The sequence below is a fragment of the Hirundo rustica genome, chromosome Z (genome assembly GCF_015227805.2).
Source record: "Hirundo rustica isolate bHirRus1 chromosome Z, bHirRus1.pri.v3, whole genome shotgun sequence".
In the NCBI taxonomy this organism is placed as follows: Eukaryota; Metazoa; Chordata; class Aves; order Passeriformes; family Hirundinidae; genus Hirundo; species Hirundo rustica.
Window position 1 is genome coordinate 47,747,666 of NC_053488.1, and position 62,470 is coordinate 47,810,135.

A 62,470-nucleotide genomic window follows, 5' to 3' on the forward strand; every position below is an offset into this window, starting at 1 on the left:
GAGGGACATGAAAAATAATGACAGAGAATACAGAAGAGCAAAATTGCTAAAAATGAGAACTGAAGTGATAATGTAAGGGAAGAGTTTGATTCTTGGATTCTTTTTGCTGAATGGCAGCACAAATACAAGCTACATTAATAGAAATTACATTTCTGTAGGCTCAGTGTTCACCTGTTTTCTTCCTCAGGAATGAAGTTTGTTCTCTGTCATGGTTGTTGTGAAAAGTGCATATTATATGGCTCTACGCAAGATATTTACTATATGTATTATGTTGTATTGATTATTAATGTTGTATTAATATTTTGATAGTATGGTAAATGTAGTTTTGTAGTTAAAATGTAGTTTTTATGTACCAACCACAGGAAAACATAAATCTTTCAGAGAAAAAAAGAATTTACTGCTTCCTTATCAGAAGAGACCAACTTCTCCTGCCTTGCTCAGCCCTGAAGACGCCATAGAGATTAAAGAAAAAAAGTGATACTAACCAGAGACAGTTCTTTGTTTGAATGGAATTTATGCATCATGTATGAAATGTATGAATATTCAACAGGCAATTGCTTTTCAGAGATAATCCTTTGTTAACAGGGGTCCTTCTCCGGAGCTTTTTTGCTCGGGGAGGCACCCAGACGTCTGTAACTTTGTTTTTATTGTCTCACACTGTCCTAACCCTAATTGTTCAATTTTTTTTACTCCAATTCTATTTTTATAACCATCTTATTTACTACTAAACTTTCAAAAACTTAAAACAAGTGATTAGCGTTTTTCACAGTTGTCATGTTTCAGTAGGTATGGGTATTCATAAACAATTAATTCCTAACCATTTAGAGTGTACCCAACATGAAAATACTGAACAGCCAAAAAACTTTTGCTGCATGTGGAAGAAGATGCCATCATCTAATACTTTTTCTCTTTTTCTATTTTCCAAGAAATGACTCTGTTTATTATTGGAACAGATTGTAGGAATACTTGTGTTGATAAGACTGTCAAACAATGTAGGCTTATCCTAGTTGAAATATTCCACACAAAGTTGACACAGAGAGATTTCTCTGATGAACGACTAATATTTAAAAAAAAATTAATTTTTTTTTTTTTAAAAAAATATATATAGTCTAGTCTGTGCGGGTTTTGACCGGGTTGAGGTAATTTTCTTCACAGGGTCTAGTATAAGGCTGTGTTTTGTTTTTGTGCTGAACACAGAGCTGATAATTCAGAGATGTTCTTGTTGTTGCTGAGCAGGGATTGCACAGAGCCAAGCCCTTTCCTCCCTGCGTTTCACACTGCCATGCTGGTGAGGAGGCTGGTGGTGCATAGGAGGTTGGGAAGGGACAAAGCCAGGACAGGTCACCCCAAACTGACCAAAGGGATATTGGATATTCCAGACCATATGGCATGACAGTTAATGGGGGGAAAGGAAGTAAGTGGGGAAAGGAAGGAAAACAGGGATTTTTGGACTGATGGTGTTTGTCACCATTACTGTGATGGGGCACTGCTGAGCTGGAAATGGCTGAACACCTACCCATCCACGGGAAGCAGTGAATTCATTCCTTGTGTTGCTTTGCTTGTGTCCGTGGCTTTTGCTTTCCCTATTATAAACTGTTAATATCTCAACCCATGAATTTTGTAGTTTTCTCCCTTTCAGTTCTCTCCCCAATCCTGCTGGGGGGGGAGTGAGGGAGCGGCTGCCTAGCGCTGGGCTGCTGCCGGGGTTAAATCGACAAACCCTATAAGGCAATGATTAAAAGCGGCAGTGGTTAACAACAGCGGAAGTCCCGACCCCGGGCATTCAAGGCGCGGCACCTCCGCCACTGCCGGCCCACCCCCGCCCGACCCCGGGTCCCCACTGCGCCCCGCCCCGGGACCCACTCCGTGCCCCACTCGGCATTCGGGATTGGTCGCTGCCTTATGTCCTGCCTTGTGATTGGCCGGCGGAGGCGCTGGCTTCGGCGGGATTGGCTGCAGTGGCGGGAGGGAGGTGGCAGTGAGAAGAGGGGGGGTGAGTGCAGCCTGGGTGAGTGCGGCCCCGGTCTCGGCCCTGGCCCGGTTCGGCGGGGCACCCATAAGGGGGGGGCGGACGGGGGCCCGAGGTATCTGGCAGAGCTGCCGGGAGTGCTGGTAGAGGTCGCTTGTTCTGTGGAGCAGCGGCCTTGCTCCTTCCTACGGAGACGAGTATGCGGCCGAGGGCGGGGGCCTTAGCTGGTGGGTCAAGAGGGCACCGTGGGCAGGCCATGGTGGCCCCGCGAGTGCCCGTCCATGAGGGGCCGAGGTTGTTTGTGGGTACGGGGGAGCCGGCGAGGCGCGCAGCGATAGAGCAAACACGGGTAGGCCTTCGGAGTCAAAGGGCTTGCAATTAATTTCCTTTCTTTGTTGGTTTGGTTTGGTTTGTTCTTGTTTGGTTGGGGTTTTTTTAGTGTTCTGTAGTTTTTCTCCCACAACATCGTGGCGGTGATTCAGTACCCCGGGGAAAGGGGAGGTCCCTGTGCAGGGTCTACCTTGTGTCAGCCAAGCACCCGCGGGTGTGAGCAGAATGGCTGGCGAAGTGACGTCGCTGACATCGCTCCACCGAGGCTGTGAAACACTCACACTTCTCTCTTTGCTTGAGGAGAGGAGATTCGATCCAGCAGGGCAACCCCCAAACATGGGGTCAGAACGAACGTGCTTTGGGCCCAGAATCCATGAGAGATTTGTCAGTGCTTGTAGTTGATAAGCCTTTTCTTCCGCACGGGTGAAAATAATTAACCTATACTGCCCGGGATGGGTTTTACACCTCCTGCTGCATCTCTAGAAGTTCTCTTGAAGTACTTGTGGGGAGCGGTGTTGGCTGTGGTGGAGCTGAGCGTTCTCAGGATGCCTTGCACTGCGTATTCACTTTACTGGTCTTGCTGTGAATTAACACTGAAACATATGAGTTACATAGCATGTGAATCTCCGTGGTGCGCAAAAACTTTGAAAGTTTGTTGTAAGTTTAGAGGCTGTGTACTTTATAGGTTGTGTTGGAAAGCTTAGAGAATGTGTTGAGATCCTTTTTCTATACTGTAGCATATTCATAATTTTTTTTTTTTTTTCAGTGTAGTTCTTGATTTGCATTTGTCTGTGCACACAGTTCAGCAGTTTAGAAGAATAACTTGATTGGATTTTTGCCACACTATCTAGGAAAGATGTACTGTAGCAATGAAGAGTGGTGTTAGACTGTTAGTGTTCTCTTTAATGCAAAAATGAAGAATACATACTTTATGAGTTGAAATTTAATTTGGAAGAAGTATGCTTATTTAAAATTGTGTAAGCAAATGTATATAAAAAATAAGTTTACTTGTAGCTGAGTCAGACTCTCACAGAGCTGATTTTTCTCTCACCCGCTAAGAAAGGAGGAGGTCTGGAAAAAAGTTGTTCACGAAAGTCTCTATTTTGAAGTTGCATTAAAGTGGAGGATCAGGAAGCTTCTGTGAAATAGGCCTATTTTTAAAATTTCCTTTGATGATAGAGTGAATTGCAGTAGAGTACTTGAAAGATCAAAACCTCATCAAAATAAGAAATACTTAAGAATTTTTGCCTTGTTAAGCTAGCTAATCCTATGAAGATGTGTACTTTTGCAAAAGCAGTTTGGCCGAGCAAGTCAAAAACAGTGATAGAATGTATTGGATGACTTCCACAAACACTGTAATAGGTATTTGTTGCAAAAAGTTGCCTGGCGTTGCTACCGTTTTCAAACAGTAATCTCCCTGGTTGCCCATAGTACTTGTTGAGCTGAGTTTGTTTTGATTCTTGGATTCTTAGGAAGCTTTCAATGAAACCAAAAGTATTACTGTGCTGTACAGCAATAGAGACTGTTTTTGGGGGAGACAGGTGATTTTGCTGGGTGAATCATGTTTGTTTGGCATCTGAGGTGTAGATGTTATTTGAAGCTGTAACCATAAAACTTACCATTCCATCAAGGCTTGTCCTAATATTTCTGAATAGTATTTTGACTCCAGTATGGAGAACAAATTTGTTCTAATTCATTTATTCACTGATAATAATCCCTCCTGCATTTTATTGGACAGGTCTATAAATCCAGTAGACCTCACTTCAATTACAATGGTGCTTCAGCAATCTTGTATCTGTATGTTTAGTGGTGTATTTTTACAGGTTCTAAAGGGCTACTTTGCATTTACTTCAAGTGGAAAATGTTTAAAGACTTCAGTTAATACCATGAAATAAACACTCAAGTTACAGGAACAACTTCAAATGTGGAATAAACAGGTAAACCCAGACTACTGGAGAAGGACAATGACGTCATCTCAGCCTTCTGTTCAGAACATCCATGGGCAGGGGGTACTCTAATTGTCCCTAAAGGACACTGACCTGAACCAGTGTGTGGAACTTCTTCTTCTGTGGTTTTGATAGCCTGGACTCAAACAAAACACACCATTACAGTTTATCAGGGGAATGTCCTGAAGTGCTTGTAGTGGTGCTTCGTGTGTTTAATATGAGGGCAGTTATTTGAGTTGTTAAGGTGCAGAATGCAGTAGTTCTTACAAGAACCTGGTTGTTGTACAGGCCACACCTGACTGTCTGTTTGTGTGGAGCAGGGCTATGACTTATTTATATGGGAAATTGAGGTAATTATTGATGAGCTTGTAACAATGAGTGCAATACTATGTAAGGGTGGCAGAGTGGATGGTCATGTAAATTGCTAAATGCTCCTGTGTTGTGGTGGGAAAAAATATTTAAAAATTCTGCTGCCAATGGCATTAATCATTCTGAGTAGTTTTAAAACAGCTTTTCAAATTGATTAATTTAAAGTTTGATGTTTTTATACTGAATCTTTGTGCAGCATTTCACATAACTGGATATGTGACTGTGGAAGTGGAGAGAATTCCTCCTGCACATGTGTGTGTCTTTAACAATTATTAAACAGGGCCTGAAAAGTTTGTGATTGATGATGTTACAGCAATACACAAAAAATTACAGGGGACTTTAGAATCTGAACGACGTCTTACTGCTGGAAGTAAAGCAGGGAAAAGAAAATCCAAGGTGATAACAAATTTGAGATTTAAATGATGACACTAGTTGATACTATTAAAAAGTATAATACAGAGAAATGGTTCTGATCCTGAGGGTGGATTGAGGATTATTGCTCAGGAGATTAGTGATAATTGGTTCTACCAAAGTGTTCTATCATGTCAGCTTAGTGTTGGAATTTTGCAAAACATTCAAGAGTAGTTTCTCTAATGCAGGTGATTTTAAACAATAGCAAAATTTGCCTTTTTTTTTTTTTTTTTTCCAGTGGTGCTGTAGTCAACTTCATATGTTAACTAGATCTTTCCATTCATTATGTGTTTGATGAATCAGATATTTATCATTTGGCAGCTTAAAAAAAAGAAAAAAAGTGGTGTAGGGTTCTTGAGGGTTCTGTCTGGAATCTGCAGCAGTGTTTTTGAGGCCTAAAAACTGGCTCCTAGGTAATGCATCTGTAATATGTTTCTATGGTTGTAATCAAATGCTTTAAGTGAAAAGCAGTGGTTTTTACAAGGAGATGACAAAAAAAAAAAAAAAGTCAAGTACTTGTACCATACTGAATAAACCTAGTAAAATTTTATACAGCATATTGGTTGTGTAACCTTTCAAAAACTTCTAAAAAGAAAAATTGTAAAAGTAATAAAAATTAATTGTGATTTATCTTTTGTGTGAAAAGAAGCAAATAATTATAGGCAATCATGTTGTAGCATGAGTGGTTTGGAGAGAAAAAAAACATAGATTTTCCACTTCCAGAACTGTGATTGCAGCCTGGGGGTAGAATAAATAGCTGAAATTCTGGAGCTTTGGTTAGGGAAGTGACTGTGGAGCTGGTAAGGACCTCAAACAGTTATTTTGTCAGGCTTATCCTCTTTCTCAGCCCTTCCTCCCAGTGATTCTTCACTAGATGTTTGTTTGAATATTTTTCTTTGAGCTGTGTTTCTGATGGATATTCTTCAGCCTCCCCAGGCAGTCTGAGGTATGCAATGTCTTTAGTGGTAGAAACATTTCCCTTACCTCATTTCCATGTGTCAGGGAAAACAGTGATATTTTTTTTTTGATGCAAGGTGTTTTAAAACTATATGTAGAGCGTAAGATCTGATTTACATTGTTGATCAGGATACAAGTGTTACTTTTCCTGTCTTGTAGTTTTCATTCTAGTGCAGCTCTGTGTGTTGCTATTTGCCAAAACAGAGGGAAGCAATGACTTGACTTTTGTGTATTATGGTCCTCTATAATCCTCCATTACACTTTTGCTTAGCTGAACATTGCCAATTGTTCTCCCTTTAGTAATTCCCTCAGTTGTTTATTCCTACTTGACAATAATATCCCATGCTTCTCTTTTTGAGAATGATCTTATTTCTTCACAGGTATATTGGAAACACCTCAGATTCTCTTTCATGACACTTCAGGTGAACTCTCCTGTCTGTTGCTTGGCTCGGAGGCTTTTGTTACCCTTGTATCCAGATAAAAAATTAAATTTATGAAAGAAGAAGTGTTTGAAGTGCTGAGACCTCAATGTTCTTTAGGAAAAAAACAAAACCAATAACAAAACACAACACCTCCAAACTTTGAAAAAAAAGTTTAAAAATTGCTTTTACTGCTTCTGGTAGTGGATAACATTTGATTATGTGTTTTGGGTTAACTTTGCTTTAATAAAGACAGTTATATAAGATGATTGACAGCAGTGCAAAAACATCTTCGGGTCTTCTAGTTTGATGAATTATATCTCTCTGTCATGTAAGAGTTTCTGTGGCAGAAGTCTGCACTTCCACCTTGGGATTCTTTTGTCATTTCTACTTGCTGTGTTTATCAGGAGGAAAGGAAGTGGTTGTTCTGGTTTCTAAAGTATTTTGAGGTCATGTGCACTGACAAGAGTAGTGGTGTACCTTTTCTGCTTGAAGTGTAAGGGCATTTGAAGTTGAAGTTGAAGTTGAATGCCCTGTTGAAGTCCAGGGCATTCCTTTGGCTGCCCTGGAGGGTCAGAGACCTGAACAGGGGGGTCTGGACCCTAGCCCAGACCCCAGAGGGACATTAGCTTTGATCTCAGTCCATGGGAAAGGCTTCCTCCACTGCGGGAAGGATTGCAAGCCACAAGAGTGTGAAAGATAGTAGTTTAGCTTATTACAGGGTGAGAAAACAGTAGATTTGGGTTTTTAGTATGGAAGTGGATGGGAGCAAGATGGAGGATTTGGGGCGTTGTCTCCTGCTTCTTCTTTCTTCCTCCCTCATTCCATTTTCTGCAGTGATGGTGGCACAAAGTAGTTCAAAGAGATTAATTCAAAGTAGAGATGACCTTTTTAGTATAAGTGGTAGGTATTGGCAAATAATAATAAATAAAGAACACGTAACAATTAGTATAAGAGGCAGCAACAGCCCAGTGCGGGGGGAGTCGAGGAGTCACCGAACCCCTGAGCAGCTGCACAGACCTTTGTTGGGCACTGAGAAAATTGTAAAATAAGAAACAATAAACAAAGCATGCAACCTTAAAAAATCAGAACCTGAAGACTCTGTCTCTTTTTTTACGTCTGGCTCAGAGCTTTGCAGAGGGCAAAAAGACTCTAAAACCACCTGAATCTCAGAACTAAAAACGGAGAGTAGTCAAGTCTTGGCATTTTGTTGATTATTGGCATCTAATGGAAGTGTTTCAGATCCAGAGACATGCTTCCTCTTCTGGTAAGTTTATAATCACTTAAACAAGAATATGAGATGTGAAAGTCGCAAGAAGAGAGGACAGATATGGGGGTGGGGGTTTGTTGTCTAAGTTTCTGTATGTTTTCTGACAAGCATTAGGTAAAAATTGCTGCTTCTGTAACCTTAGTTTACTGCACCTATTTAGAATACAAAAACTTGTGATATTGGGAAAGGAGGGAGATAAGCTTGCCTGATGATTAGCAGTGATGTATTACTGTAGGAGGTTGGGGCTTGCTGTTACTTGGTTAGTACACGGCATACACATTGTCCTCATCTTTAAAAGCTGTTAGAGCTGCAGTTGCTTAATCTTCCCTCTCGAGATTTAATGTTTAATTTCTGCTGAAGCTATTAGTTTGTATAAAAGCTGTAAAATTAATTATTACAGTGATAAGGCAAAACTCAGTTTATGAGATCAAACAGAGGATTGAGGATTTTCATCAGGGGAAATGACAATGAGGCATTCAAACTTTACAGTTATGTGTAAGAAAGTAAACTGGGCTAAAGTTAGAGCAAATCAGTATAAAAAAGCTGGAAATAATGCAGGAGTTGTGTATAGTGCTGAAACAGGTAGAGGCTTAGAGAATGGTGTCAAATCAGTACTGGAATGACTCAGTTCTACCACCTCAGCTGTGCTAATGCAACAGCCTGCTGAGCGTCTTCAAAATGAAGGCAGACTCGAAGAAGGACATCTGGTAGAGCTAAAGTTAATGTAGGCTGCTTGATGGCCAACCATTGTAGTGACACCTGAAGGTGCATCAGAGCACCACTGTAACTCTGGCTCCTTGGCTGAGGTGACCAGATGGCAAACAGTCTAGGGGAATTCTATGCCCTCATGTTGGTTGGAAGAGCCTGGATGAGAGAATGAGAGCTGTGTAGGATCTTCAGCTCTAGGAGGATGTTTTTGGACAGAAAGCAACTGCCGCAAGATGGTTGTTGGTAGTAACTTTCCCATTCAGACACCTCTGTATGGAAAGTGATGACTGGGCTCCACTTCTTAAGGGATTTCTGGACTTGAAGAAAGTTTGTCTCTGCTTCATGACTTGTCCTGTGATTGTATCTAATGTATTTCTTTTAGAGCAACCACTGAAACTTTTGTGCATATACTTTCATTCACTCTCGTTTGTATTGTGGCAGCACTTGCTCCATTTCAAGTCTGGCAGAACTTTTTTCAAAATTTGGTGTCCTATGGTGAATTTGATGCTTTTATCCCCAGTCTTCTGTTCTGTTTATGCTGCATATTAAGTTCTGTACCTTTAATACTGGTTCTGAAAGTGAAGGGAAGAAGGAAGATGCATGAAGTTTATTTTCAGGAACGGCACTTGCTCTTCCACATTCCTGCTCCTGAGCTGTGTTTCTGCAGCATGGACAGCATGAGAGAACTCTCCTTTGCTTTTTAGTTAGTTTTTAGCTAGTTGAGGCAGAGAAGTTCCCCAGACTGTGCTTTTCTTTTTCTTTGAACTGACCAGACTTGCTCTGGACTGAAAACCCAGAAAGACACCGGGAGCTCACACCTGTGGCCCACTGGGGCCCAGGATGTAACATTTTCCAGCACAGGAGGAGACTGAGCAAGCCAAGCTACACCCCACAAAAAGGACTTTCTGAATTTTCCAACTCTTCAGAACAAGGGGTTCCATTGTTTAATGTTATTCAGTTTCTTATGCTTGTGAATACTTCGCTTATTAAATAAATAGGTTTTTCCACTGTTCTCCAAGGAAGTCTTTTTCCAAACCCATTAGGGGAGGGACTGCTTGAATCTCCTTTCTGGAAGAGACCCCTTTGGAAGTTTCTTCCCAAATTTGCCCTACATGTGGCATTTGGGTAGAGTTGTGATTTGCCTATGATGATTAAAGGAGGTCATTAATTGGGATTTGGAATATACAGACAATGTCCAAAATACTAATCAATTTATTTCTTTTAGCCTGCATGTTGACTAAAGCTTTGGTAAATGCAGAAATTTAATTATTCATAAAATTAATAGTTATAGGTGTAATATTAATAGACTAATGATTCAGAACTTCAGTTTTGCATTTGTGGTACAAATTGCATACAAAACTGCAGGATTTTAGGGAAATGCAAAACAGAAACCATTTAGTATTTAAGTGGAAGCAAACTGCTCTTAGTTTGCTGGTGATAATTTGCTTCTTTTGGGAAGAGTCTCAGATTAGTATCAGAATATTTTGATATGATCATGGCTTTTGGGGTCCTTTTTTTAAAATGTAATCTGAGAGGTAAAAACACAACAATATTCTAATTTAAAATTTAATCAGTAGTGGGGCAGCCTGACAGCTTATTGAGTTTGGACCACAAGCTACTTCCAGCCTCCGGAAAAGAAAAGGAACTACACTGAGTAAAAACATTGACTTAGTGGAATCTGTACCTCAAAGGAGAGTTCAAAATGACGTGTAAAGTTCATGAAAATACAGTGCCTAGAAGGTACGTACTTGAAGGATGTTCCATTTGTCAGTGTACTTGCAGCTGAGCTGATACTTTTTATGGAAATAAGATGTTCTCAAATATTCTACTGAGGAGCCTTAAGTTGCTTCTAAACCAGAGAGTTTGAGGAAGGAACTTTTGGTTGAATGGATTGGATCCATAAGAAAAATACTTGATTTTTGCTTATCATCCAGCGTACTGTTTTCAGCTGGGCTAGAGCTAAATTTCTTTGTGGGAGTTTGCATGGGATTAGGTTCTGCATGTTTGGCTGAAAACAGTGTTGTTAACACAGGGATATTTTTGTTATTGCTGGGCAGGGCTTGCACTGAGTCAAGCCCTTTTCTGCTTCTCACCCCACCAGTGAGAAGGCCGGGGGCGCACAAGGAGTTGGGAGGGGACACAGACAGGACAGGTGACCCCAGCTGACCAAAAGGATGTTCCAGACCATGTGGCATCATGCTGAGCTGGTAGGGGGAAGAGGGTTGGCCAGGCTGCTGTGATTTTAGAACTGTCTGAGCATTCTTGGGTTTGCTGGTGAGCAGCTGGGGGTGTTTTGCACTATTCATTTTTCTTGCTTTTATGTCTGTCTCTTCTTCCCCCTCCCTCCCTGTCCCTCCCCATCCCCCGCCCCCCCAAAAAACCCCCATAATTCCAAAACTCTCTTTATCACAGCTCATGGGTTTTTTCACTTTTATGCTTCTTGTTCTTTCTCCTTTTCCACTGGGTGGGAGAGTGAGTGAGCATCTATGTGGTGCTTAACTGCCTACAGAGGGTAGACTCTGGCATATGGTTTTCTGAAGTCATATGGGTCGGAGATGAATACCAGACAGTGAAAATAAATTTCAAATGAATATTCATTGCTTTGAGTATTAATCTGCAATGTATGTAGTTTGAAACTTGTAAGCATAGTAAAAAAAAATAAATTTCAATGTTAATCTGCCCATAGAGGCAAGAGAAGGAAATTGTGACAGTAGTATGTTGTTTGAATTAGTTAAATTGAAATATTCCTCTGGTTTTTGGGATTGTGTGCTTATCTTCTGTTAACTGAAGTAATCGCTTTGCAGTCCTGAGCAGTGGTGCTTAGCAAGCTGAAAATTCTGCATTCTAATTCAATTTTTTTAAAAAAAATTATTTGCATTTAGAAGCTTTTAATACCTGCAGGGAAGAAAGAGATGTAGAATCTTGGTTCCAGGTAAAGAATATTGGTTAATACAGTTTAAAAGACAATGTGAATACTTTTACCTGCAGTATTTATTTGTGTTGATTGTGTGGTTTCATTATGATTCAGAAATAGTCAGTTAAGGGAGAGGGTGTGAAGAATATGATCTGGTTTTAAATTTTGCCTCTTTGACAGCCAAATGAATTAATATACTTCTGGGAATAAATGCAGATTTATTTTTTTAAGAAGGTAACCTAGAAAACAGTAATTGTGTCAGTATTACATGGATTCCCTTTTCAAACCTTGAGCATGAGATCCTGTTGTTGCCTTGTAGGAGCAAATGTTTTCTGTAGTTCATAGATATAAGAGAAAAAAGAGCAATTTAGTAGGATAAAGGATTTATTTTTATTTCTATGTCAAGTGTTGAGACAGGGTCCAGAATATGCATACAAGTTTTTTAACAAATGCTGGGAAAATCTGGGGAAGAACATTAAAAAAACAAATTAGTGGTTAAAAGATTGAAAAAATACTTCCTAGAGAAATTTTTGAGACTAACTTCACTTTTTTTTTTTTTTATTTTAAAGGCTAGTTAAATACTTCTTACAGCAGAAAATGGTGACAACTTGGAACTGTTTCCCTCCTACTCCTTGCTCCCTCCCCTCTGGGTCCCCCAGTCACATTCTGCCAAGCTTTTTCCTCCTGTGTAATAGCCCTACACACCCTGTAAGAAATCTCACTCCAGCTCTCTTGTAACCTGACATTAGGTACTGTGAGGTTGCTGAAGGTCTTCCTGGAGCCTTCCCCAGGCAGAACATCCCCAGCTCTCTTAGCCTGTCTTCATAGAAGGGGTGCTCCAGCCTCAGATCCCCTTTATGGCCCTCAGACCATAAAGCACTCCTTAACCCAAGAGAGCTGCTGCTCTTGTCATTAGTACACAGGATGTGAGGGAGTTGAGGAGATAGGAGGGAACAAAAGGGAAAGAGAGTAAAGGAAGGTGACTGGGTTTCAGTGGATGGGGGCAGAATCCTGCTAGCATCTGCCTGAGCAGGAAATTCCAGTTGTCCTAAATCTAGCTCTGTAAATTGGTTTGAGATTTTTTTTATGTAGTATTGTGGTCAAGAACATGGATGATTTCTGTAACTCAAAACATGCAGGCATGCATCTATTCTAACTTTGAACACTTACCTCTTGAAAAACAGGGATTTTTTTTCCCCCTCTTTTTTTAAATCCGTGGAAGAGGACAAGTTGGTTAGCATTTGGTCTAGATTCAGAGGCTTTCTGTGCTGCAGCCTCTAATTTGCTGCTTCTGGGAGTGGTGTCTTTGGTGCAGTGTTGGTAGAAGTAAAGAGGAAGCTCACCACTCTGTCAGTGATTAAGGCAGTGCTTGTTAAAGTCTGGACCTATCTACCTGTTTGTGAACTGTGTGTTTTATGAGACAATCTCTCCCACTTTTTAAAATCAACTCTGGTGATCCAAAATGCTTTCCTGCTACAATCCTTTTCAGGAATTAAGGTGACTGTAATAACATTTTGGAGCTATGGAGGTGTGTGTATAAACATCTTCAGGTAGAGAAGTTAATAATTTGCTTGTTTGCCCTACCTTATTTATTCACTGGTTGCTTCTCTAAGACTGGTGAGTTTTGCAAAAATGCATCTTGTGCATTGCTGGTGTCTATTGGGTGTGCTTTGAGCAGGTCTACTAAACTGAGCTTCTGAAGCAATACCTACTTCTTAGGCTGAGCTAGCCTGGAAGAAATACCAGAGAGAGGATACTGTGTTTCACAGCTTCATTGCCTGAAGGGTTTCTTGTAAATTGGCCGAATGCTTCTCATTTTAGGCATGTAGGTAAATAAATGCCTGCCTCCTCTTATTTTTGAGATGTTTTGTGTTTAGGTAGAAGTTAGCATCTCCTGATGACTAAATTGACATACATACTTCCAGTAAGTGGTGAAAGCTTTTGCTGTCTTGATCCAGTAAGTCTTCCCCAGAATGGAAGAAAAATAACTGCCTCCTCTATCTTCTAGAAACAGTTGAATATGTGATGAGACACTCTGTATGCGAGAGCATTATTTGAAACAAAAAATGTAGTGCATTAAACAGATTTTGCATGTTGTAAACATTAGTTTTTTAAAAACAAATTATTTGCATTTAGGGAACTTGTCTCTGTTGAGTGGACATCTGTTTTTGAACAATACTGGTTTTTTAGAGAACAAAGTGAAATTAGGAATTATGCAATTTTGTTGTATTTTTATCTTGTTTGTTTCAACCACTTGTTTGAGAACAGATTTCTGCTTTGCTGTTCTGATTTACTAATCTAACTGTTGGATTTTATTCTGCAGATTGGGATGTGGCTGCTAATTATCAGCTTGCTCTGGCAGTCTGCTGATCAACCATGTTGTAATCAAGGGAAATTTCAGAATTGTCAGAGCTTGGTTAAAAAAAAAAAATAACTTGCTGGTTCTTGCTGGTTGACTTAATAAAGATATTAACTACTGGCTGACTAGATAGAAAAATGAATTGTCAGTCCTGTTTTTTCTTGCATTTGTTGCCAGGATTTTTGTTTTGCAAAGACACGAGAGTTTTCATGTTTCTAAGGATTTGCAGGAGTGGTATAGTTAATAAAACAAACATTTTAGGTTCTGGATTTTAATGTAATGCAGCAATGTAGGATGGGCAGGTCTGGACAAATACTCAAAAATATTTCCAGGGAAAATCATGTGTAATCAAACTACATAGAGCTTCATAGATAAATGGGGAAAAAAAGCCTTAGATACCTGCTAATTTTTTTTCTGCCAAAGTTCTATCCCTTTCATATATTTCTGCCCATAGATACTCTCTTTTAAGGTGTAATGAAGAGATCAGTTGCACAGCCAGGAAATAAAAAAGCTTTCATATTTTTCTGAAGTTTGTAATACTCTGTATTAATGGTTGCAAACTTTACCTTCCTTGTCTTTAATGTTTACTTTTTAATTTGGAGAGTTTCAAGAACAGAAACGATTTAATTTCATATCTAGTAAAGATTAGAGTGAAAAAGTAACTTAGGGGGACACAAGAAGTCACTGTAAATCTGAAATAGTGAACTTCTAATTGCACTTGCACACACAGTAGCCTTTGGGTATGAACCCTTGTGTTAAATTATTAATACCTGATAATACCTCTGTATTATAATCTTCTTTATTACAATATTGGCAGCCTTTTCCCACTGTTTCTCAAGTTCCTTTTTACTTCTTATCCCATATTTTCCTGGTAAAAGCTGTGAGTTTCATTAATAAGAAAAACTGCTGTAAGAAGAACCAGTGTGTGGGCAATGCTTTGTATGGCCATGCCTGAACATACTACGTCTAGCAGTAAGAATAAGGCCTGCTCCTTGGGACTTTTGTTTTAGAAGGTGTGCTTTGATTAATTATACTTTTCCAGTCACAAGGATAAGCTAGGTAGGGCTGCCTGAATTGTGCTGTATTACCTGAAGGATTTTCTGTTATAGTGCTTGCAAATCTTTTCTGCTAGCTGATATATGTGTTGCATCAGATTTATGAACTGAGTGAAAAAATTTAAAAAAGCTGTGACTTCTGGGATTGATTTTTAAAAAAAATTGTTATCTGTTATTTACTAGAAGCATGTTAAGATGGTGGCACAGTGTTTGCCAGTATTATTTAATGTAGGTGCAAATTCAGTTACATGCTTTCATAATGTATGGGCCCAGAGCACTTCATGTTCTTAATAATAATATTGTCAATGAAGTGTAAGACTTTAGAGAAATAAAAAATTCCTTGATAAAAAAAAAGTATATCAAAGTGTTAGGGACGAGGGAAACTGCAAAGGCAAATTGTTGTCTAACAGGTATTTCTGTATTTTTCTTTCCTCCATAATCTCATGTAGCAATGGGCCAAGGACTTGGCAAAACTGCCTGGCCCAAACCTGAAAGAAGTTATCAGACTATTACAGGTGGAAGATATGGAAGAAGACATTGTGTTGGGTTTAGACAGTTTTTGAATAACGAAGACAGAGATGGACATCAACAGAATGACAACTGCAAACAATTAGAATTGGAAGATGTTCAGAAAGAGGATTCTTTATGTATGTACATATCTTTGTGTATGTGTCATTTAGTTGCAAACTGGGATGCTTGGGGCCAGAGGAGGGGAAGGCACATTAAAAGCCACATAAGTGACTCATGTTGCTGAGCCACTTTAATAATATGAAGAGTACATTTCCTATGTCTTGAGTTTGCTTTTATACTAAACTTCGTTCTCCAAAGTGTAAATAATCTAATAAATTTATATTAGGTTGTGTAGTTTTGCCTGAAGAACGTTCATAATGAGTTAATGTGTTCTAACAAGCTAATAATAATAACATTCAAATTATTTTGACTCTAAATTAAAATTCACATTTGGAAGAAAATGCCCATTCTAATCTTGTAAAAATCAGTTTAAGCCTCTGAAAAATCTTAAAAAGTTCCTCTTTTATTTGTTTATACCAGTTAGATCACTTCCTTTTTTTGTTTAATGAATGTTAGATGTAAGAATTTACCAAAATGCCTTTGGTGACATTGGCATCTGAATAATAATTTAATAGAGGAATACGGAATGGCTTCTTGGATTAGAAATATGGTCCTGTTTCTTTGCCTGAGTTTTCAGCTTAACCCCATTTGATATAGCGTTAGATCTTCCAAAGTATCTGGGGGGAAATTACTTGGGGGTACTGCTTAATGCTGGCTGAATATGAGCCATCAGTGTGCCCAGGTGGACCTGTCAGCAGTAAAAGGGCAGTGACCATTCCCCAGTTCTGGGCACTGGTTGGGTTAGAACTCAAGGCTGTGTCCAGTTCTGGTCCCCTCAGTTGAACCCCAGACACCGAGGGGCTGGAACATGTCTGGGAAAGGGTCTGGAGCATAAGTCAGACGAAGAGAAGCTGAGGGACCTGGGAGTGTTCAGCCTGGAGAAAAGGAGGCTCAGGGGGACCTTCCTGCTCTACGATTGCCTGAGAGGAGGCTGGAGTGAAGTGTGTGCGATTCTTTCTGCTCAATAACAAGTGATGGAACAAGATAAAAAGACCTCAGATTGCATCAGGGGAGGTTTAATTTGCTGTTAGGGACAATATCTTCACCAGAGGAGTTGCCAGTTGTTGGAAGAGGCTGCCCAGGAAGGTGGCAGAGTTGCCAGTTCCTGGATGTTGCAGCAGCCCTCTTATTGGAGGGCAGAAATGAGTTGAGATGCAGACTCCTTGTTTATCATGAAAAAGGTCCTGGTTTATTCCTCAGTACAGCTTAGCCAGCCTGACTCCAACTGTTCACTGAGTCTGGCTGCAGCAAGCTCCTACTGTAGGTTTCCCTTGCAGCCTCTGACTGCTGGTTATATCCTGCTAAACTATGACTGCATGTATTAGTTTGCAGACTCTGACTGCAGGCTTTTACCTAGCTAGACTATGGCTGCAAGTTCCAGCAACAGAGACAGAGACTGACCTCACAGCAGTGATTCTCCCCAGGATCCTTCTTCTTCATGATTCTCTCGATCCTTCTTCATAATTCTCTTGTTCATTCTTCCTCAGGTTCCTCCTCCTTCATGATCCTATCCTCACCAGCTAACCCACTCCCTTTATTGGAGTGTAACCACACTTACCTTTATTGGATGTAGTTGTGATTCGTCAGGGGAGAGGCTGTAATGGGTAACTAACACATCTGTTACTATTCAGGGACAGGGTCACTTGTATTCCCTTCTCCTATGCCTGGAGGTCCTTTAAAGTTGTGTATACTTAGTCTAATGGTGGACTTTGTAGTGTTAGATTTGTGGCTGCACTTGATATCTTAGTGGACTTTCCCGCGTAAGTGATTCTATGGCTCTACAATGTAGGGTTTGGGGTTTTTTTTCTCCTTCCCTTACAGGCTGTTTTGAAACTGCTTTCTTTTTATTTTTTTTTTCTTTTAAAATGATAATGGCACAGTGCTGTTTTAGCTTTGTGTTCAATCATTTTTGTAATCTGTTACGTGATGTAGATCATCTTGGGGTGGTATTAATCTTTTGTAATTGAAGTGTCTTTAATATTGTCCATGCTTAATACATTTTCTATACTTTCATCTGGTTAAAGGTTTATTTCCTATAACACAGTGTCAACGTTACTTAAGATGTTCCTACTGACTCTATATAATGCTACCACATTTCTTGTTTCAGTTACACAGAGCAGCATGCAGTTATTTTATGGGTCATTACATATATGCAATTTAAGGGTGTATTATCTCCCTGTTCTCAATACCGTTGCTTTGTATGCAAATTAGTCTAATAACAAAATGCCTTTCCTTCACATTTTTTTGTGTGTATATTACAACTCTTGAAATTTATCTTACAGAACCAATTTGTATTGATTCACTTACTTAGTCTCCACTAGGCTACATTTTTCCCCAGCTGGTATAACATTTGGGTGGATAGGTATTACCTAAAATGCTGCCTATTTTCTGAGTTAGAAGGATCTCACAAGGATTGCTGAGTCCAACTCCCAGCCCTGCATATGACATCCCCAAGAATCACTCCATGTGCCCAGGAGTATTATCCAAATACTTCTTGAACTCAGGCTGGTGCTGTGACCACTTCCCTGGGGAGCCTGTTCCAGTGCCCAGACGCCCTCTGGGCAAGAACCTTTACCTGATATCCAACCTAAACCTCCCCTAACACAACTTGAGGCCATTCCTTTGGGTCCTGTCTCTGGGCACCACAGAGGAGTGATCAGTGTCTGCCTCTTACCTTCCTCTCTGGGGATGTTGAAGAGCCCAGTGTGATCTCCCCTCAGTCTCCTCTTCTCCAAGATGAACTGCCCAAGTCACCTCAGCTGCTCTTTGTCTGGCTTCCCCCTGTTGATTCCGCACCATCTTCATGATCCTCCTTTAGACACTAATATCTTTATACCTTACATGGTGATACCCAAAACTGCCCCCAGCACTCAAAGTGAGGCTGCCCCAGAGCAGAGTGGAGCAATCCCCTCCCTTGCCCAGTTGGGCCTGATGTCTCCAGGACAGGATTGACCCTCCTGGCTGCCAGGGCACTGCTTACACATGTTGAACTTGCCATTGACTAGGATCCACAGTGCTGCTCTCCAGCATCCTAATTTAGTGTCATCAGCAAACTTACTTAGTGTACTTTGCAGTCCTGTGTCTAAGTTGTTTCTGAAGATTTGAAGAGCACAGGTCCAAGGATGAAGCCGTGTGGAATCCCACTAATGACAGGTCAGCAGTGTGATTTCACTCCATTCCATTCCCTTTGTGCCTGACCTATAAGCCAGTTACTCACCCATCACATGATGTGTTCATACAGCTGTGTGCTGGGTGTTTTGGCCAGAAAGGTCGTATGTAAGGCAGTATCAAATGCTTCGCTAAAGTCCATAAAGATTACATGAACTGGTTCCCTTGATCCAATAGGTGGAATGCCTTGTCATTAAAAGAAATTAGGTATGGCAGGCAGGACTTCCTCTCATGAAGCTGTGCTGGCTGTGACCAATGGCTGCATTTCCTTCCGGTTTTTCACTACACCAGAATAGTTATCTAATTTTGTCAGTCACTGAAGTGGACTGACAGGCCTGCCTTTTCAGGGTCATCCTTGCCCTCCTTGAAAACGGGGACAGCATTAGCCAGCATTCAGTCAGCTGGGACCTCTACAGATTCCCAGGATTGTTCAGAAATCATTGAGAGAGGCCTTGCTGTGTTGTGTTCATCAGCTGACTAGTTAACTGCCCTCTGATGAATCCTATCAGGCCCTATAAACTTACGGAGATTCAGCAGGAGCAGCAGATTGCATACAAGTTCAGGGTTGACTGGGAGTTGATCATTCTCTTGGTCATTGTCCTCCAGCTCAGGGCACTGGGACCTCCTTGGACATCCTCTCTTCATCAGTCTTGTCCCCCACCAGGGACAATTAAAAAAAGCCTGTTTCTGGCTTCCATCAACCCCAAATGAGTTTTAGCTACATGAATTTTTTTCCCCACAGTGGCAGCAGCATCTCTGTATTTCTTCCATGTTATCTGATTTTGCTTCCAGTGGCTGTGCACCTTGTTCTCTTGTTTTAGCTCCAAAAGAAGATCCCTGATCATCCAAGCCAGCCTTCTGCCTCACTTGTTTGACTTCCAGCATTTTTGGAATTGCCTGTTCTGGTGCCCTTGGGACGTAGTCCTTAAAATGTGACTGGCACTGACCCCAGCACCTTTGAAAGCATTTTCCCAAGATCTCACTAACTAGTTCCCTGAGCAGTCTGGTCATCAGAATGACCATGTCCAGAGTTGAAATTTTTATTTTTCCTTCTGTCAGCAGAGACTTTAAACTTGATCACTTCTTGTTCACTGTGGTTCAAGACTTTCACCAGTCTCCACTTGGGTTGTGAGACCCTCTGTTACCAAGCAATAAATCAAGGAAGGCGCCTTTCCTAGTTGGCCCCTTTAGCACCTGTGTCATGAAGTTACCATCCAGAAACTGTAAATGGGTAGGAGGAAATATTACTGGCAGTATTAAAAATATGACTGGATTTGATCCTTGGTAACTTACTATATATGACTGTGCTTGAGCAAGAGTGGACTGGACTGTCTCTAAGAGAAGCCTGCCAACCAGCCTTGGCTCATAGCAATTTTGTGGAGGAGCTTCAAGATTCTAATTAGATACAATATTATTTTCTGGAAGCCAGGCTCCTAGTGCTGAGGGGCAAATCTAAAGATTTGAATGAGATTTTGAACAAAATAATCTGGACTCTTGCCTTGGTTAGGAATTTAAAAATTACTTGAACAAAGGATTGATTTTGTAGTAGCAGTAGTACACGTTTTTACCTTCTTTAACTCTTGCTGCTAGATTTGATGTTTATTGTCCCTTTATGCAAGAGGTGTTCAAGTGTAATATAACTAAAATGCATTTGTGATGAAAAAACTATTAACTGTAGTACCACATTCAATCCTGCTGTTTTCTTCTTATGGGAAGTTGCACTCAAAGGTGCAGGTACAAGGTACAGTTCTTTTAGTAGGTAATTTATAGTAGCAGTAAATGGCTTTATCTGAGTGTGGTAGAAGGCACAATTTAGCTACTTAATGAATGGATAGTCTGATATGGAGGGAAATGTTCTTTCAGTTTTTCTGTTACCTTACAATTCCCTTTTATATCAGCAATGTAAAAATTCTGCTTGTGTATATGTTCCTTTGATACTTTTTTGCCCTATCACATCTGTAGCTGGACTTGTATAATTTAGACCTATTTCTGTAGGCTTAGTTTGTATAAATGAGAAAGTAAATATATTATTGAAGAATGACTGTATCTCTGATAAATGTTTCTATCACTTTGCACTGCAGTCCTAGTAAATTATCCCTTCTTTTTAATGAGCAGTTGTTGTAGGGAGGAATATTTCTGTTGGTTTTGATTATCCCAGTGCATTCTTTCTTACAGCTTTCTCTGAAGATTCCAGTCCATTGGTTCAAGTTTCTGCTGATTTATTAGATGAGCCTTTGTCAAAAGATGCTGGCACTAGAGAACCTGTTTGCCAAAGTGCATCAAGCCAAACTTCTGAAGGGACCACATCACCATTTTCTGTATTCTCTTATGGCCTAGAAGACAACCAAATTTTACAAGACTTGATGAATCCTTATGAAAAATCTGCGGACCTTGCAGAATGCACGCCTGGAGGGCATAATGATTTGAATGATAAAAATGGAATTGCTTTTGTAAGCATTGACTCCTATGAGCCAGATAGCAGTGATGGAGAGGAAGAGGATGCTCTAGACAAATATTCTTGGATACAAGAAGCAGCAGGTCTAATTCAGGGAAGACTAGATAATATACTTTCTCAGTGTGAAAAAGAGGTGGAGTCTCTTAATGACTTACAATTCCAGCTGTCTGCTTTCAACCACAGCATTTATAGTGGAAGTTGTGAAGAAGCAGGACCAATGCCTTTGGCATGTCCAAACAATAGGACATTTAAATCTGCTGAAGATGAAGCTATACTGAAAATTAGCCTGAATGATGACAGTTATGAAACACAGCAGATAAAACATATAATGGATGTTGAAATTGGAGCCCCCATACCAGTTGCTGATGTATTAAACATCAGCGATGGAGCAACTGACGAAGAAAATGCATCTGAGCTAGTAGTGAGACCTAAAATGAGAAAACAATATATTGCAAAACCACTGGAGAGAGAAAGTCATCTCCCTAGTGATGATGAAGAGGAAAGTGATTGCTGGAGGAGAATTGGAGTTGCTGATGTCCAGCAATGCCATCCTGAGTGTCCCTTGAGAGATGGCAAAGATGAGATTAGTTCTGGCACGTTCTTTCTCTCAAGAATGCACAGTCATCAAAAGAACATGGAAATAGACTTAAGAAATGTAGCAGCTCGGGAACACAACAATGTTCCAAGGGACAGTGCTTTTTGGAATGAGTTTGAAGACTGCAACACACATTACTTAATGTCCCACAAAGATGAAGACAGGTAAAATTTTGATTTTATATCTTGTTTTAGTATTTAAACTTTTGTGTAAATAATGTGCAAAACTGAATATGTTAGAAAATGAGACATAAAAACTTGAGGCATTTCAGAATATGATCTGATAACAAGATGCTAACTTTTCCTTTCAGTTATCCTTTACTCTTCTGTCAGTGTAAAAAGCATCTGCAGTCAGAGCTCTTGCCACTGAGGAATGCCACTTGTTTATTTAATTTTTACTTAGCAGATGTGTTTTTATTTCTTTTTTACTGAAAGCTGTGTTCAGCACTGAAAGTTTCCTTCTAGGCTTACTCTTCAGAATTTTTTTTTTACCAAATCTCAGTATTCTGTATGACAACATATTTGCATTCTTGTCTCCAGCCTTTTGGAAGTAATTGTTCTTCCTTGTAATATTTGAAGAATACCTTGATAAGGTTGCTTATAATCCCTTTTTAATAGAAATTCTTCAGACTACTAGGTGTTTCCAAAGTAGCTATTAATTATTACAGTTTTAGATTTACAAATTGATCCAACCTTCACGCAAGTAGCAGTATTGAGGTTACTCCTGCCTGGAGATCTTCACCCAAAAGACAAAGTAATTTGGATAAACCTTATGTTGATTAACTTCTATTCATAAAACGTTAGTTTAGAACTCTTCACTATTAATTGGAGTTAAGTAACTGAGCTATTTGAGGGTAAAAACGTTTCTAACCTTATGATCATTTATGGAAGATTTAGCAGTGTTTGCGATGGCTTTTTTCCTTATTTTTCTTGCAGTTTGCTTTCATCTTGTTGATTCTGTTCCTACAGCATTCTTTACAAGACATGTCGTCTTGATGTTGATGAGGCTCTCTTGAGCATGTGCTTGCCATTTATAAGCTAACTTGCTTAGTAGATTGTATTTCCTGTGTTTTTGTAGAGAGAAAAGCATGAAAATTAATTATCATAAGGTCTTGTCCTCAAAACGTTGCAGAGTTGCAACTATGAGAGAACAAAATGCATTTTAAAACGGGATGGTAGACTTAGGGGCTTTTCTTCTTCAAGCTGTAGGTATAGGGTCCTGTACTTGCAGGGGGATAACACCCAGTAGCAGCACAGGTTGGGGGCTGACCCACTCGAGTGCAGCTCTGCTGGGTAGGACCTTGAGGTGCTGGTGGGTGACCATGAGCTGGTCATGTGTGCCCTGGGGACCAGGAGAGACAGTGGGATCTTGGGATACATTGGGAAGAGTGTAGCCAGCATCTCAGGCAGGTCATCCTGTCCCACTTCTTGCCCTAGTGAGGCACATTTAAGGTATTGTATTAATTTTTGGATTCCACAGTTGAACAAAGATAAGGAGCTACTGAAGAAGGTCCAGTGGAGGCCACAGAGATGATGAGGAGTCTGGGGCATCTCTCTTACAGGGAGAGGTGGGATCTGAGCTTGTTTAGTCTGGAGAAGAAAAGACTGTGAGGGGATCTCTCTTAATGCAAATAAATATCTCCAAGGCAGGTGTCAGGAAGATGGTGCATGACTCCCTTCAGTGGTGCTCACTGACAGGACAAGGAGCAATGGCCGTAAACTAAAACATGAGAAATTCTACCACAACAGGAAGAACTTTAGGGTGAGGGTGGCAGAGTGCTGGAATGAGTAGCCCAGGGAGGTCGTAGAGTCTCCCTCTCTGAAGACATTCCAAACATACCTGCGACCATTCTTGTGTCACCTGCTCCAGGCTGGATTGCAGGATGGCAGGGGAGTTGAACTGGATGATCTTCAAGGTCCCTTTCAACCCTGACAATTCTGTGATTCTTAATAAAGGTACTTGCTAAAGAATACTTCATTTCCTTTTCAAAAATTTTTGTTAGTGTGTAGTCTTTTCCGGTTTTGAAATGCTGCGGCTAGAAGATTAAAATGCCATGAAGAGTAATAAATTCTACAATTATAGTGTCGCAGTGCCTTTTTACAAGTGAGCGCTGACCAGCGCTACTGCAGGCTAGCTCAGTCCCTGTGACACTGCAGCAACGTCGAAGGCCGGGGCGGCAAGCCACCTCCTCCTAGTGGGGTCTTTTTCCCCACACAGCGACAGGCGGTAGATGTTGAACGCGACCACGGCAGCGAAAGGAAGGGCCAACTCTTCTGTACAGGGTATAAGCTGGTTTATTGTAGGGGGAGCACGGAGCTCTGCACCTCTGCACCTGCTGCCCAGAAGAGCGCAGAGAGCAGCTGTGCAAGAGCTTATAAGGGAGGGTGTAAACAGGGGTGGCGACAACCGGTCAGCCAATTACATAAAAGATGGACTCAACTGGGGGTGTAAACTTCACAACAGGGGACCAATCACAAAATGGAGGGAGGGGATTTCCAAGGCCCCAGCCTATCACTCGACGCCCTCCCTGGAGCTTTCCAGAAGCCAGGGAAGGGTCCTGGAGTGATAGACAGGGCGCCCAAGGGGAGAGAGAAGGGATTGACAACTCGGGACAAGGGGGAAGGGATGATTGACATAAAACGAACAGAGACCTCTTAACTGTAAACAAGTTGAAACCATTACATAAGATGGGGGGGGTACAAGGAACGAACCATTACATAAAAACGTATTTAAACTCATATAAAACAAATAAAACAAATTGCACACCACCACATTATAGCATTGGCTTCCATGATGCATAGTAGTGGGTTATTGTAGCATAACAAAAAAAACCATGGATTGATCTTTTGAAATGTTCTTGATGATGACAGTAACTGAACCAGTAAACAGGAATCATGTGATTTTAGCTTAGAATCCCCATAATTTATGTTCTAAAACCTAAAAATACTTAGGTTTATGAAATAAATTGTCAGTGATTGGTCTGTACAAAGAAGTTATATGTTCACTCATGAAAAGTTTAATGTTTAAAGGCTTAAACCATATTTTATGTTCATGCAGAGCTGCATAAAAAGTGGATTTGACATACATGTCAAACTACATCCTTCAGCTCAGTTTTAGCTCGCTCCCATCCCAGGGAGAAATTCACCTTTTGGTTGCTGCAATGTGGGACTCCACCTCACATACTTGCTTCAAGGAGGTGCACAGCATGTGGAAGCTGTGTGGGAAGGAGAAAGTCTTGCATGTTTGTTAGAACCACGTATGTTCTAAGTTGGAAGGGTGGTGGAAGGTCCCAGGTCAAGGGTGGAGGGAGGAGGATCATATCCATTAGTTCCGTCCATTTAATTTTGGACTGTATGGCAGGTATAGGTTAGTAGGGGCTTCAGCCAGGGGAGGGACTGCTGTCAGCAAATTCACATGCAGATGCTAAGTTCGTGTGCTATGCTTTTGGCAAGTGACAAGTTTGCAACTCTCTAGCCATTAAGTAATGTTCTGTACCTGTGCAGAATCGAGAATTAAATCCTGAGTTCCGAAATATTCTCCGGTTGTTTAGTGTTAGTGATATTAGTGATATCATTTTCTGGTTTGAATTAATGTTTGTGTATAAACCTTAAAGAGAAAAAGATTGACTAAAACCAAAGGTGAGGTATTTTGAAGTCTGTTGGAAGTCATTCTTGGATTGTAAAATAGATACAATGAAAACAAGAGATCTGAGTATTTCAGCCAGTCTTAGAGTATTTAAGATGAAATTGTAAAATATATATTAAAAAACTTGATCAAAAAACTTGATCAAATAACATTCCAAACCAAACAAAACTCCCAACCCAAAACCAAAGAACCAAACAGAACAAAAGAATAAGAAAATGTCAACATTCAGCTTTAGATGGTGTAATATGAGATGCATTCGACTACATAATCAGAATTTCATAATAGATATTTCTATTTTAAAGTAATTCATTAAAATAGTCCACAATTACTGAATATTCTCATTTCCATTGGGGTTTTTTTTTAGTTATCAAAATAATGGTAGAAAAATTTATTGCGGCCTCAAATTTAAATGCTTATATATATGATCTGCATCTTGCAAACTTACTTATTCTTGTAAAACTTGCATTGTATACTATGCACTTTTTCAAAGGCATTTAAAATACATTAAATTGAAAGTTCTATTGGCATGTATTTGTAATATTCAGTAAAGGGAGGAAATTAATGAGTTTATAATGTATTGTAACAATACATATACTTAAACATACTGGGTTTAAAAGATTGGAAAACTGTACTGTAGATGTTGTGGATTGCTTTATAAAATGAGGTCTAGTAAGCATGTTGGCTGTTTGCATGTATGTTTTCTCTAATTTTTTGTGACATACCTAGTTTGAATATATTTTGAATTTTAGTAACTGTCACTGTAGTGAGTGAATTCTCTAAGTGCCATTATCAATAGTAGCAGTAGTTCATGCTTCCTAAGATTGTGCTAGCACTACTATTTTGTTTAAGCTGCCCAAAGCTTATTTACTCCCCTTTTCTATGTGGTGGTCAAGCAAATTGTCTTTTCAAAACCCCCTGCCATTCATCTTGTTTGGACTAGTGAATCAAATAGTTTGCAGTAAGTTATCCATTATATCTTTCTATGTTTAAAAAAGGTCATTTTATATGGCTTATATGTCCTGAGAGCTTTTACTTTAAATTTGTTTGGCAGTGAGGTAAGGCTAACATTATTGGTTAATCAAGCAATGCCACAGCTGCTGTTTTTGTAATCTGGGAGAAAGATGTGTATATTGAGTCTGGTTTCTGTTCTTGAGTTGTTTCCAGTACCCTACATGTAGCAAGGGAACTTTTTAGCAAGGTAGGATGGGTAGAATTTTTGAATTCTTTCTTACAGACTGTTGTTTGGGGTTTTTTTAATCAACTCTGTACACTTGATTTGTAATACATCTATAGGTAGCACAAGATTAATTTCTCTTAGGAAAAAATTGCCTATATTGAGAGCGATGTTGATAGAAAAGTAGGAAATTGTTTTCTTTCCCCTAAAGCAGTGTTTGAATTCATACTCAGTTACCTTGTTTAAATTGCAGCTCAGAGTGCAGTGATGGAGAATGGTCTACGTCTGTACCTTCCTATTTTACTGCAGTGGAAAAAGAGCAGTCCTCAAGTGATGAAAGCTGGGAGACTGTCTCGTGTAGGGAGGAGCATGACCCTGGTGTGCAGAGGAGCAGCAGTGGTGTGAAAGAGGAGAGCACAGACTTCTGTTTCCAAGAAGGGTATGCCTTTATTTTATTAGCTAACTTCCTATAGCTTCTGTCATTGCCAGTAATAGGACAGTCACATAGCACTATGGAGAATAACATCTAAAAGCAGTTACCATGCTAGCAGCAATCATTCGCCTATATCACAATAATCTGAGTTGTTTTATGTATTTCAAATTAGGGAAAATATGGCATTTCCTCCAAGCAGTTCTATGTAGCGAAAAATACAGAAACAATGAGAGTGCATTGACATGTAGTGTCAATAAGGTTAAGAGGCTTAATGTATTTAAAAGCCAGTTAGGCAAGTTAATTTTTAAGATATACATGTTGCATAAGCCTCTTTTGATACTGCTTAGGACTCCTTGACAGAAACTTCTCTATCTCTGCTTTGTTGCTTTTATTGCACTGCTGCTCCTTATTTTCTGCATCCCTATCAGTGATTAAACTTGAATTACTTGTTTGCTCTAGTATCTTTAAACTTACTTTACTTTTCCAGTCATTCAGTATTTTATAAACTGCAGCTGCCTTTGCTATAAAGCAAAATCTGTAGCTATATATAACTAAGAAGAACGTGCTTGGTTTTTTCTAAGCATCTAATATTGACTCCAGTTTGGATCTTTATAAAGCAAAGGCCACACCTAAGTGTTCTTTCAGCTTCTTCCATTCGTAGGTGTACAGTACTTGTTGCCAAGCAGTCCCGTTTGTTGTTAATGCTTTTTTAGTACTCTCCACATTCTTGGGTCTTGGAGAGCTAGCGTGACTTTATGAAAACTTCGTGACAATTAATCTCTTTCAGAACAACAATAATGGAATTGTGTTCTTTCTAACCTTCTTTTATATAAACAGCATGAAAATGTAAGCATATTTAACATAATTCCTGTTTATTTTTCCCTTTTATAAGGAAAGTGGGCTTCACAGCCCCATGACTCTCTGCATCCAGGTGACTTGTGCTCCTCTAGAATATCCAGGAATGAGAGGGGTCTTTCTCTTGCAAGATATCTTCTCTTGCAAATAGTAGCTCTGTGCATTGCATTTAGGCATAGCTTTGCCATGGAGGCTACTCTGGGGTGTCAAGACAATCTTTCTCCTTAATGTCTTTAGGAACTTGTAGATAAATAAGAAAATATTTAGTACCAAATTTATTAGCTGTGACAGGGATGCTGGCTGTACTAGGGAAAATTCAAAGCAAACAGATTACTGTACTGCTTGCCTTGAGCCTTAGATAAAACTTTGCTGCAGAATCATGGGTGTTACTATATTCTGAGTCTGGAGCTGATACCACTGGGTATTTCCTGAATTTTTATGGCAAATGCTAAATTTCTAATCTGTGACTCTGCAGTCTAGGAAACCTGCCTGTTTAGCCTTTGACTTTTGCAGCTTTTTAATTTTAGCTTTTCATTTATTTATATAAAGGGAGCAGACGTTATTGGAGGAAGGTGAAGTTCCTTGGTTACAGTATCAAGAAGAAGTGGAAAGTAGCAGTGATGAGGAAAATGATCCAATTAGTGGTTTTGTACATCTTGGATTCTTCTTGTTGGATGGAAATAACAACCTTGAGGATGACTCCAGTGTGAGTGAAGACCTGGATGTGGAATGGAGGTATGGATTTGATGGTTGTCTGCTTTAATTTCAGAGGTTTTGTAGTTACTGTTTTGTTTTTTTTTTTATGTAAGAGGTCAGAAGTACTCATCAGTATGCAGTTCCTTCAAGGACTGATAATCTCAGTTTTAAAGTTTAAGGTACTTCAGGTGCTATGTATCTTCTAATGAGAGAAAAGGGAACAGATTTGCTAAATCACGCTGTGATTTGAGAAAATTTTGGTGCCCAAAATATCCAAGACATCAGTGCATTTTTTAATTGAATTTTCAAGTGGAAATATAACAAAAATAAGGCAATATAAATGTAATCACCATTCAAGTCAGTCCTGTTTTATAATTCTTTTTTTCCTCCTTTGGATCTGGTGTAAATTAGTCACTATAAATCTATTTAATTTCTCTTTGAAATGCCATGCACTTACCTAATATTATCATAATTTTGAATGCTTCACTACTTTTCTGTCATTAGATTACTGAAGGATATTGCAATTAATTTATTATAAAAATGCTGCAAATACCAGGAATAAAGTGATTGGAGCCACATTCAAAATAGTCTAATGTATAATAGCATAACGTGTTTGTTTTAGAATGTGATAGACAAAAGACTTCCCAGTGATAGACATAACACTTGCCCTCTTCTGCTTATTAAAATATAAACTCAAGTGCGCACATACCAACACTGTTGTTTTCTCCTTGTGAAGTTATATTGTGGAAAAGCATAGAAGGGGCTAATGCATGAGAGTCCAAGCTAGAAGTAAGGCATGTGTTCTTATACTCTAAGGCAGTAAGCTAGCAATGGAATTGTGTGATAAGGACAGAAGCTGTGTTTTAAGTGTTGGAAGTTAACCTTGGTAAGCTTCCTAGTAACTAAAAAATGGGATCAAAGATGTTGATGGTCTGTTAAGTTCTGTCTGCTGAGCTTATACAGACCTGTACATCATTTCACTTGTACGTGCTTTAAGATTTGATTTCTAAATTTCTAAAACAGAACTCTAAGGAGCTGCCAAGCCATGAACTGTGACACGTGATATAATTAAAATATGATTGTTAGTTGTAAAACAACCCTAATACTCATACATAGTAATATATGAAACATGTTAGCTGAACCTATGCCCTTTCACAGTAAAGACTCCCATTAGGATGTTCTGAAGTATATACTGTGGGACTGTGGAACCACTGTGCTGGACCAGGGGTAGGGAGCTGCAGAACTGCCTCTAGGAGGCTGGGGCTGCCCCATGCAGGACACAGCTGGTTCCAGCTGGCTCCAGTGGACCCACCGTGGGGTGGGGCCTCTGGGAAGGTACTAAAAAAGGATATGAAGTGCTGAAAATGAAGCAGTGTGTGTGAGAGAAATGAGGGTGATGTCAGAGAAGCAACCCTGCAAACACCAAAGTCAGAAAAGAAGCAGGGGGGAAGTGCGCTAGGTGCTGAAGAAGACCACAGTGGAACAGGTAGGGATTTGCTGAAGGAGCTGTATCTGGGGAGAAGCCCTGCTGGAGTATTTGGTGAAGGACTGCAGCTTGTGGGAAAGAAACCTGTGCAGGAGCAGGGAAACAGCATGAGGAGGAAGTAATTGCAGAGAGGAGCTACCTATGGACAGACCACAATGCCTGTTCCTTTCTGTCTGCCCTGCTTGGGATAGGGGAACTTAAAGGACTCAAGGATGAAGGAATGAAGTTGAGCCTAGAAATAAAGGGAAAGGTGTTTCTCACCATTCAAACCCATTTTTATTGGCAATAAATTCATAGAATCATAGAGCAGCCCAGCTTGAAAGGAACCTCAAAAAATCATCTGGTTCAACCTTCCAACTGAATTAAGGCATTTCCTGAATTGAGTATGTTTTGCCTATGGTGTTAATTGGTGACTCATGGCCTTTTTTTTTGACCCATGAGCCTTTAATCTTATTTACATGTCCAGTTGAGGCAGAGGAGGGAGAGATCAGCTGGCTGGGTATCTGGCTGTTATTAAAAGGTGACGTGCAATAATTTGATATATCCTTACTTTGTGTTGTAACTATTTATTTTGAAAATAAGATTGTGTTTCCTAACCCATGTTTTTCAGGCTACTTGATGAGTTTGGTGATGGCCTAGGATTTGCTCAAGCCATTCCTTACGTGGAACCTCAATTTCTCACATTTATGGCGCTAGAGGGACGCTTAGAAGCTGTGGAGGTATTAAAATATTTTTGATGGTCTTAAATCAGTGATGTTGTGGCACAAGAGTTTATAGTGGAATCTTTTTCAACTTAATCTGAAAAGCAGGAGAATAAGGGAAAAAATACTTCCCTGTGCTAACTTGAACTTTCAGGTTCAAGTCAAGAACTTTCAGGTCTGCAAACATGAAAATACATCTTGGAAATTATTTCAAAGGATGACAAGAAGTCATTGATCCGTACCTATTCCTATACCTACTATACCTATGCATTTATTTTCTCTTAAGGCAAAGAAGGTCACTGTTTTCTATCAGTATAAACATAACACAATTTAATTCTAAAGAATTTTGCTGAATTCTCTGCATAACAAAAGAAAAGGCTTATACCTGAATCTGTGCCTGTGAGTTGTCCCTTTTTTTTTTTTTTTTTTTTTTTCCCCAGGATTACATTTGGATTTCTCAAATTTTTTTCATCAGTAGAAGATTTTTCTGTGTTTGACCGTCTTGACTCTGTGTATTTTAAATTTAACAAACAGACAAAAAACCGCAATCCAGAAAAGAAACCACCTGGAAGAAACTATGCCTTTTATCTTTACCTTGTTCTGTCCCATTTCACCTGTCTAAATTCACCGGTCCAAACTATTTATTATCAAGAACCAGCATGGTTATGATCTTTGTCTTTTGTTTATTACTTCAGGTTGGTCAATGTCAGAGTGAATATAGAGCTATCTGAAATCCAGTTTGATGCAGTGTGACAATTCTTGCACTGCCAGAAATCTCCCCTGCAGGGTATTTGTCAAGATAAAAATTAAATGATGTGTGGACATATAATATGGTGTTACAGCAGCTGAACTGAATGTGGACGACGTAAGTATAGGGCAGCAAGGGGCAGTTTGAGTGCAGCACGTACTTTAAAGGAGTGAACAGGGCAGGCTGTATGTCGTAGTGTGCTCGCAGACAAATTACCAAGGGCACTTTGAAATGCTCTCTGAAGCTGGCAGACAGTGGGACAATCATAGGCTTTTTTTTCCATGGATACGTGCAAAGTCAGTGATTTTCTGAATAAGCTTCCCAGTTTTTTTCCAAGGCAGTGGGAGGGCCATTCCCTTAAGTTGGCAGTCATGCAGTTTCCAGGTTTTGTACTTCCCCCAAGGTGTATGGGAGGTCATCATTCCTAAGTATCACGAGACCTTCTCCAGCTGTGTAGGATCTTGTTAGCATTACTCATTTAGAGACACTTCATTAATATGGTCTGTCCTTATTGTAAAAGCAGTATTTTGAAGCTGTATAGAGAAAATTCTTGTCTCTTTCATAGCTTATGGTTCTCACTTAAATAAAAAAACCCCAGAACTGCAAAAACAGTTGATCTCCTCCTTTGCACCAAAGCAAGAGAATCTGTGTAGAGAGGGGAAACTAATACAATCTTTTTTTTTAATCTGTACATTAACACTTTAAGAGGAGACTGAGTTTATTATGGCTATTAAGTTTTTCTTTCTAATTTTTGTGTAACAACATATGCATAAGTACTCTGTCAGAAGAAATGTATGTAGTCCTGTCAGAGTGACCTGTAAAAGTAATCCTAGGTGATTATGTGCTTGGCTGGCTGAGGAGGTGCTGTAATTAACGTTTGTGTCACCAGGAGCAGAGCGCCACTAAACACCATTAGCAAGCAGGCAGATGACTACAGAGGTACCTGTGGTACAGGGCACTGTGAATGTGGAAAAGCCAATCATCTTATGTAGTATTTGTGCTTGAAAGTAGCACATAAGGGTGTGAACTGTGGTGGGCATAGAATTCTGGCATATTTGGAATTAGTCAGCTGAAAGTGGTAACTGACTAATGGAAAGAAGAATTGTAAGGACTGTGACCACATGGACAACACAGGTTTTGAGTAAGAATTCCAAGTATTCCCTTCAAATCTCAAGCAGAATATAGAGCGTATATTCTTACAGTATGAAGTAGTTGCTGAAATTGTTCAGAAAATATGAGCAAAATAATTTACTGTTGCTTTGAAATACTTTAAAAGGATGTGACACAATAAAGCATCCAAAATTCAAATGCATTGTGATTGGAGGGGAAGGAGTGGGAGAGATCTATCCAAAATAACAGTTTTGAAAAGCTACGTTCTGTGAGGCTCTGGGTTCCTAAAAATTAATAGAATTTGTGTCATTTTAAGTATTTTTTTTTTAATTCTGTCTGTCATAAAGAAGCTACATAGCTGGAAGTGTCTGGTTTACTTCATTATCAGTATAGAACAGGCTGGTTGCCTCTGCTGCATTAGTGACTTTTTAAGTATTTCCTGTGCTGGTTGACAGATCTGGGAAGCTCAAACCCCTGTAGGCTGTAGCGCTCTTGATTTTAACAGAAAAAAGTCCAGCATTTGGTTTGGTGCATGGAGAAGCAAGCAGTTACATAAGTAATAAGAGGAAGTACAGTTATTTTGAAGATACATCTTGTAAAAGTTATAAAACAGACACTACTTTGCGTTTGTAAATGTGGGTTTCAGCCTCAGAGTCACTGTAAGGCTTTGTGTCTATGATGTTTCTTTTGTGTAGGTTTCAGAAGCAAGCAAGCAATGCAATGTTTTCTGTTTGAGAATACTCATGCTGGATATAAATAGAGAAGTTTGACACATAACTAATATTGCAACTTTCTGTATCCCTGGGATCTTACCTAGTTTTTCCAGGTGTAGTAGTTACTCTGATTAAGCACAGTATTTTTACCTACAGTTTATTCACAGACCACTGCAGTTGGAGCAAAATACAAATACTTAAATCATCTTAATGTTAGTGATGTAGTATTGTCTGCTGTACCAGAATTTGATGGGTATTAGCTGTAAAATTGGAGCAATGTACCTGTTTTGTAGGGGGACTTGCACACTGCACTAGGGATAACCACAGGTTTTTCCTTAAACTGACAGATTTCTAGATGAGAATACATATGGCAGTAGAACTGTAAGTATTTCTTAGATTATGCTGATCTCTGCCATAAAGGTCTGACTGCAGGTATAAAACTGCTAGTTTAGATCTGTGGTAGTGTGGTAGCTTGAGCTGCCTTGTCACTGTGATCCAAGTCCAGGCATATTTTCAGGTTGCAGCTGTAGTAACTTCAGGGGAAATTTAGGAGGAAAGACTACTGAAGAGGTTACTGTATAATCCAGTGTTTCTCTAGTAATTTGAGATTTTTAGTGAAGTGTATTCCCAACATTACAAAAATGTGTATACATCTTACTAAGAGAGTTTTGTTGCCAATAGAGTAAATAATTTTCAAGCTGATTAGAACAGTAAGCAGTTGTACTTAAAGGATGCAACTAATTCACTCAGGGTGTGAACCCAGTGCTTCTGTGTTCTTGGTTCTTCGGTTTCACTTTGTTTGCTGTTCAAACAGATAGTACATTTCTCAGAAAATATAACATGATATTCTCAGTTCTGTGATTTTAATCTTTTTTCTACTGGGTATCTTTTCAGATTTGAATGTTGAATGTACAATGTACACAGCAAATATATGCAGCAAATATGGTGTAGACTTGTAGTCTTAAAGATTTTGTATGGTAAAAAATTTGAGTTTGAAAAAAAGTTACTTCAGAGCATTTTGTCTGTTTCAAGATTAGAAGCATCTGCATGGATCTTGGGTTTTTTATTTCTTGAAGTTTATATTGTTAATGTAGCCAAGGCACTTACTATTTTTTGTTTGTGTCTAAGTAATTCAGTAGTTGAAGCCAGGAAAAACATTAATGAGGCATTTATTTTCAGAAGCAAAAAGAAAGGAGAGTTTTAAATTGGCAAGCTTTATTTCATTTTCAACTTGCTGCCTTTTCTGTAACTTTATAAAATTAACAAATGTTCATTGTAGATTAAGTTGTGACTCTGTCCTCATACTCTAAGAATGCTTTAAAGGCAAGGCATTACTGTTTTGATCTTCAGTTTCATCTCATTCATTACAAAAATAAAAATTATGTAATGGTTACTTTGACAGACATATCTTCCATTTTAAAAAGTAATGCTGCTAGAATTGGATTCATTTTCTTGCTTGTTTTTTTGTTTTGTATGAAAAGTTACATTTGTGAGTAAAGAGAACTTGATCTCTGTTCACCCCTTTCAGACTGCTCTGGCACAGTTGGAGTCTCTTACATTTGATGTTGAACAGACTCATCCACCAGCTACGAAAGAAACCATAGATTGTCTGCCACAGATTATCGTCACGAGTGACTACAATGGTATGGAAAAACAATGAAAAAATAATTTCCACAAAGTTTTTAAGAGCAAGTTCAGCTTTCTCTAATACCACAGATGCAATATTTTAAATATACTTGCTGCATAATGCTGTTTTAAGATCTTTTGAATCTGAGTATAATTTTGCTTCATTTGGAAAACTAATCTTTAGTGGAGTTACTATTACTGTACTTTGTAATCATTAGTAATACTGTTGATAATATATGTATTTTAATTTGAGCTCATCTTAGATGTAAAACAAACTATTAATGCTTTTTCTTCATCATGGATTTAGGTCAAGAGCAGTGTTGTACAATCTGTTGCAGTGATTATGTGGATGGTGAAATCATAACAAAGTTACCCTGTCATCATTTGTTTCACAAACCTTGTGTAACTCTTTGGTTACAGAAGGTGAGTACTACGGGATTGGTGGAGGATTTGTGGAGAGCATTTTGTATATTTTTCTGAGAAGAAGAACTTTTAACTCTTTGAAAATGTGGGATGAAATACCAACAAGTAACTGGCTGTTGAATTTATGCATTATGGAAGGAAATTCTAGTGCAAGTGAGGAAAGAAATTTATATTTGTCCTTACCTGAAAGGCAATTTCTTAATTAGAGGGAATATTTCTGAATGTGAAAACATGTGTTCCTTTACTCAGAATGAAAGACATGGATGAGTTATAACTTGTTTTGGTACAAGAAAAGCTTTCTTTACTATATTTCTACCTTGAAGTAAAGATGATGGAATCATTTTCTCTGAGAAAAGCAAAGGGTTTGCTCTGATTTACCACAATGTCAGGCCCATTTATGGTGACAGCTAAGGCTGGCAGAGGAAATACTGAAATGCTTCTAGATTATCTTTTTTTAAAATTACCTTTAGTAATTCTATATGATATGATATTCCATTTTCATGACCTGTAATCAGTTTCTTTCCAAATGTCTTAAAAAGGCTTGCATCCTCTTGAAGCTAGTCTAGAACAACTGTCATGGATTGGCAGTTTAGTTTTTAGTTAGGGAGGAATATGGAATGTTTTTCCCTGTCAGCACCTTGTTTTAGAAAGGACAGAGACTTATCAGAAGGCTAATTTGGGATATTGACATCTCTTTTGACCACTGAGAATATTAAATGTGACTTTGGGAAGTACCCATATAAAACCTGATTTAGTACAGGTCAGGCCTTTTCCTCTTGCTCGACTGAACAGGTAATGCCGAGTTGGGCCTGCTGCTCCCCCCTTCCCCCCTTTCAGTGGGGCGAAGGTGATCCTGAGGCCTGGCAGGGCTCCATCAGCTCCTGGCAGGGGAGGAGAGGTTGCAGTTTAACATCAAATACTTTTTCAACTTCCCTGGAGCCACCGGAGCAAGGAGAGGTCTCTGCAGGGCCCCTCATAACAGGTATAGGCCCGTTTAGGCTGAGGCTGCCCTGATGGTCACCGAGAGGAAGGCAGAGCTCTCCCCCTCTTCCTCCCCTCCTCTGGTGATTCCATGCTGAGAAAGAAAAGAGTAGAGAGAGGAAACCCGGGCTGATCTGAAGTGCAGCAGTGAAGAGACTGCTGCCCAGGGCAGAAATCACATGGCCACTGTAGGCCTGGGCAGATTTAACCCTTTCCTGGCACCATGAAGCTTCCAAGGCCTAACCCTTCCCTCAGAGAGAGAAGAAAGAGACAGAGTGGATGCAGAAAAGACACCGCATGAAGTCAGTAGAGCAAGAGTGAAAGAACTAATAAAGGTTATTGGAAGAGAGATTGAGGAAGTGGACATTTTTAACCAGACTTCTCTGGGGTAAACTATGGAGAAGTGGATTGTTCCTTGTAACATCTTAATGTTGTTTAGGGGAATGCTGGTTCTAATCAAATTAGAGATTGATATGATTGAGATTTAAGTGAGAATCTCAAAGCCCCTCGCTCCTGGGGTAAAACGAAGTCTCAGCCTTTGAGATTAAGACGGTTTTAGAGAGAAAGTGATTTGAAGCCCTCAGCTCCTGGTGTAAAAGGCGGTCTCTCTTTCTTTTGTGATAGAATCAATGTTAGAGATAGAAGAAGAGAATCCCTGTTTTGTACTAGAAGAAGCATTCTTAAACAGTACCCCAGATACACTGAGAGGCCCATGAGTAGCCAGGGGAAAGGCTGCTGATGGGTGGGACTGCACAATCTGCAAAGATTCCAGGCAGTTGCAGATTTGTGGCATTGGGAGCCACTGGACTGTTGTAGTCTTGTGATGTAGTCTTGTCTCCATGGTACTCTAGAGACTTCTCTCCCAAAGTGATTAAAGATTATGTTTAAATGGTGAAACTGACTGAAAATCAGAAGTTGTGTCTCTCTATATTGTTTTGTAAGAAAGTTAACAGTTTGTAGGATGAGGGAAGAGTGTTCTGAAGTTTCATTCTGTTTTGCTTTGGGGTTTTTTTCTCAACTTTACTTTTCCCTTCTTTTAATGTGTATTAATAAAACTATTTGTTTATTTTTAAGCTTAAGTCTGCTTTGCTTTCTCCTGATCTTCTCCCACAAAAAGAAAGTAAACACTAAGACAACTACACTAAATTTGGCAACCAGAATTTAGCAAATATGAAACCACTACATTAAATTGGTGTTTTGGCCCAGGATTTAAATTAAAACCATTGCAACAACCATGATTATTGTACTTGTTGTTGTTGTTGTTGCAATTGCACTCTTCTTTGTGTGCAGTGTGAGCCTGGACTTGGTAGTTCTCAGTCACTTTACCATGTAACATGATTTCCTCAAGAGTATAAGAGAAAGATTAATAGATTTTACCATGAGGGTCAGATCAGAACACTTCTAGCATGGACAGTTGATGGATTTAGTTGATGAATTTATATTTTTTTCGTTATAATGTTGATTACCTTATTAATTTTGTTTGTTTTACATGTCCTGTTCTTTTTCCTGTTGTCATAGTAAACTACTATTGCTGAAAACTAGGACAAAATAATTCCTCTTAGACTTGGGCTGTACCTAACTTATTTTTCATTCTTGCATCAAAAAAAAAAAAAGTTCAACCCAGTGAAATCAATGCTCTGAAGAACTTGGAGAGAACCTGATGCGTTTGCTGTGTAACTGATGTAAAAGCAAAACAAATATTTCTTCTGCGTTTGTGTTAGCTGTCAGCTCCAGGTAGCTATGCAGTCAAATTTGAGTTTGAAGTGGTGCTGTTGTGGAGACCCTAAATACTTTATAAATAATAACTTTTAGCTTTTCAGTAACATTAAGTGCAAACTGTGCAAATGACCTGTTTTGTTTTTTTTTTCTCTTTTTGTAGTCGGGAACATGCCCTGTTTGTCGTCACGTGCTTGCACCTGTACTTCCTGAAGCAGCTGATGACACTTTTTTTTATTTGATTGATGATTCAGCATCTTCTGTTAACATTGCTACAGGACCCTCAGACTAGGGTCAGAAATAAAATCTGCCACCAAAATAAAAATAAATTTTGCCTGTTTTAATTATAATGCAAAAACAATTCAGTATGAAATTGTTATGGATTGGCTTGGATTGGAAGGGACTCTAAAGATGATCTGGCTCCAACCCTCCTTGCTGTGGGCAGGGACACCTTCCTCTAGACCAGGTTGCTCTAAGTCCCATCCAGCTTAACCTTGAACACTTCCAGGGCTGGGACATCCACAGCTTCTCTGGGCAACCTGTGCCAGGTCCTCACCACCCTCACAGTAAAGAGCTACCTCCTAGTATGTAATCCAAACCTACTTTCTTTTAGTTTGAAACCATTCCCCCTTGTCTTGTCACATGCTATTGTGAATAGTCCCTCTCCATCCTTCTTGCGGAGTCCCTTCAGGAACTGGATGGCCACAATTAGGTCACCTCAAAGTTTTCTCTTTTCCCAGCTGAACAATCCTCATTCTCTCTGCCTTTTCTCATAGCAGATGTGCTCCCTCCCTCTGATTGCCTTGATGTCCCTCCTCTAGCCTCTCTCCAACAGCTCCATGTCCTTCCTGTGCTGGGACCCCAGGGTTGGGGGCAGTTTTGCAGGTGGGGTCTCACCAGAGCAGGGCAGAGGGACAGAATCCCCTCCCTCCCCTGCTGCCCACAGGGTTTTGTGTGCAGCCCAGGATACACTTGCCTTTCTGGGCTGGGAGTGCCCCATGGCTGGCTCATGTCCAGCTCCCACCCCCAGCACCCCCAAGTCCTTCTGGGCAGGGCTGCTCTTGATCTGTTCATCCCCAGCATGGGCTGGCACTGGGGGCTGTCCTGACCCAGGTGCAGCACCAGCACTTGGCCTTGTTAAACCTTACGAGTTTCCCACAGGTCACTGCTTGAGCTTGTCCAGCTCCCTCTCATTGGCATTCTATCACTCAAGAGTGTCAACTGCAGCACTCAGCTGGGTGTCATTGGCAGATTTGCAAAGGGGGCACTTGATCCCTTAATCTGTGTCATTAATAAAGACATTTAACAGTTCTGGTCCCCATAGGGGTCCTTAAGGGCCACCACTTTCCACTGTTGTTGATTCGGAGTCTGAGCCATTGACCACCACCCTCTGGACATGGCCATCCAACCACTTTTTAGCACTCTAGCAGCCTACTCATCAAATCCATTTCCAGTTTAGAGAGAAGGATGTTGTGGGGGATGCTGTCAGAGGCTTTGCTGAAGTCCAGATAAATTACACTTGTAATCCTTTCTTTATCCACTGCTGTAGTTATTCCATCGTAGAAGGCCACCAGGTGGGAAAGAATGGGAAAACAAATGGAAAAAATAAGCTTCTTTCCATTCAAGTTTCATGTTACCTATATGTGTACTAGTACATTGGAAGCATTCAGATTCTGGCAGGTGTTGATAATTTGTTTTGGCCATTAGACAAAGAGGTAACATTTTTTTCCTAATAGTCATAGCAGCAGTAATTAACGTAAGTGTGAAAAGAACTTCCCTCAAGTCAAAGGGAAAGTTCCAAGTGTTTTGGATAAGGTTACATGGTAAGCTGCCTCATAAGTCAAAACTCTGTAGATGCCTTCCTTGTTACACAAAGCAGAAAACTCCTATTTCCCCTTATTTCCTTACTCTGTGCTTGACTGAACACCTGAGGAAAACAAACCTTTCTTTTTTTTAATAAAGTAAAGCTGCAAAATGCAATTATTATCTATCTCTAACAATATGCAATTATTATCTATCTCTAACAATAACTCCCTACGAACCACATAAGCTGCTTATTTAAGCTGTGAAAAGTACTTGGATGAGAGTATCTGGGTTGAAAGGGGCCTTACACATCACCTAGTTCTAACCCTCCCTGCTGTGGGAGATAGGTTGTTCCAAGCCCCGTCCAGCCTGGCCCTGAACACTTCTATGGATGGGGCAGCTGTAGCATATCTAGACAGCCTGTTCCAGTGTCTCACCACCGTCACAGTAAACAATTTATTTCTAATATCTAATCTAAACCTTCTCTCAGTTTAAGACCCTTAGCCCTCTTCTTTATCACTGGATTCCCTGATAAAAAGTTCTTCAACTACTGTGTGGCCCCCCTGGAAGGCTGCTCTAAGGTCCCCCTGGAGCCTTCTCTGGGCTGAGTAACCCTACCTCTCAGCCTGTCCTCGCAGGGGAGGTGCTCCTGCTCCCTGGATGTTTTTGCAGCTCTCCTCAGGTTCTGCTTGAGTATGTCTTTATTATGCTAAGGGCTCCAGATGTGGATGCAGCACTCCAGGTGGGGGCAGAATGCTACATGGGAGTAAAGCAGGGAGGAAGAATCATCTCCCTTGATCTACTGCCCACAATCTTTTAACACAGCCCAGGACATGTTTGGCTTTCAGGGCTGCCAGTGCATGTTGCTGGGTCATGTCAAGCTTTTCAACATCCAGCATCCCAAGTAGTTCTAAGTACTGTTCTCAATCCATTCTCTGCCCAACCTGTGTTTAAGTTGTACTTGGAATTGCCCTGGCCCAGGTCCAGGACCTTGCACTTGGCCCTGTAGAACTTCATGAGATCCACACAAGCCCCTCTCAGGCCTGTCAGGGTCCCTCTGGGTGACATCCTCTCCCTGAAGCATATCCATCACACCACACAGCTTGCTGTCAGCAAATTTGCTGAGGGTGCTCTGATCCCACTGCCCATGTCACTGACAAAGGTGTTTAGCAGGGCCAGTTCCAACAATAACACTGGAGGAATATGCTTGTCCCTGGTCTTCACCTGGGACCATTAAGCCATTGACCATTTGAATGTGACTGTCTTGTCTGTCAAATCTGTATCACTCCCATTTAGAGAGAATATTGTGTGGCACAGAAGTCAAGGACTCCTCTCAAAACAGTGGGGTCTTGGATTCTAGACCATGCTTCTGTTCCCACTGTCAGCACATCTCTCTGAATGCATTGTCCAATCAGGTTGAAATCTTGTGGCCTGTTTGTCTTTATTTTCCCTTTAATTCCCTTTTGTCTTCTTGTAACTTCTCTGTAATCTTACCGGCAGAACTCTGCAACCTATCTTACTCCTTGTACTAAGAACAGAGACCGATCCCCTTGAAGAAACTCCTCAGGTGAAAAACTCAGTTCAAAACTGCCCCTTTCTTTTTGCAATCTCTACAGGTTTTCTGCAGTTTACCTCTGAGATACAGCCCTAAAGTGTTGGTGCACTATCACCTCCTATTTTCTTTTTTAATCTGCTTCCCTCCTTTCTTCCTTTGCTGACTGTCCAAGCCATTCACGTTTCTTCCTCATGTTTCCTTCCACCTGTATCTTGCTAACTTCCCCTCCTCTTTCAAACTGCATTGTATGCCATATTTTGTTTAGGGTGCTCATTCTACCTGTACCCCTCATCACTGGAAATTCCTCCACGCTCTGATTGCTGCAGCAAAAAACCTCCAGTTTTTGTGTCTCTCATAACTTCCTCCATATTAGTAAGAAACAACTCAAGAAATGTTTCTCCTCTGGTCTGCCTTCATCATCTGGACTAGAAATTTACCCTCAGTGCTGTCCTGTATTTACCTGGACTGCTTGCAGTTGGCTCTGCCATTTTCCCAGCAAACATCCATGTGGCTGAATTCTTCTATTGGGATCATGACCGCAAATGTGATTCTTCCTTCAGGTGAGAAAAGAGCTCTTCACCAACCTCCTCTCCTTAATCAGGTAATGTGTAGTAGACGCCAACCACAAGGTTTCTGTTGTTGGCTTAGTCTCTAATTTCCCTCCATAAGCTCTTGGCTTGTACATTGTTGTTCTTCAAAAACAGCTTTGTGCAATCAATCTCAATTTTGGCATAGAGGAAAATTCCCCCTACTCTTTTTTGCCTGTCCTTTTTTGAATAGTTTGTAGCCATCAGTTACAGCACTCCAGTTGTACAATTCATCCCGACAAGTTTCTGTGGCAGCAATCAGGTCATGGTTATGTCTCATCTTCTGTAAAGAGGTTGGTACCAGCTGGATTCTCTCCTTGATTTTTAATCTCTTGCCTGAGTTCAATGCAAGGTCACAAATACGTGAGCCTTTGGAGGCTCTTACATCAAAAACATTCAACTGATAGTACCTTTGTGTTTGCTTAAGCAGTTTTTCCATTTCTCTGTTGGATTTGTCAAGCCTGTGGGATCTGATGTAGTTTAAGTTATTTCCTCATTTTATTTATTTTCTTTATTTATTTTAATTCCTCACAATTACTTCCTCATATTTCTTTTATTTTCTGCTTTGTCAGTTGTCTCTGGTCTTGCTTTGGAGTGAAGGTGTTCAGCTGAAACTCTCCATATGGGCAGTTTCTCATCTGCCTGAGCTCACCAGTTGTGGCTGTTTCAAAACTGTCCACCACTGGTTCCACTTACAGCTTGGCACTTAGTGCACTGTTACCTCTGGGGCTTATTTGACAGCTTTGGAGCCCCAGGATGTGGTGCTGCTTCCCTTGAATTTTCATACTCTACATCGAAAATAATCTGCCACTGTCTTTGTGCATGGTGTCATTTACCCTCAGAATACATTTCTGGTGCATCAGTGTTCTGGTTCACCTTTCCAGGCTTGAATTTGCAGATCATTAGATTGACTTTCTACATGGGAAACTGTGTGCTCAATATCTGATATCAGAGACTCAATCATTATCATACACAAAAAAAAGGGGGAAGAAAAAAAAGGAGAAAACAAAACGCAAAAGCCTCACATTCCCCAAACCCCTTTTCAATCTAGTAAATACAATGTGGAGAAACCTAACAGTCTTCCACTTTGAACAAATAGCCCATATCTGCTTAGAGCACACTGAGAGTATTTTCTTTCTGTTGCTTTTAACATCTTCCCGTGAACCTAATTGAAAGGTAGGTGATCAAACTTTTAGGGGCAGCATTTAGTATCAGTTGTTAAATGTTTAATTATTTCCAAGATGCTGCCTTCTTGTTTTATTTTTAAAAATATAAAAAGTCCTGTATTCTTCAGTGTCTCTAAAGAATTGCAAGGTTGTGTTGCAAAAAAACTAAGTGTTGCAACAACATAATTCTTCTGAACATGAAGAATATTGTTTTTGAGAGCTTTTTCCTCCAGAGATATTTTACCCATTTTAAATTAAAATAATGATAATGAAATTCATCTCATAGAAGAAGGGAACTGGCTATAATTTGTTGACATGATGATACTATTTATGCCCTATTTTGCAAAGCACAGAGTTTTCCTAACTTGGAAGGGGTGGTGGAGTGTTGTTTTTTTGGTGGCACTAGCAAGGCCTACTGAGTGATCCTTGGAAATAATTTTTGTTTGGTTTTTTGTTTGTTGTTGTTGTTGTTTTGTTTTAGAAACCTGTTTGAGAACTACTGCTCTACAGTTTGAATCCTGAAAACTGTATTAATACTGTAGTGATGCTGCTTGGCTTTCTGCATAAATACTTCGGTGTATGCTCACAAAATTCCATTTTTTCTTACTTGAACAGAATAGGAGTGAAAGTAGGGCTTTCTGGGGCTGACAGAATTTGTCCAATGCAGGACTTCCTTGAGTAGATTTTTAGTTGTTAAAGATGAAGAAAATTTATTTATATTGTAAACTTCCAAGCAATAAGATACAGGTATTTCTACTGAACAAAATATACTGCTATTTGTAGACTTGTTCTCTCTCAGAAAGCTGAGGCAAAGATTTAAACAAACAAAATTGAATTTCCTCTTTGATTGCCCAGCTGCTCTTCTACCTTGAAAATATATTTTTTTCTTTCCAGTTGCTTTTTGTTGAAACAGATGTAATGAGGTTTTGTGGGACACTGAGGACACTTCTTTACACTGAGGCTTGATTGATTATAGAGTAGGGCTCAATTACTAAGTTGTAGAACATCTGGCAAGGACTAGTAGATAAGGCTCCTTGTCTTGTGTTACAAGGAGGCAAGTGGGGTGACAGTTATTTCTGTGTAGTCTTTGGATGTACAGACCTGGTAACAAAGATTTAAACCAGTGTTCAGGAGTCTTGAAATTCCCCTGACTTTTTCTATCATGTCGTTGAAATCCAGTGCAAACCAATCAAAGTAAAGTCTGGTACTAGTCAAAGCCAAGGGAATGCAAGGGTTTGCAAGCTCATGTCACATTCCTCAAATGCAGTGCAAAAAATCATTGAAAATAAAATTTCTCTTCCCTAGGTTTGAAGCAAAGTTTTTCAGATGACTTTGGGTGGAGAGAGAGCAGCATATTTTGCCGAGAATATGATGTATTTGACAGGGATATAATTTACTTCCAAAGCATATTTCCAGGTAAATTATCTTTCTCTTTGAACTTGCAATAGAATCATTCCTGAAAAGGCCCATTGTGGTTTAGTGAATTTAAGATTATTGCCATAAGGGACACGTTTTAAAGCATCGGCATTGGGGTTGTTTATTTCATAAAATGAATATGTGCAGCTGTAATAATCCTGCTCAAGTTTTCCTTTTAATAGGGAAAACAGAAAAACAACCCTGGCTCAGTAGTTTCAGTTTTATTTTATCTGCATGTTTTTATAATCCATGTTCTTTCCCCTGCTTTTTCCTTTTCCTTTTTTTTTTTTTTTTTTTTTTTTTGGGGGGGGGAGGTTTGCGGGGGGGGTGTGTTGGTTTGGTTCTTTTTTGTGTTGGTGAGTGCTTTAGGATATACACAATAGAAAACAGGAAAATATGTTAATTATGTGCAGTCCTTTGGTCAAGGTGATACACACAGACAGCTAAGATGCATAATTATTTAGACAAGAGGAGTAATATCACTATGTGGAGAATAAGTCCTTTTATAGGCTAATAAGCAAAATATGTATTTATAGATCTTTATTGTCCTAAAATTTCACATAATTGTAATTTTTTCCAGTCTTAACCTCTGTGTAGATAGACAATTACCATGTTCTGAGCCATGTATCATAAATAATCATACACAAAACAGCTAATGATGGTTATTAATGAGTAGGTATGAGGATTTAATTATGTAGTGAAACAACATAAAAGTAAAGGGCATGATTTTCATTTATACTAGAGTTGCTTTGCCCTCTGGAGGCAAAAGAAAAGGTTCTCAAGAAGATGTAAAAGAGAATTAGATAAGAAATAGGAAGGAGGATTAGTCTAGCTGGTTTCTTCAGCTACCTTTAAATCACAGTTAAAGCAAGTCCTTTTTTCAGTTGCGAAGCAAAATTGTCTTTAACTTACCAGACAGCAGCCTTTGGAAATATGTTAAGGAAGTCAATGAAATTTAACGTGATTGTGAGAATTACATTTTCCAAGGCAGGTTAGATATTTTCTGCCAGATTTTCTAACTGACAAGAGCCAAGGCCTAAAATTTTAGTATTCTAAGTGGTACTGATTAGTCATAGTTAGGACCTACCTGGCTGTTCTTTCATAATTCTGTGTTAGGAAAACCTAAAGAGGAAATAAATTTCCTAATAGGAAATAAAAATCATTGGTCAAAGTGTTTCTTTATTGTATATTGAATACTATGACCTGCTAATTTGGAAGATCATCTCTTGTCAGTGGATAGAAGAGTTTCTCTGTGGATGAGTGGAATTCCTTCCTCTTACTAAAAGCAGAAATACAAAAAATGCTTTTCTAACACTGCTTTAATGCTGCAGTAGGAGGATGTCAGCTGCAGAAACACTGACACAGATTTAATTTTTTTTTTTACGTGTTTCAGACATCCTTTTTAAGGTGGTAACTTGCTTTGTTAGTCAAGGAAGATGTTCTTGTCTGCAATACTGTAAATAGGTTCCTGTTAAGCTATTTTAGTGAAATGAATTGGAGCCTGCATAAAACCTGTTCTGTACATGTCTTTGTCTTCTTTATTAATGCCCTGAATTACAAGTCATGTAAGAAAGAATGAAGTTTTGCTATAGAGATTAAAAATGGGATTTAATCCTCATCATTTAAATTAAAGCTCCATGAGACTGCAAGACTTTTCTTCTGGGGATATGAAAGATACCGGGATGGACCAACTCAAAGCAAATCTAGAATCAGACACAAAACCAGCAGAGCCTGACTAAAGAGTTTACTCCTGAATGGTGAGCTTTTGGGACATGAATGAATAGCACCATTTAAGCAGAAGTGATGCAAGAAAACGGGATCCTCAGTAGCGTTTGTCACCTCCAGATAGCCACTGTCCTCCTTCCGTTGTCTTTCTCCCTGTGACACAGCAAGTATCTTCCTTGGAGCTTTTGAAACAAATTTCTAGTTCACGAGGATTTTTGGTGAAGAAATGCCGTTCAGGTCCTTTCACTTTGCGCAGTTTTCTTGTGAAAGTGGCCAGCAGGAAGGGGAGAGATGGGAGCAGAAAAATTGTGGTCTTTGAAGTGAGTTAAAGCAACCTACAATATCATCCAAGACCAAATTCAGTTGTGAGTAGAGGGAAGGAAGAAAAAAAAAAAAAAAAGGAGTGTGTGGCACAAATATGCTTTTGGCAGCTCTGTCCCACAGCAGAAAGCATGGAAGCTCCTGAGACACTGCTGTCTGGCCCACTGCACTCTTCTAGCACTTTAGAAAGTGTGGAGCCTGATCACTAAAACACATCAAAAATCTCTTGGTTTAAATCTTACATGACCTGTGAGTCAGTTTCTTTCTGACTGAGAGGAATAATTTGTATTTACTGGTGTGAGGGACAGAAAGGATGCCTGTGTGCCCTGCGATTAAGGGTGTGTTCATGAGACATTTGTGACCTGCAGAAGGGTCTTTCTTGTAAATTATCACTTCAGAATGTGTCACTGTACACTCTCCTACTCTGAATCAGATATCATATCTATCTGTCAGTTAATTTGTTGAGAAAAATTAATTTTTGTTCTGTTATTGAAAATGGTTTGATGAATGACAGTAATCAGAGGCATATTTTTGCTACTTCACACAGTGTGTGTTAGTGGGGAAGTATCTGAAAGCAGCGTTTTCTCTTTCCATACATTACAGAGGGGTGATGTCTTTCTGTGGGCATAATTCAAGCAACCTTTCATTTTCAAACTTGGATGTTTCATCTTCAGAATAAATATGTATTCAAAATGTAACTTACATTCTAAACAATTATAGATGATTTTGACTACCTTTTAGGGTTTGTACTTGGGATGCCAGTACTTCTAGCAAGTGTTCCTCTTCTGTCCTTTGTTATGCATGACATCATGCATCTGAGGGAGATTACTACATTTTCCCCCATCCTCCTGCATTTTGAAATTATCAGCAAGGCAGTATAATGAGTTAACTTGCATTCGCTTTCTGGTTGTCTTGTTATGCTGTGAGTTGGAGCACAATGGAGAGTGCAATGTAGCTTCAACTCCTTTACAGTACCAGAAGAACAGATGCACTAAGGGAATGTACTGCAATGCAGGGTTGCAACTTGTCAGAAAGGCTTTAGACAATATTGCCTTAAAAAAAGGGGGGGGGGGAAGCATGTCAGGGCTGATCCAGTTTTTCACAGATATTTTGCATAATTTCAAGGTTCACTGGGTAATCATCTGAATACTAAAGAGTTGATACCACAGGGCTAGACTGAAGTACAGTATCTGAATAAGCTGTTTGGGTTGTTTTGTTTTTTTACATAAATTCCTGCCTTCAAAACTGAGATCACAGCTATGTTCAACATACAGTGGAATTTCTAGTTCACTTTCAAGTTCTAGAGATCAGTTAGTAATCCTTTCAGGCTTTTCATTATCCAAGTACAAAATACAAGTACATCAGTCAAATTGCCATACATACAGAGGACAAGAGACTCAATTAAGGAAACAGACAAAGGCTCAGCTACTTTTTTGCTCTCTCAGTCCTTTTTTACCTCAGGAAAGAAAAAAACCTAATTTGCCTCTGAATGAGGATGCGTGTCATACAACAGCAATGGAGTTTTGCATTTGGGAACTGCAAATATATTTGAATTTTATATATGGAAAGAGCAGCAAGAATTTTGAAGAATTCGATCTTCAACAAAGCTTAATTTATATGACACAGGAAGACATAAATAGTATTTGTAAGAATGACAGCAAAAAGCTGCATGAGAACAGTTTTAACTGTAGCCAACATAAACATATACATTTATTTTTAGAGTAGTTTTTTTTTTTTTAATTAAAATGATGTAATGACAGATCACAACGTTTCAAGAAAGAGACTTAGACAAATTAGAGAGTTAAGCAATAAGAGAGCTCAGCGAGGGAAGATGCTGGATGCTGCACTAAGGACAGGCAATCCTGGATATATGGACAGACTGGGGAATGAGAGGTTGGAGAGCAGCACTGTGAAAAGGGACCTGGGTGTCCTGGTTGATGACAAGTTGGATCTGAGTCAGCACTGCCCTGGCAGCCAGGAGGACCAACCCTGTCCTGGGGACATCAGGCACAGCATCGCCAGCCAGGCAAGGGAGTGGATTGTCCTGCTCTGCTCTGCACTAAGGCGGCCTCACCTTGAGTGCTGGGGGCAGTTTTGGGTACCACAACATAAGAAAAACATTGAGCTATCAGAGTGTGTCCAGAGAAGGGCAATGAAGATGGTGAAGGATCTCATGTCAAGCCATATGAGGGCTGAGGGCATGTGGTCTGTTCAGCCTGGAGGAGACTGAGGATGAACCTCCCTGCAGTTACAACTTCCCGGTGAGGGGAAGAGGAGGAGCAGACACTGATCTCTGTGGTGACCAGTGACAGGACTTAAGTAAGTGGCCTAAAGTTGAGTCAGAAGGTGTTAAGATTAAATATCAGAAATACACTTGGGGTTTTTTTACCCAGAGGGTGAAAATATGCCTGTGCATATTTGGGCACTGGAACAGGCTCCCCAGGGCAGTGGTCACAGCACCCAGGCTGACAGAGTTCAGGCAGCATTTGGATGATGCTCTCAGACACATGGTGTGCCTCTTGGGGATGGTCCTGTGCAGGGCCAGGGATTGGATTCAGTTATCCTTGTGCGTCCCTTCCAAATGAGGATATTCTTTGATTCTGTGTTTCAGTGAATCAGTGATTCTGTGATTCTTCTTCGAGCCTAGGGCATACTTTTTTAAGGTGAGCTGCCTGAGTTTGACTCCTGCTTTAGTGCCCCTAGCATACCTCTTTTCTTTGGTATCTGGAAGCAGGTAGGTGTTTTGTGCCATGGTATCCTCAAAGGTGGCCTTTATTGCTGCATGTAGCCAGCAGGAATTTGGTGTGCACTGTTATGGGACAATACACTCATAAAAGGTCGTCACAATTTACCAGTTCTCTACCATCCAAAAATCGTGCCCAAAATGCATTTGAGAATCACTGAACTGACGTTGATTGGAAGAGACAAAGAAGGATTTCTAGAGTGCGGTGTGGAAGACCATATGCTCTTGGGTGCAGCCACAGGGTCATGCTCCATGAGCAGGACTAGGGCCTTTGGGCCTTTGTAGCCCTTCTGTCTGTGCTACTCTGCCAAGTCCTGCTTGTGCTACAGTGCTTTCCAGGTTCAGTTGGAGGTTGCTCATGTGGAGCTACAGGGCTTTGCATTATTCCCAAATGTACATAAAGAAGGAGAATACTTAGCTCCGTGATGCTCAAAAAGGAATTTGGGTCAACAGACACTTATGGAAACTCCAGTCAAGAAAAATTGTGTCCCTCCAAGAGTTTTAAAAGTTAAAAAAAAGAGTATTTTTTATCTCAATACTATGTTGTAATAGCTGGAAGGATGCAAAATCTATATTGTTTAAAAGTCATTAAATAGATGGATTAGTGCTTATCATGTATTTAAAAATGAGTACAGTTCTGTAACATCAGCAATGTGATTTCAGATAACTAAATGCAGTCTAGTACATTTTTACATCTCTTCATGTGTGTACACAGGAGAGAGCAATAAATATCGACATTAAGATGAGAGGGTGGAAACTGATGGTTCATTCACTTAAATGTGTACTTTTTTGGGAGATGGGGAAAGTGGTGTCCTCCAGCTGTGCATCTCTCAGGTCTGCCAGGAATGGGTACAGTTTGAGTGGTCTCTACTTAGTTTTTATGAAGGAATTTTGTTATGTGTTACTGCTGCTTCCTGTTAGTTTCATATATGGAAATAATGTAACATCACAACAAAATCTGAAAGCTGAAGAAAGTGTTTTCTGTCAGCTGTGCACTTAAAAAATCTTTGGAACCAATATATTTTTCTGTTTGGGTCTTCTTTTGCTGTAAGTTGGTTTTCACACTATTTTTTTCAGAATAGGAAATTTGAGATTTAAAGTTGTGATGCAGTTTTGACCAGAGCTGAATATAGTTATTGGTTGCTTTAGCCCAGGCTCATGCACATGTCTTATTTTATTTTTCAATGCCAAAATTCGACAGTTCATTTAAAAGTTGGTTGTCCTTTTTGCATTCCTGGATTTTTAGCTCCACCATTACTTTCTCCTAATATCCCAGAGAAAAGTAAAGGCTGTGACAATGATTGCTAGGGGGAAATACCAATAAGATTAGGGGTAAAAGAAATCTCATAATAAACTGTAGAACAGTTGATAAGAGCCAATTTAGAAATAGTTCATGGAATTGAAAAGCATGATTGGATATGAGTATATCACATGCATTGGTATGTATTATTGTTTTGCATGTGACTGTAATGTTCTGTTCATTCCATCTGTCTAGGTTTTAAAAGACAGTTGTCTGCCAGGGAAAGCTAGATCCTCCCTTGGAATGGAGAATGTAAACCCCCTTCCCTCCAAATTATTATAATTTTGCGATTAGGGGCTTTCAGACAGAGATATGGGAATAGGAGTAACAGTTCTTTACTAGGAATATTTTAAAAGAGAAAATACAAATGCAGTAGTAAAAAAACCAACCAACCAACCACAACAACAACAACAACAAAAAGCAAGGAAGCAAACAAAAATCCTGGGAAAACCTTGACAGAGTCAGGGATATGACCTGGCACCGTGTTAGTCAGAGTGTTGGAAGCAGTCCAAATAAGTCCTCCTGGAGTAACAGATGTGGTTCTGTGGAGTAGAGATGGTCCTGTAGAAAGTCCAGTGGTGACGAGATGGGTCCCGTCTTTCCTTCATGAATACAGTGGAAAAAAAACCTGATACCTTGTGTCCTTCAGTCCCAGTTTTTATCTAGCTAGGAACATTTGGCTCCTCCCCCACTGTGTGGAGCATCTCACAATGGGATGATGGAATGTGTCATGTCAGTGGTGGGCCCTAATGGGCCATTATCAGAAGATGTCCCCCTGGAGGATGGAGAAGTGGTGAAAGAGACAGGAAACACTGCCCCACCTGGTTTTAATGGCTGGGCCATTATCAGAAGGCATCCGCCTCCCTCTCCCCTGGAGTTAGAAGGATAAAACATCTCCCAAAAAACAGCTTTCAGCAGATGAAAAAGAATACACATTTTTAGGTTACATAATCCAAGACAGCATCCCTGCCCATTTTTCCACATATTTGGAAGTGCTTTCTCACACAAAATGATATAATTTAATAGAGTACAGATGAAAACACAAAATTTTTGTTGTTTGGTTACTTAAACTTAATGGTTGACATTATTCTGGTTGGTTTTAAAAGAAGAATTTAGATAGGTTGTTCTTATATTTGTAATGATTTTTAAATTTTAATTGAACCAAATCCATGCATGTTTTAACTGTATTGATTACAGTTTTCTTTTCCATAGTTTGAGCTGGCATATTATGTCCAGGCAGTGCACTGTGTTTTTATACACTAGACAAATGAAACTCTGCAGGTGTATGAGGGAAATCATACTGTCCATATCACAAACAGGTGGTTGAGCATCATCAAGAAAAGGAAGAATACACTGTGCTAAAACCTGAAAAACGTTTTTGCTTCAAGCAATGAAAATGAAAGATAGAGAGCACATACCTATTACATCCCTTGTAAAAGTTGGCAGAAAGTTAAATGCTTTCTAATAACCCGTTTGTCATTATATTTCTAAGCACTCAGACATGTATGAGGTGAAAACCTTTCTTTTTTGAGAGCAGGAAAAATGAAGCATGCAAGAGAGGAGGAATGGGTATATTATTTGTCTTTCACTGTCCTCTAACCTTCCCATATTTCCACTTTACTGTACAGTGCATCAATTGTCAATATTGGATTTCCTTAAAAGGTCACTGAAAAATGCATTCTAGATTTGAATTATATGTGAATTATATTATCCTCAGTTGTGGATAAGTGGGCAGTCATCAGCCCAGTATTGCTAAAAAGGCAGAGAGGAATGTATTGATTTAATCTGTTGGTTTAGAACTATTATTTTGGATTTTTCCATTTCTCTTCCTATTTATTATTTTGGATTTTTCTCCAGCCAAGAACTTATTTCTTCCTCCATTATTCCTGTGTTGTGTTTTTTAGGAAAATTAATCCACGAACACCAGAGGTTTATGTCCAAAAAAAGGAGACAGAGGAGTCCTTTTACTTTATTCAAATAAAGGGAGAGGCCATGGGGCATTTCCCCTGGGGTCTCTCAAATTTTCAGAGGACGCAGCCTCCTTTTTATACTAATTTCCTGGCCGCATTTCCCTCTCTCTTTCCCCACTGGCTGAGGTACTTGAGAGGTACAGACTTCCCGACATGCCTAAGACCTAAGATTCTCCTTTTAATGTATAACCCCCCTAATTTTTAATTCTTATGGGATTTATGGGTTTTCCCCATTGTTACTTTTTGTTACTTTCATCTTCCGATATCCAGTTTCATTTAATTTTTTTTTCCCTAAAATCAATCAGTAGAATCCTTCCCATTGTTTCTCTTATCTCTCAGCACTAGTTTTATCTACTAGCAGACCCAGGACTTGTTTGTAAAGACAAATCTTGTCATTCCTCTCATGTTCAGTCATGAGATTTTTCAGAGGCCTCTTGTTATCTCAACTTTTCTTCTATCCCCTCTAACTACTGCCACTCTATTTCTTACTTTTATAGGTTAGTACAGTTTAGTTTTTTAGTTATAAAATAATGTAGAATAACATTCTACATGGGGGGGAAGGAGAAGTTGCTGTTTTGTAACAGCTACTTTTTAAAATTTTGTTTAGAGCAGAGAGAAATTTTTGCGGGGCTTTTTATAGGCGCTATGGGCATTATTTCGGCTGAGGTTGCTTTAATTTATACTGAGGGGTGGGCTGAGAAGGCATTTATGATTTTGCTTGGGTTTTTTTGTGATTTTGGATTGTTAGAGTGCTTTGATTTTTGATGTTTTTGTGAGGTTTTTTTTTTACTAGTTTGGCTTTGAAACATTTAACACTATGAGTTACAGAGGGAGAGATAAAGATTTTGAGTAGATTTTTTTTTTTTTTAGTAACATTAAGCTTTTAGAGCTTAGCTTTTTTTTGAGAGAGTAAGAAAGGACAGAGTGAACATAAAGAACAACAGGATGAAGTCAGTAAAGCAAGAGTGAAAAGACTATTAGGACAGAGAGTTGAAGAGTTGGTTGTTCTATTCTTACTTGAGCCATGGAAATGAACTCTATATTTAGGTCATTCCTTTAAATCATAGGAAAGATATTCATTTAGGGAGATGATTGCTTTAATTTGTGTGTAGATTTAAGCAAAGGTGTTTGTGATGAACTAAGTAATATCCTATAAGATGCTTGAATAGAGATAAAGATGAGAAGCCCCCTGCACCAGTAAAGAAGTGAAAAGATATCTCTGTACCTTGAGGTGAAGAATCCTTTGCTTTAGAGTTATTCATCTTTAAAAAGTGACACCCCAGTATGCAAAAGTCTAAGACCCATGACCCATAAGCAGCTTGGGAAACTGCTCCTGGGAGGGTCACAAAAGCAAGTTTCTCCAGGCGGTTGTTTTTGTGACAGTTTAAAACCCACAAGAGAACTGTTCTAAGTTGTCAGTGGGATCCATGGCTCAAAAGAATACTCTTCCCCTAATGAATTAATGAAAGACTATTGTCAGATAGTGAAACTGACTGAAAATTACAAGTTTTGTTTCTTTCTGTTGTTTTGTAAGAAAGTGAACAGTTTGTAAGGGGAGGGAAGAGTGTTTTTGAAGTTTCATTCTGTTTTAGGGGTTTTTTCCCAACTTTTTTTCTTTTCTATTCTTTTATTGTATGTTAATAAACTATTTGTTCATTTTAAGGTTGAGCCTGCTTTTTCTCCTAGTCTCTCTCTCACAAAAAGAGTAAGTACCAAGACCAAAATTTAGTGAATGTGAAACCACTACACTTACACTGTCTGTTTTTCTTTCCCAGCAACTGTTTTCCCACAATAACACATTTCTCTCCAAACAGTGCTCAGAAGAGCTGCCACTTTAGCCTGTTCCTGGGGGAAGAGAAGAAGGCCTGGTTGCAACTGCCCACGGAGTGCTGCAGCACTTTGTTCCTGTCTGTTCCCTCTATTCTGTACCGGTCTGCTTCTGTAAAGCAGAAGGGAGAGGCACAGGCAATGCTGCCAGCACCAGCCGCAAGTCTGGGGCTTCTGCCCAAAGGGACTTCTGCAGACCTTGTTGAATCTCTGGGAGTGGGTTGGTTGGACAGGTGACTCTTTAAATTTTTCTTTTACTCTGAAAATTATGTTGTAACCATTGTGTTTCAGTGGAGTGTTAAATCACTTTGCAGTAAGAGATATGGACGTTTAAACGTCAAATCAATTGGCTCAATCCACTGAGTGGCAGATGTATTTTAGTCAGCAATGCTTTTATGAAAAAACACTTTTAAGATTGTTCTTCCTGTCAAAGCTCCTAGCCTGAATGTGGATGGGGGAACCAGATCCCTTTGGCATAGAAAAGGGCTTCTGATGGGCTGTAGGAACAAGGGATGCCAAGGCCGGGTGTAGGGATGAGCCCCTTGCTGCCTCCCTCAGCCCAAGAGCCAGTGAGCAGTGAGTGACATAACAAAAACTCCCCTTCAGGGCTAAAGAAAGGATACAATTACTTGGGCCATGAACAGCAGCTTAATCCTTGCCAGGAGATCTCCTGGGTGCATGAGCTGCAGCATATGGTCCAGCTTCTGCCTGCCATTAATCAGCCTCCTGGTGCTTCCTGGAACCTTGTGGGATGCTTTTTGCATTTCTCCTCTGGGATGCTGGGCTGCCCACTGGGTGGAGAGCAGCAGCTCCCAGAGAGCATCCAGCTGTTGGGAGGCTGGGTGCCTGCCAGTCAGGTAGTTCTTTTTGCTCTGAAATGGAGGAAATCAAGAGAACAGAAAAGGAAAAAAAAAAAAAAAAAAAAAAAAAAAAAAAAAAAAAAAAAAAAAAAAAACCACCACACCCACAAAACCCCCTAAACCGTAAAACCAAACACAGATATTTCATGGGGAAAAAAATGCAGCAATGTCTAAGATGAAAATACAGATCCCTTTAATTATCACTGTGGTTATTTGTTTGTTTGTTTGTTTATTTGTTTGTTTATTGTCTTGCTCATTAGAGCATTGATCTGTCACAACTCCCCTCTCAGCACCAGGCACTGACAGGGGCTGTGGGAAAGGGAACTGCTGGTTTGGGGCTGAGAGCTGGTCTGCACCAACCCCCCCATGCCAAATCAGAGGAGGGGACCTGCTGAGGTGCCTCAGCACCTCTGGTAAAACTCTTCAGGAATATACTCATGGGGTTTATGTGATAAATGTTTTCAGTATTGAGAAGTGTAGCACAAGGCTTTTTTTTTCTTCTGGGGGAAAAAAGGGATTTTCTTCCAATTTTCTATGCTTTTGTGCATCTTTCCTATTAGGCGCTCTTAGAAAAAGAAATATGAGTTAATTTGTAATAAAACTATAATTTGCATATTTGTAAGGTGTACATTGCCTTGTAAGCAATAACATTTTGAAAGGGATAGGAACAACTGTAACCTATCTTTTCTTCCTCATGGATGTGGTCATGACACGGGGGTTGCCCTTTCTGATGTTGGCAGCACCTCTGGGGTAGATGGACCATCATCCACATTATCAGCTGACAGACCTGCCACACCCAGTGCCTCAAACTTGTTGTGTAGAGGCGGCTGAGGAGGTGAGGCAGATACCTGGAGAGGATTCACTTGCCAGCCTGAGTGTAGACTTGCCTCTATTCTTTCCTTTACTGTCAGTTACTGCCTTCTCTCTGGTTGGGGATGGGGCTGCAGGGGGTGGGATACAGGCTCTTGAAGGTTTTTCCTCACAGGTGTTCCTATTCCTGTCTCAGGGAGGGATGAGCGTGGCTCCAGCAGCTTTTTCTCAGACTCCCTGATGTTTCTTAACCTGTCCACTTCCCTTCAAAGCTATGCCATCATCTACTTTGTCATACGCCTCACATAGGCGTCCTTGCTCTGCTGGCTCCTGTGAACTATGGGTGCAATACATCAGCAACAACCAAACCAGCCATTCCTGAAAACAGTGACAAAGGATGCTATTCAGCATGGGGCAGCTTCTCATTGCGGAGATCATCCCTGCTGTGAGATCAGCACTCAGTACTGTGTCTCACCAGCTTGTTAATAGAAAATTTTTGGCAGAGGAGTCTTCATAAAGTGTATTACAGCACAAACCACCATCATAAAGATCTTGAATAATATCAATGGGCCACAAGTACAAACCCTGACATGGGTTCCTTCCCTAACACATTCACATACACACACACTAAACACATCACACCTCTACTGAAGTGACAAAATGCTGTGTTATTTCTACTTTAAGATTCAATAAATACAGGTCAAGAGACTTGCTGAGTTCAAGCAGTTTCAGGTTTCTGTGTAACTGTGAACCACTCTGCTTTTAAAACCAAAACTAATCTGGGGTGCTTTTTTTTCCTGGTTTTGTTTGTTTGCTTGCTTGCTTGCTTGTTTGTGGGGTTTTTGTGGGGTTTTTCCCCCCTTCTTTTTTTCATTAGTTTCATGACAAGTGCTGGAAAGTAGGCTTTTCCCCTTTCAGTACTGAAGCTTCTGCTTAATGCTGTCTAACAATAATTTAACCTTAAAAACAATCAAAGCTTTTTGCTGTAATTTCAGAGACATCAACATGATAATCTGATCTCCAAGGACAGAAGGCGTGATTACTGTTCAAGAAAAGAACAAGTCTGCTCCTATTGTAATTGAAAAGATGCTGAGTTTATGCTGGAAATTACTTCAAAGTTTGAATTAAAGGTGAAATTATTTCCCTTAGTGGAAGTTATAAAACATTTATGTTATTACTGTGAATATGTAAAAGGGACAAAAATAAATTTTTTGCTTGTTCCAAACATTATCTGAAGACTGCAATGTGTTTTGTTTCCCTTACTACTTTTGGTTATTTATAGGATGTAATTCACTGGTCCTATAACATGAAAAAACACCTCATATCTCATATATGGCGATAATCTCATATCGCCACCAGATGGGAATTTCTTCTTATTTTCTTTTTTAAACCTAATTTTGCAGAGGACTAGCCCTTGTCATTGTTTTTTTTCCTTTCAAGGAGACACTTTGATATAATATCTGATGTAACACTGAGGTTTTGAGATCCTGAATATTTAGAGTTTCTATCCCAGCCAGAGAGTCTAGAGATGGTTTGGTTGCAGTTGCTGCAGGGGCAGCCCCACCTGGAGGCCTCCAAGGAGTGCTCAGGAGTGACAGCTCTTTTACCTCATACATCAAGTTCCTTAGCAGCCACTGCAGTTCATTTTTCCCCACATGAGAGTCTTCAGTCAGAAATTGCTCCATGCAATGATATGAGCTATCACACAAACCTGGGGTTTGACTCAGATGTTGTCTGTGTCCTTGCAGTGATGAGTCAAGCACATCACCTCAGCTCTTTGCCTGCCTTCTTCTTATTGCCCTTGCCAATAACCTTCCCCAGGCCCTGAGTGTCTGGCTGCTGCCACTATTCCACTGAACACCTGCAAATTCCAGAGAAGCATCCTCTGTGAAGGAGGGAGTGAGACTTTCACATACCACAGGACCAACATGGCATGGCAAATACATTTCTTACCATGATCTTGAAAACTACAGGCAGTAACACACTTAGCAATTGCAAACCTGATAGAAAGGTTCACATGCTTTTCTTTTTACCAGTGATTAGCATGCTGTGGAAAGGTTGGGAAAAAAACACTTCTGAAAAATTGCCCTTCCAGTTTTAAACAGAGGAAGACAGGGTCATGGGAAGAACTATTTCTCTCACACTGAATTGTGATTGAATCAGAATTAAAATATCCTGCTTTTATTATTCTCAACTGTTGCTGCTGCCTTTCATCTGTATATTTTCTGCTTTCTGCACTCTTCTGGATTTTCTTGATTTTGTGTTCCTTGGTGGTGTTATTTAAACTGAAAATGCAAAACTGCTTCCTCAATTCACTTATTACCTTGACTTCTTTCAGGTCCCTTATTTCTTACCTCATATTAACTGATTAATTCCCCTCTCCATAGTTTAGCACTATCAACACTATTTATTTCACAGCTCCCTGTATGTTTTGGGCTGAAATTGTGATTTATTAATAATTGCACATCTATACTAATGAGAAAGCTAAAATATTTGAAAAGCTGAAGTAAGGTGATAAACTTTTAAATAGATTGTCACCCTGGTTTTTCTGAGTTTTTTAAAGCCTTTTGATTGTTCAAAAAAATAGGGTCAGACCTTTTAGCTACTGTACAATATTAGGAGCAGTTTCTACCTTTTTCCCACATATGTAACATAAACAAATCCTTTGTTTTTCATTCTCTGTCCTTTGTTTGCATATTTCTAACCTGAAAACAATTGTAACTGACGGCTGGTCTGGCCAGTTGGCTGAGAGGTGAAAATTCCAAAAGCCAATCTTCAGCCAGACCCACAAATGTATAAAAAGTAAGAAATAAACAGGCAGAGGGCTCTCCGCTTTGTTCTCCGCCTTGGCTCAGCTTGAGCTGGGTCGGAGGAAGTCTCTGCCCTGCGAAAATCTCTCGTCTCCTGTGATTGCTTTGCCTATCACGCTCACAAGTGGTGACCGCTGTGTGTGGAAGGAACCGTCTGGTGAGGTTTTCCTTCTCCTTTTCCCCGTTTTGTGCCTGCCATGCAGGACGCTTTGGTATTGGAGCTTTGGGAAGACCTCTTGAAGCAGAAACACGCTGAGGTCTCTCGGGAGGGGCTTCAGAGTCTGTTCGCGTGGGGCAGACAGCGTGGGCTATTTCCCACGCCAAATGCTGTGCTCAGTCGGCAGGTATGGTCCCTCCTGGGGGAACGTCTAATGGATGCCCTTGAAATAGATTATGATGAGGAGATTGCAGACTTGTTGCTGCAGTGGAAGTTATTTGAGTGGGCTGTGTGGAGGCCGACCCCCCCCAGCTCGCACGCTACCAGCCCCGTTTCGAAGCAGGACGGGGAGCTGGAGGGGGGCGGGGTCATTATATCAGACCCAGAGGTATTGTCTGAGTCCGAGCTTCAGCTCCTTTGTGAGATGGACTCTCCCCCTCCCTCCCCGGTCCCTGCGCCGGGTGATTTTCCCCTCCTCGGGCTCCGGCGATGATCTCGGGCAGCGGGACCCCGCCCAGCCCGGGGCCGGTCCCGCCTGCCGCGGAGCCGACGGAGCGGGGCGGGGCCGCCTCCTCTGCATGCCTCTCCAGCATTGGTGGGGGGGGACGGCCCGGGGTTGCAGCCCCCACTGTCGTTTGACCGAGATTCGGTCACTGTGCATTGTCCGTTTTGCCGCACGACATCACGTATCCGATGGAGTCGGGTGAAGCGGCACACCCGCTTCACCCGGTGGTGGTGCCTGCAGGCCTCCACCCCCCCGCAGGGGCCCTTCTCGGGGGGTTCCGGACACTCCGCTTCCCGCGCCAGCCCCGTGGGCTGCGGCCGCGGGCGGTGCTCACGGGGCGGGGAGAGACTCTGGTACGGCCAGTTCTAATGGGCTGCTGGCGGGGACCGGCGTGACCCCGGCAGTGGCGGAGGTGTGGTCGCCGTCTCCACCTGAATGCAGCCCAAGCTTCCCGGCTGCGCCAGGATGTGTGCCCACCACGGAGCCATCTGACCGGTCTCCGGCGGCCGGTGCGGGCTCCAGCCCCGCTGAGGATGCGGAGGGCCCGGCACCAGTGGCTGCTCCAGCCCCGCCCCCGCTTCCCACTGCCAGTGTTACGGCGGCGGCGGGCGCCGAGGTGTTTAAGTTCAGCACGAATAGGGACACGGCCGGAATGCGGCCGGTCTTTGACAAGAGTAAGGGGCCCCGCGCTGTTGGCTCTTCCTCCACAGCCTGGATGATCCCCCCCGTCAGGTAGCCGTACGCCCGAGAGACCGCTGGCAGTTCTGGGGGGTAGTGAAAGCTAAGGTTGAAAGACTGAGTGATGGTGCTGATGCTGGTGCTGGACCTGCAGTGTCTGGTGTTCAGCCAGTCCCCAGCCAAGTGCCTGCCTCTGACCCTGTGGGGCCCACAGGGCAGGATAAGGCAGGTGCTGCTGCTTCATCTGAGGGTCTTCAGGCCTTCCCTGTCCTTCAGGGTGCTACTCATAACACCTATCAACCCTTGGCTTGGCAGGCTTTGACAGAACTGTGTGATGCAGTCGGGAAGTATGGTTTGGGCTCAGCTGAGGTGATGCAGGTTCTCCGTTATTTTAATGCCAGTCTTTTGACGCCCTTTGATATTCGGAGCTTGGCTCAGGCCCTTTTCCCACCAGTTGAATATGACTTCTTTGACCATAAATGGACTCAGTTGGCAGTCAGAGCGGTGGAACGGAATAGGACACTGGGTCCAGGTGATCCTAGGCGTATGGTTAATACTGATATGCTAATGGGAACAGGCTATTATACCAGGGCCGATGGGCAGGCTGGTTTTGAGCCCTTGGTCCTGGAGCAGTGCCAGCAGACAGGCATGGCAGCCCTGGTTCAGACCTTACAGCTGGCTACTCCACAGCAGTCCTTTGCAACTATCGTCCAGGGAGTTGATGAGCCCTTCCTGCCCTTTGCAGGACGGCTGACTGCTGCGGTTGAGAAGCAGGTGAGTGATCTTGCGGCAAGGAAGCTCATGCTTCAGTCCCTTGCTCGAAGCAACTGCAATGCTGCTTGCAAGGGGATAATTGAGGCACTTCCTGGGGAACCATCCATGTCGGAGATGGTTGAGACCTGTGCAAGGGTAACCCCTTCCAGCCAACAGGTGGTTGCTGTGCCTACAGCTGTGCAGCCGGCCATGGCTATGGTTGTCCAGCCGACGGTGGCTACAGCGGTCCAGCCGGCCGTGCCTGCGGCCATGCAACCGGCTGTGGCTGCTGCTGTGCAGCCTGCTTGGGTCGTTCCCCAGGGGGTGCACCAGCAGCAGTGGGGTGCTAGGGCCAGGAAGAAACAGAGTGGAAAGGGACAGAAGCCTACAGCTGTCTTGTTTTATTGTGCACGATGTGGAAGGCCAAATCACGCTGCGGACGCGTGTAAGGCAACGGTGCATGTGAATGGTCATTCGTTGGGCAGTTCAGGAAACGCAACGTGGAGCACGAAGGCGAGACGCGTGCCGACACAAATGTCTCTGCCTCAGCCCCAACCGATGGAGATCTGCTCAGCAAGCTTGCAGCCAGCACCTGTGGTTCAGCAGGTGTTGATGTCTGCACAGCCGAGTCTGTCGTGATTGATTCAGACAAAATACACAAGGTTCCCCTAGATGCCTTTGGTCCCTTGGGTGATGGCATGAGTGCCTTCCTGATGGGGAGGTCCAGTGCCACCATTCAGGGTATCATGGTGCACCTGGGACTGATTGATGTGGATTTTTCGGGACAGATTCACTCAATGGTCTCCACACCCAGCCCCCCTCTGACTATCCCAAAAGGCACATGAATTGCTCAACTTTTTCCTTTTAAGTCTTCTGTTTCCAGAACCGAGGACTGGTCGCGAGGTGATGGTGGCTTCAGCTCTACAGGGCCACCTCAAGTGCGCTGGACTGCTGTCCTGACCAAAGACTGTCCTGAGACGCTGTGTACCGTGTCCATGGCTGGTGCCACGCCATCGGAGATTCACCTTCGTGGCCTCCTAGATACCGGGGCTGACGTGAGCATTCTCTCCCTGGCTGCTTGGCCCCCGCAGTGGCCTTTGAGCCTGGCAAAGACATCGGTCTTGGGCTTAGGAGGAACGAAGCAATGCTACGTGAGCCGGAATCCTGTGGCCATCACGAACCTGGAGGGACAGACAGCCATAATTTGGCCTCATGTTACTGAGATTGCTCAGAACCTCTGGGGGAGGGGTGTTTTGGCCGCGTGGGGGGTGTGATTGGGGACGGATTTTTGATTGGGGCCACTGTGATGAAGGGCACAGAGTGTCCCACACCTCCTTTATGGTGGCTGGTGGACAGACCCATCTGGGAGAACCAGTGGCCCCTCCCTCATGACAAGCTAGTCACCCTTCGTGAACTTGTACAGGAGCAGTTGGATCAGGGGCATTTGGAACCATCTACCAGTCCCTGGAACACTCCTGCCTTTTGTATCAAAAGGAAGTCTGGGAAATGGAGGTTGCTACAAGACCTCCGAAAGATCAATGCTGTGATGGAAGGCATGGGGACATTGCAGGCGGGCATGCCATGGCCCACCATGCTTCCCGCGGACTGGCCGGTCCTCATTG

At 40.9% G+C, this 62,470-nt stretch overlaps 1 protein-coding gene across 7 annotated transcripts; it reads left to right on the top strand.

The window, feature by feature from the left end:
* Positions 1-1,896: 1,896 nt before the first annotated feature.
* Positions 1,897-38,209, top strand: PJA2 (praja ring finger ubiquitin ligase 2). 7 transcript variants are annotated; one of them, XM_040091207.2, is made up of 9 exons: positions 1,897-1,993; positions 15,157-15,354; positions 20,681-21,719; positions 26,628-26,813; positions 28,212-28,397; positions 30,455-30,563; positions 34,645-34,759; positions 35,050-35,165; positions 38,026-38,188. In XM_040091207.2, exons 1-9 carry the CDS (start codon positions 1,903-1,905, stop codon positions 38,152-38,154), a joined length of 2,169 nt encoding a protein of 722 aa, XP_039947141.1. In that variant the 5' UTR covers positions 1,897-1,902; the 3' UTR covers positions 38,155-38,188. The 7 variants fall into 7 exon arrangements, with proteins under 7 accessions (XP_039947141.1, XP_039947145.1, XP_039947146.1 ...); XM_040091211.1 differs by having other exon boundaries at positions 1,974-2,008; positions 38,026-38,209; XM_040091212.2 differs by lacking the exon at positions 1,897-1,993 and adding an exon at positions 2,088-2,166 and having other exon boundaries at positions 38,026-38,187.
* The last annotated feature ends 24,261 nt before the right edge of the window (positions 38,210-62,470 follow it).

Excerpts from the sequence above, each read along its gene's own strand:
- PJA2 (XM_040091207.2), top strand. The coding sequence starts at position 1,903 with ATGTCCTGCCTTGTGATTGGCCGGCGGAGGCGCTGGCTTCGGCGGGAT. Across the intron at positions 1,994-15,156 it reads TGGCAGTGAGAAGAGGGGGG|CAATGGGCCAAGGACTTGGC; the intron begins GTGAGTGCAGCC and ends AATCTCATGTAG. Across the intron at positions 34,760-35,049 it reads CGTCACGAGTGACTACAATG|GTCAAGAGCAGTGTTGTACA; the intron begins GTATGGAAAAAC and ends TCATGGATTTAG.